The 71,757-nt window shown below is 41.6% G+C and overlaps 2 protein-coding genes across 19 annotated transcripts; both read left to right on the top strand.

Moving 5' to 3' along the window:
• The first annotated feature begins 25,778 nt into the window (after positions 1 to 25,778).
• Positions 25,779 to 45,485, top strand: Isoc1 (isochorismatase domain containing 1). Its single transcript, XM_052155656.1, has 5 exons — positions 25,779 to 26,120; positions 36,617 to 36,736; positions 36,872 to 37,075; positions 38,631 to 38,747; positions 44,395 to 45,485. Exons 1-5 carry the CDS (start codon positions 25,815 to 25,817, stop codon positions 44,539 to 44,541), a joined length of 894 nt encoding a protein of 297 aa, XP_052011616.1. The 5' UTR covers positions 25,779 to 25,814; the 3' UTR covers positions 44,542 to 45,485.
• On the top strand, positions 40,492 to 42,572 carry LOC127663873 (loricrin-like). Of its 18 annotated transcripts, none has more exons than XR_007973056.1 (5): positions 40,927 to 41,313; positions 41,512 to 41,544; positions 41,644 to 41,676; positions 41,776 to 41,907; positions 42,007 to 42,572. XR_007973056.1 is itself a non-coding variant. In XM_052155651.1 (4 exons), the coding sequence occupies exons 1-4, from the start codon at positions 41,256 to 41,258 to the stop codon at positions 42,447 to 42,449; spliced, it is 798 nt and encodes a 265-aa protein (XP_052011611.1). In that variant the 5' UTR covers positions 40,927 to 41,255; the 3' UTR covers positions 42,450 to 42,572. The 18 variants fall into 18 exon arrangements, 7 of the variants coding, with proteins under 7 accessions (XP_052011609.1, XP_052011611.1, XP_052011612.1 ...); XR_007973055.1 differs by lacking the exon at positions 41,644 to 41,676 and adding an exon at positions 41,611 to 41,643; XR_007973054.1 differs by having other exon boundaries at positions 40,927 to 41,379; positions 41,413 to 41,742; positions 41,776 to 41,808; positions 42,139 to 42,171; positions 42,469 to 42,572.
• Positions 45,486 to 71,757: the final 26,272 nt, after the last annotated feature.

Genomic DNA, 71,757 nt, shown 5'->3' with positions numbered 1-71,757 from the left:
AAAACAGACTCATTACGAACTTACTTTGAAAACATGTTTTAAAGGCTGAGAAAAATGGACAAATATGAAAGTTTTGAATACACTCAAAGGAGTTGTATATGCTTACACATGATATAAAAATGTTCGTAACTCCTATTTTACAAAAATCAGAAATACTTATGGTAGTTAATGTTTTTTCATCAACCTGGATAAATTTGAGAAATCTAGTAGATCAGTAAAGCACACTTCTGGGTATGTCTGTGAGGACATGTCTAGACATGATTATACCCTGAAGGTTTTGACCTAATTAGTGGCTAATACATTGATTGATTCAAAATTCAAGTGACCTATTGAGAAGTAGTAGAACTGAAGAAGGTGGGACCTGGTTGGAGGGAGGGAGTCATCCCAGTTCTCCTGGGTGCATCCTGGGAATCATGTACTGATTTAACCTGTTACCCTTTTCTATGTGCTGGCTGTCATAAAGTGAGAATCTTTGCTTTGTCAGCAATGTTGCTGTACCTCACCGTAGGCCTAGAAACGATAAAGCTGGCCAACCATGGATCATTGCTCCTAAAACTATGTGCCCAGATACAACCTTTTTCCATTAAGTTGATTCTGTCAGGCACCTTGTCAGAGTGACTAACTCCTGACTAACACAGTACCTGTTTTCCAAAATACAGGAAAAATTCAATGCAATGCTTTTCCTTGAATGAATAGATATATTAAACAAAACAAAAAGAAAATTATTTAGATTTGTAGCTACTCACCAATGAATTTATAGTAGTGGGAATGATGAACATAACTGTATTCCTCATAGAAATGACTCCAGTAGAGTGACATTCTCACTTGGATTCCTGTCAAAGTCAAGCTAAGTAGGAGTTCTTTTCTCTTCTCCTCATTTCCCCATCACTCCATCAACCAAGGCACATCCTTGTCCCCAAGGAGGGGCAGCACAACCTGGAAAAATACAATTGGTCTGTGACCTTCCAGGTCTTCTTCAGCAAAGTCAGTGACAAAGACCATGGTTCCTCATCTTTGGAGATTGTATTTGAGTTTGCTAGCCTGCAAGCAGAGACACAAGAAAGTTCAATGGTGCTGCATTCCCAGAGGTGCTCTGTGCTCCAGCTGCTGCTGCTGTCTAGGACATGAGAAGGAACAATTAATAAAAAACATAATTACTTCAGAGAGTTGGAGCAGGTACAACTCAGGGAAGCAATAAAATTCTGAGCCCTTGCTTTTAGATGACACAATACAGGCATAAGAAGAATTGTCTTTGGGGTGTCTAGACAAAATGGTTCTGAGCTAGATGAAGAAATTCTTGTGTCAGTAGGGTTTGGGAGTAGGGCTAAGTGTTTCTCAAGGTCTTTACAGGAATGTAGTAGCAGTGAAAGAACACAAACAAAAACGTTAGCATCAGCAGCAGTGGCACAGAATGATGCTTACAAACCAGATGGAGCAATGGTCTTTAACCCAACAGATGAAAGAATCAAGATATCACAGCAACCCAGGTCTCAGTCCAACTCCTGTGAGCTTGTGTGTAGCTTGATACAGACACCAGCTTAGCTTAGGTTTCAACTCTCTCATGTTTATAGTTGGAAGAGAGAATTAGTTATTTCTTCATGAAAAGTATCTAACAATCTGAAGAAGAGGGCATCAGATCTCATTATGGATGGTTGTAAGCCACCGTGTGGTTGCTGGGAATTGAATTCAGGACCTCTGGAAGAGTAGTCAGTGCTCTTAACTGCTGAACCATCTCTCCAGCCCCATAGCAAGCCCCTTTAGTGTTTCTGTCACCATTGATCACTAGATCTACACAGAGGGTTTGTGTTGATTTTATTTCTGGAAATAATGCTCTAATTGAAAGTTTCCTTTTCAGGAGTGATAAAGAGACAGAAGAAAGAAAGAAAACAAAGTAATTACAGTGGCAGAATGCAAATTTGATTTTTCTCTTTTTCCCCTTAATAAATTACCTATATATGCCTTCCCTGTTCATTTGTGACTAAAAATAAAAATGCCTTTCCTGTGAACAGGTTTCTTAGCTAGTGTTTTATTGCTGTGAAGAGATACCATGACCAAGTCAACTCTTACAAAGGCAAACATTAAATGGGGCTGCCTTACAGTTTCAGAGGTTTAGTCCATTATCATCATGGTGGGAAGCATGGCAGATGTGGTACTGGTGCTGGAGGAGCTGAGAGTTCTACATTTTGACCTGAAAACAGCCAGGAAACTGGAATTCCACAGTGGGTGGAGCTTGAGCAGGGGAAACTTCACAGCCCACCCCCAGAGTGACAAATTCCTCCAACAAGGCCACACCTACTCAAACAGGCAACACCTTCTACTAGTGCCATCCCCTGTGGATCAAGAATTCAAAAACATGAATCTATGGGGCCAAACCAATTCAAATCACCACAGCAGGCTTTTAGCCTAGCAACCCACTGAGAGGTTTTGGAAAATCCTGCAGTTTATGAATGTCTTAGTCATTTACTGAGCAATTTGATTTTAACCACTGTATTTAGTTCAGCTTCAATTAATTTACTCTCATCTCTAAGGATTTTTTATAATAAGGAGCAAGGTCATCAAAGTCAATGGACAGTTAAGCTCGATGGTTTGGTTAGGAGTACCTTTACATAAACACGAATGAATAAAGTACTCAAACCTAACAATTTCTGAGATAGTGTAACTAAACCCACTCACTCAACTCCAGCATGACTTCCCTTGGTTTTATTCAGCAATGTATTCCTAAGTCTAAGGCAGACAGAGAGTAAGGGCTAGATGATATTGCGACTTCAAGACTGTTATGAAAGGAAAGGATGTAATCTGTCTAAATTACAAAGAGCAATACAGTTGGGTGACCCATTCACAGTAAATCCCAGGGTCTGTCCCAAAGGTTGTTTCTTACCTTTCCCTTTACATATCATTCTTTTAGTCATTCCCTCTTCTTACCCATAATCATCATTTAAACAATCTTGAAATTGCCATCCTTTCTTTTTCATTTTGTTGAATTTGTTAAAAAAAGAATTCTTCTTAATTCAATCTTCATTGTGTCTATGCAAATTTTGTGTTTTCAGAGTGCAGCTAAATCAAGATAGCTTATATGATGAAGAGTTTGATAGTGTCTTATCTACATGGTGGACTGCCCGTAAGCATGATCACCTGTGAGCCTTCATCTACATAGCCAACTGTCTGTAAACATGTTCATTTGTAAACCTTTCAGAAGAAAACTTTGCTGCACTCTGGGGTTAAAAATGCCACATAGTTTTAAGACTAACCACATTTTTTAAGAGATTTTTCTTTCTTGTACATGCATTTCTGAAATAATTATGAACTTTTGTTCCATAACTGTAGAGATAGTAGCTTGTGTCTGTATGGATGTGGCACCTGTCAATAATAAATCGGATGACCTACAGCTGAGGCAGAATATAGGAGATAGGACTTCTGGCAAGCTAAAAGGTTTCTGGGATAGTGCCAGGCAAGAGATTCAACAGAAAAGATGTGACAGACAAGACAAATGCATGGTATCTGAGCACAGGTGACCAGCAACATGGCAGAATGTAGATCAGATTAAATAGATTATTTTAAGTTATGATCTAGTCAGAGTAGAGCCTAGCTGTATAGGTATTATTAAATATATTTTGAGTCTGTGTCTTATTTCTGAGAACATGGGGCTAGGAAGGAGGATCTAACTTGTACACCACAGCTATCCTCAATACTAACTTTGGCATTTATTAGTCTTTGGTCATCTTCTATAAAAGAGAAGGAAAGAAGGAACAAAAGAAGGAAGGAAGGAAAGAGGGAGAAAGATAGGATTTTTTTCTTGAAGTCCCATTTTATTTCTTACATACCAGAATTTCCCAAGATCCCAACTGGCCACATTTCTGATCCCAGTGGCTGCCATCTTTAATTTTCTGCTTAAGAATTCAAATCAAAGCAGCACCCTAGTTTCTTATCTGATAGAGCCTTAAAAATTCTCCTTCTTAGCTATCTCCTCTACCCTTTCTTAGCACCTCTTGATGCCTAGAAATCCCATACTTCATATTCAACAGTTACAGACCTTTGCCTTTATCCCGCACATTACTCTAAGTAGATTCTACACAAAATCAGATCACACACAGCTAGAGGTGTTGAAAGTGATTCCGTCCAATGGATACAGAAAATGTGGTATATTTACACAATGGAATACTACTCAGCAATTAAAAACAATGAGTTCATGAAATTTTTAGGCAAATGGTTGGAACTGGAAAATATCATCCTAAGTGAGGTAACCCAATCACAAAAGAATACACATGGGATGCAATCACTGATAAGTGGATTTTAATTAGCCCAGAAGCTCTGAATGCTCAAGACACAATTAACTTATCAAATGTTTCCCAAGAAGAAGGAAGAAGAGGTCCCTGGTCCTGGAAAGGCTTGATGCAGCATTGTAGGGGAGTACCAGAGAAATGGGAGGGGGTGATTGGGGAATGGGCAGAATGAAGAGGGCTTATGGGACTTATGGGGAGGGGGCAACCGGGAAAGGGGAAAGCATTTGGGAAAGCATTTGGAATGTAAACAAAGAATATAGGAAAAAAAGTGATTCCATCTGTCTCTCATTTTTGAACTACACATCTTCCATTCAAGGCAAAGCAGCTGAAATCCTCTGTGTCACTTAAGAATACACCTACTTAATTTCTGCGAGCTGTCTCCGTGTGTCTTGCCATCTGGCTCTGTTTTCATTATCAAGAATAACAAAGTACAACTGAGATGGAAGGCATATTCACAATTAGCTTTCCAACTTCAACATTATCTGCATACTAGGATAGCTGCCAGCTAGCTACTTTATGAGAGACCCAAGAAGCCACAGTGGTTCCTAAGGAACATTAAGAAAAGAAAAAGAGAGATGTGTTGTCTGCATATCCACAGTCATTTCTCCACTTATGCTCTTGAACCTTGCTTCTGACCTTATGGTGCATCTGGAAATGAAGATGCAGGACGTTCCTCATTCTACTTCTATTACTACACTTTCTGTAGACTTAACTTATCTAAGGAAGTTGGTGTTAAACACTCCTGTACAATACATATGCTCATGTTCATGGGATCGGGTTTTGTTGCAATACATAGAATTAACCAATTGGACCATAGGATCCATATGATACAATGTTTGCATTAAGAAGTTCAGTGGCCAAGAAGAAAGCAGGAGTGGTCCCTGGTTCTGGAAAGACTCAGTGAAACAGTATTTGGCAAAACCAGAACGGGGAACTGGGAAGGGGTGGGAGGGAGGACAGGGGAAGAGAAGGGGGCTTACGGGACTTTCGGGGAGTGGGGGGGGGGCTAGAAAAGGGGAAATCATTTGAAATGTAAATAAATTATATCGAATAAAAAAAATAACAATTAAAAAAAAAAAAAAAGAAGTTCAGTGGCAACCAGACAACATACACATACAGCTGGTCCAAGGGCCCTGACACATATACAGCAGAGGACTGCCTACTCTGGCCTCAGTGGGAGAAGATGTGTCTAACTCTCAGGAGACTTAAGGCCCCAGGGAGTGGGTAGGCCTGGCTGGAGTGGGGGCATCCTCCTGGAGACAGGGAGAGGAGGGGTGGGGAGAGGAACAGGATGAGTAGGATGAAGAACTGTGGGAGGGCAGACTGGGAAGGGGATAACAACTGGACTCTAAAACAAACAAACAAACAAATAAATAAATAAATAAATAAAGGTAATAAAAAATAAAATAACATAATGAAGTTGAAAAAAGGTTCAGTGGCTTTTAATGTTATCTTTTACACTTTATTAAAATCAATTTTAAAACTTTAATAATCGGCAGAATCCAGATGTCCTTCAACAGAGGAATGGATACTGAAAATGTGGTTCATTTACACAATGGAGTATGACTCAGCTATTAAAAACAATATTTCATGACTTCATGAAATTCTTAGGCAAATGGATGGAACTAGAAAAATATCCTGAGTGAGGTAACCCAATCACAAAATAACACTTATGGTATGTACTAACTGACAAGTAGATATTAGCCCAAAAGCTCAGAATACTCAAGATACAATTCACAGACAACATAAAGCTCAAGAAAAAGGAGGACCAAAGTGTGGATGTTTCAGTCCTTCTTAGAAAGGGGAAGAAAATACTCATGGGAGGAAATACAGAGACAAAGTGTGGAGCAGAGACTGAAGGAAAGGCCATCCAGAGACTGCCCCATCTGGGAATATATCCCATATACAGTCACCAAACCCAGACACTATTACAGATGCCAAGAAGTGCTTGCTGACAGGAGCCTGATATTGCTGTCTCCTGAGAGGTTCTGCCAGAGCCTGACGAATACAGAGGCAGATGCTCTCAGTCAACCATTGGAGTGAGAACAGGGTCCCCAATGGAGGAGTTAGAGAAAGGACTGAAGGAGCCAAAGGGGTTTGCAACCTCATAGGAAGAACAAAAATATCAACCAACCAGACACCCCAGATCTCCCAGGGACTAAACCAAAGAATACACATGGAGGGAACAATGGCTCCAGCTGCATATGTAGCAGAGGATGGCCTTGTGGGGTATTAATGGGAGGAGAGGCCCTTGGTTCTGTGAAGGCTAATTGCCCCAGTATAGGGGAATGCCAGGACAGGGAAGTGGGAGTGGGTAGGTTGGTGAGCAGGAGGAGGGAGGATGAGATAGGGGGTTTCCAGGAGGAAACAGGGAAAGGGGATAACATTTGAAATGTAAATAAAGAAAATAGCCAATAGAAAAAGGAAAAGGCAAAATTATTATATTTATATATGTTTTCAAAAGAAATTGCCTCCACTTGTGGTAGCAAACTAAGTGTTTGAACCAATCTTCCCACTAGGAAGATTCGAGATCCTACATAAAACATGCTGTAAATTTCATTGTTCCCGGGTATATACCTAAAGGAATCTAAACCAGCAAACAGTAGAGATGCCTGTAAGCCTATTTTCATTGTGACACTATTCACAAGAGCCAAGTTAATGGAATCATGTTAGGTGTTCTTTAACAGAGCAATAGATAAGACAATATGGTATATATACCCATGAAATTGTATCCAGGCATGCCACTGGAAAAAAAATGGATTACTATATTAAGCAAAGCAAGTCAATCTCACAAACATAAGTACTATTTGTTTTCCTTATATATAAAACAGCTGGAGGGGAGATGGGAACAAGAATGAGAAGCAATGAATAAGTATGATCAAATTTCTTTATAAATATATTTGAAAATGTCATATGAAACACTACTTTATCACTATATGTTAACTAAAATGTAGTAAGTGTATTTGAAGAGGCTAAGATTTATTGAATAAAGTGAAAGAAATATAAAGAAACAAATCAAGCGATTGTGGATCTGTGAACCCGTGGTCTTTGATAAACCAAAAATAGTGGCAGGGATGCAGAGGGGCGTTGCTGAAAGAGTTCTTATTTATGGTGCAAAGGCTGAGCTGCAGAGCCAGCCTATTATAAAAATCCTTATGTGTAGTTAACCCAATTTAATTCATTCACACCTAGCTTACCAATGAACCTACAGACTGATCTATCTTCCCAGAAATAGTTTTTCAGTAAAGTATACCCTAGACAAGCTCAAATGCTAATACCCAGAAGGTAGCTGATGATGTTGAAATGCAGACTTTGTAAATTTCAGGACTCTGGTTCTCAGCACTTCCTAAATGACAGACAGGCCATACCTGGAGGCTCTTGTCTCTTTTCTGTTTAAGAAATCTCTTAGCCTTTTGTTTTTCAACAGAGTATTCTCTTTGATGTGTGTTATTCTATGTCCTAGATTATTTCATTATTTTATAATACCCTTCCTTCTCAAGTATAATCTACATAAGATTCTCACTATGTGTTCTCATTTAGAGTTCTTTTTCAGCAGTTATGTTATTAGTTCCTGGGAAAGGTTGTGGTATTTTCCATCTTTTATAAAAATAATGCCTCTTTTCTTTTTGTAGAACTGTTTTCTGTAGAGAGAATTCTCAGTTGGCATAAAACAGTCGATGTTGGGATCACAGGCATCCAACTGCTGCCTATACAGTCAGGAATAAAATGAGATGAGAACAGATGTGGCTGGTGAGACAGCCTATCATTTGAAACCTAAATCTATGATGCTGTTCAAATCTGCAAGCCTAGACATTAATAAACAGGTGTAATATAAAGTAAATGCTGCCCTGCGCTGCTACCTCAATGTGTGTCACGTGGACTATTAATGTCTCCGATATAGCCTGGCACTTGAAGAGAGTGCTGCTGTGTCTGTCTCTTCTAGGTATCAGCCAAAATGGAGTTTTGGATTAATGAAATGATGGGAGGTCTCCAGATTCTATTCATTAGTAAGGCTTACAGAAAAACAGACACTACCAAAACAAAGCTTAAACAGTTTGTGGCAGTTTTTAAATTCTTGAGATAGTCTCCTGTTCTTGTTGAATGTGTTCTGTGTCTAGTGTGTGCTTTGTGTGTGTGTCTGTGTGTGTATGTGTGTATGTGTTGGAAGGAACATTTCTTATTGTTGCTAGGTTTCTGCATTATGAGTAGTATAAGCAAACTGAGAAGTGGTAAGTTTAACACATTAGCTCAATGCATTAAGTTTTTGGCTTGGATTCTAGAGTAATCTTTTTTGAGAAGAGGAAAGATTCTTCTATGCACAGTACTCAGAGTGTGTGGCCATAATGAGAATCTTTGGGGCCACTGTTCTGCTTTCTAAATAATTTCAACTCATCTCTTTCCTTTAACATTATTAAAAATTTTCAGTTTTAAATCTGTTGTGGATAGCCTTGGTGCTGTTGGTATTTTGATGTTAATTCAACTTCTCTAAGAGGAGCTGTCTGGACTAGGAGTGAATCACATACTCAAGACTTCATGTGACCCTTCTAAAGAATAAAGAAACCAATTCCTGGGTGAGTAGGCGGGTCTTCTGGGCTGGAAGGAGGAAAGGAAGAGGCAGGAGAGGGTAACAGGACTTTTGACCAGTGAAGATGTAGATAGCGGCTAAGGATTTAACTAAATATGGCTTATAATTTGGATGTTATTTGTTGTACCCAGTGATTGAGTTACCATTGATTTAGAATTAAGTTTGTATGATGTTTTCCTTCATGAGGTGGCTCAACTGGGTTCCAGAGAAGAAGGTACTGTGGCAAAGAGAGGATTTGCAAGAAGTGCACCCAAAAAGGCCATGGGAATATTGAAGTGTGGGGCTGGCATGGTAGTGAACCACCAGTGGGAAATTAGTGAGCTGGGTGGAGAGATTTTGGAGGGCAGAATCAGTCTACATAAGATGAGAACAGGCCAGCCAAAGCCTGCCAGTGCCTGGCTGTCCAGCCCACCGGGGCCTGCCAGCAATAGCATGGATTCTTTTTAATATTTCCTACAACATAAATCCCCTTAAAACTATAGTTTGGGGTTGGGGAAGCTGAAGAAATGGTTAAAAGCACTAACTGTTTTCCAGAGATCTGAGTTCAATTCCCAGTAACTACATGGTCATGGTCATCTGTAATGGAATCACTTTTAGTATGTCTGAAGACAGCTACAGTGTACTCATATAAATAAAATAAATAAATCTTTAAAAAAATTATAGCTGGACACAAGATTTGCTTTGGAAAACCAAGTAATGACCATGAACATAATATTCATTTTATCTTCAAAATAACTGCACTAAACAAGAGTGTCATAAATCCTAGGCTAAATATATAATTTAGGCAACCAGAATGTTTTAGTTACTACTTGAGGATAATTAGAATTATTATAGATTATTTTTATTGCAGTATAATCATGTACCTATTATGATTAAATAATTCTGATGCAAAATTTGCTCAGTCTCTGTACTTCTGTTGTTCTGTGACTCCCTATCTGCTTGTCATCTCCTCTTAACTCCTTCAAGCTGTAGTGTGTGTTTCATTCTAAGGCTATGCCTTGTGCTTTTGACGGGTGAGTAGACTTCAGGGCTCCTAAGTAATCAACACATAAATAGCCACTGCTATCTATTCTTAAGGTCCACTCTGGTAGATGTCAGGTTGCTCAAAGAGAATTCATACTGACAATATGAATCATCTCTATGTCATTTTGGAATGACTCATATTAGCTAATGACTGGCCTTCCAAGGACTGGCCATATGTTTTTTGTTGTAAATACTATTAACTGATGGACTGCAGCCATTATCTAAATTAGCGGATATTTAAGCCTAGATGAGCAGTATGAAACGGGGGCAGTTGGCACATGTTGTCTTTGGCTGCAGGGAAGGTGAACTGTCAGAGGCTTAGTGGCTTGTCATTCTTTGATCTGTGGAATACACATTTTCTCTAGGGCATCCCTTTGGGGGGGCGGTCACATGTACTATTCACAACAAAATTATCCAGGAAAAGATTAGTTTTCCAATTAGATTTCCAATTAGAGTTTCCAAGCATTAGCTTGGTTTTCTTTACTTCTAATGCAATATATTAAAATAGACAATAGCAGTTGAAATACTAATGTTTTAAAGTGAAATTAATTCTGACAATATAAAATTCTATATATGATATTGCTTTAGCAATGAATAAAGTTATATGCAGTTAATATAAGATTAAATTTGAGCATTCAATAAATATGGACAATGCTTAATCTCATAATTTGTTACTGAGAAGAAAATTGAAACCATAGGGAAAATCATTTAATGCTATACATTTGGCCAAAATTATAGAGGCTTTAAAACGTGGCAAAAAATATGTACATTTTAATCTGAGATGTTGACTGAAATAATCCCAGTAGGAGGCTTATTTGGCAATATTTTATCAACTTCAGAATCAGAGATTTTACTTCTTTTAATGAAATCTAGAGATGCTGTCACATAAATCACTAGGAATCATAGAAAGATCACTGCAACATTTTCTGGACTATGAGGCAATTGCAAACCCACTAACATTCAGATGCTGAATGAATGAATGGACTGGATTACATCCATTCAGCTAAATGCTAAAGAAATGTTGAAATAAGCAGACTAAATCAGTACTTCTCAACCTTCCTAATTCTGTGACTCTTTAAGACAATTCCTCATTTTGGGTGACGACCAACCAAAGAATTATTTTTGTTGCTACTTCACAACTGTAATCTTGCTACTTTTATGAATTGGAATGCAAATATTTGACATGCATGTCCCCTGTAAAAGGGTCATTTGACTCTAAAGGAGATGAGACTCACAGGTCGAGAACCACTGGACTAAATGGATCTATAGATTCAATATGTATATCTATTACACATATAATATTTCATGGGAAAAATAAAGTGTAGTTATTAGTCAAATATATTAAGCATTTGAAGTGAGCATGTTTTACGCAGACGTATTTGCACAGACAGAGCACAATGTCTGCAGATAACCATGAAGATTGGCTGTTTCTGGGAACAACAGGTAGAATTTTTAAATGATTTCAAGTTTATCTGTAACAGTGTATCATTTTTAGAAATTTTAAGTAACAGAATGCCAATGAGGTGAAAACAGCAAAATAGTCCCTTGTCTCAAAAACAGAAACAAAACTAGAGGAAAGCCACAAATAGCTGCTCAAATTTTTGTGTAAAACTAGTTGAATTTGCATTCTTTTTAGATCCCCTGTATTTCAAACTTGCACTTTGCTGTAGTATTGTACAAATTTAACTCTTCAATGGCTCTAGTGTACTCTATTGAATGTGTGACTTTTCACCAAAGTCCTGGACAGATTCAAACTGTAAGATGAAATAATTTGCAACACTTCAAGAACACCAGTCTATGAAGGTCAGAGAGTACTCAATTCCACGTCAGTCTGACTTTTTCTCTAGCCCATGTTCTCTTGGTATTGGATCTATATTTTTCCTATATAAGATTCTATATATTAAAATAACATATAATCATAAGGCTCATTTCTTGTGAAGGCTCTATAATGCAGACAGTTAATAAATCAAAGATCAGTTCTTATTTCAATACATATGGTGAGACTAATGCTGAAGCTTCTCCTTCCTCTAGTTATGCATATAATGTCATGGGTTCCCACTAGTGGACTGTGAGGGGAAGGGATGAGTGTTCCCTGTGGGTAAAAGTGTTGAGTGTAGCTTCCTCTGTGCTCTTTCCCCTTCACTTTAACAAATACAACCAAAGAGGAGGGCATAGGATGATGCAACTCTACAAGGATAAACCTTGATCTCTGAATCATTACATCTGGAAATCCACTTTATCATCCCTCTTTCATAGTGATAAATAAACTTATATTGTGTTTAGATCAATTTATATATTTAGGCCAGTGATCTACACCATAGAGTTCATCATTAAATATTATTTTTTAAAGATTCCCGATATATAATTCCAGGTTGCTTTCTGTAAAGACGGTATTTGTATATACACTAACCAGAAACATATAAAAGAATGTCTCTTTCACCCACTAACATATAACATTTTTAACTGGCTTGTTATTTGATATAGTGTTATTATCTGAACACATCTGCACAGTATTTTTAACACTAACAGTACTTGTATCCCAGCACTGGTGAGCTGTCTTCAAGTTGTATACAGAGATACATATAAAATACTTTACTAGTCCAATTTCATAAATGAGAGTCATATGAAGGGCATATATGACTTACAGACCAAGAGATGCAACCATAAAAAGTCACAAAATGAGTAATTATGAAAATTCTTTGTGAAAAGTAGGGAATGACTTTGGAGAAGCAAAAGAGAACATGGTTCAGCACAAATAACATCAACCTCAACCCAGGGGAAACTGTCATCACAGATCTGTAAGTAACAGCGCCCAGCACATGCTGACAGACACAGGCTGTTGGAAAATAGCCTTAGCAAGAAGCAAGATGCACAGATCAAAAGCTGGGAGAAACAGATGGCTTAAGGCTCCTTAGCTTAAAAGATGTGGGCTTTCTCGTAGGAATTCTTCAAGTTCAGAATTGTGGCTGTGTGGTTTAGAAAACCCCTTTTAAGGATCCAGGGTTGCCTAAAGGAGCTTTAAGAAGGTTGAATATTGGGGTACTGTCAAACTCTTCTAGAAAGGTTTGTGTTTATAAATAAAAACCGATATGAAATAGCTGCGAAGGCTTATTCCCTGTTTGGTGCTGGCTCAACCATGGCAGACTTGATGGATTGCTTAAAGTCCATTAGTTCAGCAAACACCTCGAGTGCACACAGTTTATACAGCACACTTTCCCTGTATTACTCTAAAAGCCCTGCACTTAAAGTGATTCTGTGTATGAGAGAGCGATAGGACAAGAAGTCCTGCCAACGAGAAGAAAGTAGTGGAATGCCAGGTCCTCAGAGGACGGGGTTAAAGAAGAAATTCACTTCCATTGGCTTTTATTTTGGCGCACTATATGGGAGCTCGTCTATATAAATGACTGCTGTTTTGTTTTGTTTTGTTTGTATCCCCTTTTTTTGAAGGTCACAGAGTTTCTGAGGTCAAATACAGACACTGCTATTTACCAATCATCTGCACTTAAGTGATTTGTGTGACTCTACTCGGTGTAACTTTCCTCTGCAGAAGATAGAAATAGGCACAATACAACTCCAGTGGCTATTTGATTAACTGAGTTAGAGTTGTATGTCCTAGTTAGGGCTTCTATTGCTGTGAAGACACCAGGACCAAGGCAACTCATATAAAGGAAAACACTTCATTGGGGCTGGCTTATAGATTAAGAGGTTTAGCCCATTATCATCAAGGCAAGAACATGGCAGCATGCAGGCAGACACGGTGCTGGAGAAGGAGTTGACGGTTCTATATCTTGATCCAAGGCAGCAGGAGACAGTCATATTAGGTTTAGTATGAGTATATGAGATCTCAAGCCTACCTCCACAACAACACAGTTACTCTGACAAGGCCACACCTACTTCAACTTGGCCACACCTCCTATTAGAGCCAGACCCTGAGTCTATGAAGGCCATTCCTACTCACACCACCACAATAGGTAACACTGAAGCAGGCTGACTCATAGCTTTCCACAGTGGCTGACTCTTTGATATTTCTGATGGTAAAACAGGTCTTTATGGAAGTGGTCAAGTTCTAGATCTTCAGATGGAAAGAAACAATTTCTATTGCAGGAAGTTGCCCAGATAGTAGTAATGTATTACAACTACAGGAAACTAATTCTAACAGAGGGACCCATGCCAGAAAACTCTTAAGTGCTTCTTTTCTTATTTCACAAAAGTAGCCAGAATTTTACCAAGAATTTTAATACCGAGAACTAGAAAAGTTCATGGACTATTGACTATATTTTCAGGGGATTAACTACTAAAATATGGGCAGGCATCACACATAGAAGCTAACTGTGATGAGGGTCATGAAGAAAACATGCATGCCAATTTGCTGTTCCATCTTGAATTGACAGACATTTTCATTAGATCGAACAAGGTCAAAGGACAAATGCAGTGCTAGAGGAACACAGCATCCTCTGAGTCCTTCTCCCCCTGCTTAATTAAAGTATCTGATTTATATGCCAAGTAATATATGTCCTGGCAGAGTAATGTAAGACATTCATGAAAACCTTGAAATCAACAGACTTAAACAGTGTCTAGAGCTAACATTAGCGTCCTGAAGAAGAGAACATGCATGGAAGGGAAAGTATTCTACAACAATGGCCAACAGCCCTTGAAACCAAGGGAGATGACTCCCTACTAAGTGCTTAAAAAGCACTTCAAGTTTATAACTCCAAGTGGGCCATGGCATTCTTAGCTTTAATCTATTTCCCATTCTTTCTCCCTCTCCCTTCTGTTCTTTCTCCCTCTCCCTTCCGCCCTTTCTCCCACATGTCTGTATATGTGTAGATGTATTTAAGATGTCATCATTGCCTCAGGTTACTATATGAATCAAAGTAAATAATCCATGAAGGAACTTAGCCTTGGGCCTCCTTATTAGTAAACAGTCAATAAAGAACATCTAAAAAAGATGAAACTAAAGTGCTAAGCAAGTTAGAATCCTAGAAACCTAGAATACTTAGTAGACAATTGGTTTAAAGGTCAACAAATGCAGATTTTATGCACACTGTGTTCTCTTGGATTTTCTGTCTGCCCTAACTCCTGAGACTATTTGTTCTTTAAAGCTTAAAATCCAGTAGCACAAGTTTTGGGGCATCCTGTGATCAATGTGACAGGGGTGACTTCCTGAAAAGAAAAAATGATAGAGAAACAGGATGTTCCCATCAATTTTTAATAAGCTTCAGTTTGGATTGAAAAACATTCTTACCTATTTTATTCCTTCTTCTAAATGAGATTTAAGCATCCTTGCTTGGTACTTCCTTCTTGTTTAGATTCTTTGGGTCTGTGGAGTATAGTGTGGGTATTCTGTATTTTTTGGCTAATATCCACTTATAAATGAGTACATACCATGCATGACTTTGGGGGATTGGGTCACCTCACTCTGGATGATATTTTCAAGTTCCATCCATTTGCCTGCAAAATTCATGATGTCTTTGTTTTTAATAGCTGAATAGTATTCCATTGTATAAATGTACCACATTTTCTATATCTATTTTAGGTTGTTTCCAGTTTCTAGCTATTACAAATGAAGCTGCTACAAATAGTCTTAAGAGGAAGATTGAAGGAGGGAACTTGGTGGGAGAGGGAATGGGGGGATGGGAGGGTGGACAGGATCAGGTGTGGGGAGGGACAGAAGAGATACCCAAATGGCCTTTACAACTGACAAGGGACCTAGGATAGGGGAGGTACCCAAGAATTGATGGGCTGACTTTAGCTGAGATTCACAACATTGGGAATATGGAACCTGCAGAGGCTGCTTCCTGTAGCCAGGCTGGAACCCTAGTGGAGTGATAGGAACACTGACCCAACCAGAAAATTTTTGACCCAAAATTTATCCTGTTTACAAGAAATGCAGGGATGGGGGATGGGGCAGAGACAGAGAATGGCCAACCAGTAATAGGCTCAACTTGAGACTCAGCCCAAGAGCAAGTACCAATCCCTGACACTATTAATGATACTTATTTTGTTTGCTTACAGACAGGAGTCTAGCATGGCTGTCCTCTGAGAGTCTCTACCCAACAACTGACTCAGACAGATGCAGACACCCTTGCAAAACAATGGATGGAGCTTGGGGACTTTTACAGAAGAACAAGGTAGGGAGGGGATTGTAGCCCCAAAGGGGATAGGAACTCCATAGGAAGACCAATAGAGCCAACTAACCTGGACCCTTAAGGGCTGTCAAAGACTTGACCACAACCAAAAAGCATACACGGGCTGGACTTAGACCTCCCCTGCACATGTGTAGCAGATGTGCTACAGCTTGGTCTTCATGTGGGTCCCAAACAACTAGAGTGGGGGCTATCCCAAAAGCTGTTGCCTCTTTGTGGGATATGTTCTTCAAGCTGGGCTGCCTTGTCTCACTTCAGTGGGAGAGGATGCAGCAGGCCCAGCAGAGAGTTGATGTACCAGGGTAGGGGGATGCCCTAGGGGATCTGCACCTGCTCATTGGAGAAAAGGAGGGAAAATGGGGGAAAGGATGTGGAGAAAGGGTGACTGGAAGTGGGCAGTGAGCAGGATGTAAAGTGAATAAAAAAAATCTTGCCTGTAAAAGTAGATGTTGGCAACAAAGATATACTGAAACTTTATTTAAACTAGAAAGGAAATTATCAGATATCATTTAAACTCTTCGTGGCTAAATTTTAACATTCAAAGGTCTATAACTTCAATATTTTAAAGTAAATTTTGTATACAATAGGATTTTACAGTTTAGGAAAGAGTTTATAAGTTGGATTTCTTTTTTTTTTTTTCTTCCCATTCCAGGAGTCTATTTATTGAAAAAAGAGCCAGACTCCACACTGGACAGAAACATCCTGATGCAATACATAGAAATTCAAAACATAATAAATTATCAGCACTTTCTGTCCTCAAAGGATGCTCAAGATTTAACGCCCGTGATGGAACTAGCTATAAAGAGCATCCACAGAGATCAGGTAGGCCCTAGTCCTCCAGTACTTGGAAGTACCAGGATGAACATGCAATCTGCTTTTGGCTATTGATATCTTAGGCAAAGTTGGCAGAGAGGCTTTTGAAAAGGATATCCTCAGTTCAGTAATAAGGAACTGCTTGCTAGCCTCCAGACAGGGAGCACAATTGTGTGATGTGTGGAGCTTCAGTGGATACTATGGGGCTCAGAGAAAGAATTACACTATTGTAAATCATAACCTGGGGTTATGGCAACACTCAGCTGCTGTCCCTCACACTCTGAGGTCACCTGTCTCCACTAGGCTTCTAATTAGAAGCAAAAGAGAAAATTTCTGACACCAGAAATTCTGTTTCTTGAAAAGAAATGCATGGATAATTGATTTTAAAAAAGCAACAGATTGTTAATAATGTATGTTTACTTGGAGGATAGTAAGATATAACTATATTACAATCTTTTATAGAACTAGGTGGTATTTGAAATTATTCAAACCAGACACTTAAAACGTTTAAACTTGAAAGAAAAAGAAACTGACTTTACATATGAACTCCTTGTCTCAATGAGTGTTTGTTAGGTTCATACTGGTTAACAAGTACGGTGCTCCTGGGAATACTCATTTGCAGGAGTTGGTCAAGTTTTCCATCCTGCCCTGTGTACACACAACTAAACTCAGGAAAAAGTTGAGAAGTGAGTGGCAAGTGCTAAGAGGACATAAATATAATAATTTTCGATGAAAACCATCGACTCCAAACAAACCTGAAGGCTGAGAAGGGGCCTACTATAAAATCTTGGGAGATGCCTTTCTGGAAGAGTAAGCACGAGGGCTCTGGAATAGGGCATTTCTTCAGGAGTCCACTGTGGCTCAGCACTCTGAGTGAAGGAAGGGATGAGGGGAGGGAAAAGCACAGCTGGACCTTACACGACATCAAAGGGCCACGGCGAGGGGACATGGTGCCTCCCATTGTAAACATGGTAAGAAGCAGAGGAGAGACTTGATGTAGAGTCATGGGATGTTTTCAACAGCTCTTAGCAGTAATCCAGAGAGGACAGATAAGCTTTGAGGACAATGACTGCAAGGAGTTAGAGAAAAGCAACACCCATGGTACTGGTGGGAAACAAAGTATAGCTGGCAGATGTTATGGAGGTGAGAGGCAGAAAGCAAGGTTGACTCAGCACCTTCTAGCTGTATTATGTGTTATGGGTGGTCCTACATTCTAATGTAGGGGAAGACTTTGATGACAAAAAGGTCACAGCTCTACTCTAGACATAGTGCATCTGGAAAGTTCTATAGAGATCCAAGAGAAGGGGAATTAAGAAGATAGACTTTTGAGTCTGCAGTTCTGAAGGAGGTGATGTGTTTGTGGTAGAAGGTGAGTTACTGAGCTGGATTGCTTGTCCTGGATTGCTAGCGAGTGAAGAAAGAAGAAAAGACTCATGGGTGTGTCAATGTAGACATTCAAGGAGACAATGGAAGACCAGGGAAGTGAAGAAGACAAGATGGATGAAAACAGTGGGTTGGAAACTCAGAAAGCTGCAGTGCCCTGGGAGCCATGGTATGCCTGTTTGCAAAGTATGTAAGAGCAACCTTTGGTGTGCTCAATCCTGTTAAGAACCCTAGGACGCTGGACACAGAGCTGGTGATCAACATGGGCATGACCATGAGATTGGCAACTAAGCTGACCACCAGTTACTGCCATAGGTGGTTCAAGTGAGCCAAGGGGGCCAGCTGTACCAGAGACAGTTAAGTTGCAAATAGGAGAAGAAATTGACTCACTTTTTAAAAGTTTTTCTTCGAAGAGCGTAGAAATATGTTGAGGCTTGCAGAGAAAGAACACAAGATGCATGATCACCTCCTCTAATCTAGTGCAAAGACTTCACTTGAAAAGAGGATGCCATGCTGAGGAAAATCCAGGAGAGAATGAGACATTGGGTACAAAGGTGGGATGGGTGTAGAACAGAGAAATTCTCTGTCTCATTCTCTCCTGGATTTTCCTCAGGAAGTAGGGTTGGTGATGGTGATGTTGGTGATAGTAAAGCTGGTGGTGGTAGGAGTGTGCTGTGTGGTGGGGATCACAACCGAGGGAGAATCAGGGCTTTTGGTACTCAGGGTGGCATGGGTTCAGTGATGACAAACAGAAACACAGAGGCGGTTTGAATCTGAATGTATTTAGCAGCTCTCAAGCAAGGGCTTTTATACATGAAGAGTCGGTATTACCATTTCAAAAGATGTATCTATTGAAGTAGGCCCAAAGAACAATTAACATAACCATTTGGCACAAGGAAATGCAAAATCAATCAGGTATAATGTTTCCCATGTAACAGATTTAGAGGATCAATCACAGATAATATCAATCTTCCTGATTAGAATATAGAGTCAATTGTAGTTAACAGCAAACCTTCAAAGGGAGTTCAAAGGTCCTTAAGAACATTTGGTCATAACCCCTAGGTCCTAATGAGTTTCCGTGAGTAATCCTTATCTAACATCTAATTTTCACCTTGTAAAAACTTCTTGAAATTCAATTTAAAACTGTACTTAATCAATGCTTTCCATACCAGTGTCAGCCATCCTCATCTATACAGGCATAGCCATATAAATTTACATGTTGTTGGGAGGTTACTTTATGTTGTAATTATGTAAATGATTATGAGACAAAGTGTTGCAGTTCTTAGAAAAGAGTTTACTGCCAGTGACTACTTCAGGCCAGTGACTCTACTTCAAAGAAGGGATTCTTATCCATCTTGTGAAAAAGGAAGCGCAAACAAACTGCCGGGAGAACTACAGTTCAGAATTATCCTCTAGCTAGAGAGTTCCACAACCGGTCCCAGGAGTCTAATGCCTCAGTCTGTGGAATTTGTCACACAGAATCTACTGGAGTTGGTTTGGCAGTGGTTGGTGGTAATAGTGGTGGTAATGGTGGAAGTGATTGTGGTGGTACTGGTGGGTGGTTGTAGGGATGATGGTGGCGGTAGTGGTGGGTGGTGATGGTGGATGTTTGTGGTATTGGTAGTGTTGGTAGTGGGTGTTTGTGGTATTTGTGGTGGTGGTAGTGGTGGGTGGTGGTGGGTATTTGTGATGTTGGTGGAGGTGGTAGGGGTTTGTGGGTTTGTGGTATTAGTGATGGTACTGGTACTCATGCTGGTGCTGCTAGTGATAAAGGTGGGGTGGGTGGAGGATGGTGGTGGTGGTAGTGGTGGATCCACAGTCCAAATGGATTCCCTGACAGCACCAAGATTGTTCTTGGGAGGGGAGCCATGGATACTGTGTGCTGGACTGACTTCAAAGGCTCTGCCAATCTATTGTCAAAGAGTGTCAGTCACAAATGGTATTGTCCAAGGTGGCACACACACACCTATAACTGAGCAACAATAGAGTGACTAATAATTGCACACAAGTAACAGCTGAAGTAGCAAAAGAAAGGCAGAATTAATGATTGAGTGTGGGTGTAGCCAAGCTGCCTGAAGGTGGGCAACTTCAAGATCTCAAGCTAAATACCATAGACAATAGGGTTTTCTAGTTTAGGAAAGAGTTTATAAGTTGGATTTCTTTTTTTCTTCCCATTCCAGGAGTCTGTCTGTTGAAAAATGAACCAGACTCCACGCTGGACAGAAACATCCTGATGCAATACATAGAAATGCCGAAATTCAAAACATAATAAATTATAAACACTTTCTGTCCTCAAAGGATGATCGTGGAGAAGTGAATGTACTAAAATAGAAATCTGTCTTTGAAAGCAAATTCTTTGAAAAGAAAATATGACAGCTAGGAATAGCAGACCAGGTCAGAATTACAGCTTCCTTGGATGCAGTGACAGATGACTGCACTACACAGAGACAAGCGGACAGGGGACATATAAGAGGAGAGTGTGGGTGTGTGTCACAGAAAGCTATGAACCCTCAGTCAACTCCTATATTTTCCGATCTTTAACCAGCTACCTTCTTGAATCTTTATGCACACATATTAATTACTTTTCTGTCGCTTCGATAAAATAGCACGGAGAGATTACTCCCTTGCAGACCTCCTATGGAGAGTAGCTGGCCCCTCCCACTGTGTGGTACCCTATTGGTTTATTAACACAAACACAGAGGTTCTAGGTTGCAGTTAGAGACCCCATCTTATTCTAGCTTCACTGAACATGTTTCTGTGTGTCTGTACCTTTTCATTCCTTCTCTGCCCTTAGCCAGGGTTCCAGAATCCAAAAGGAGCAGGAGTCTGCACATATTGTTTGATCTTTTAACTGTTTTAATGACTGTGAAGTAGAACACTTTGTACATTTAATTAGTGCCTTCCTGACTTCTCCAGGCACATATTTGTGTGCCTTTTGGACATTATCTTTCTTCTGTCAAGTAATCATTCATCCTCTTTCAACAGTACAATTGTCTCTTACTGCTGAATTGTGGGTGTTAGTCATATACTCTTATTTTCTCTGGGTATGGCATACTTTCTGTTGAGGTTTGCTCTGTTGCAATGTACTATAATGCTGAATTCTGTGCCTGAAGGTCTAGGCCTATGAGTGAATTCTCCCATTTACAAGCTTTCGTTGTGCAAACCTTCTTCCTTAATTTAAAACTATTGGTTAAATAAAAATGGCTCTACAGCCAATTACTGCAGGAATTAGAGGCACAGGTCAGGAAACTAGGCCTCAATTTCTGCTTCCCAGAACTGGACAAGTCTGGGCAAGTCAGTTACTGGAAAAACCACGGGTGCAGGCAGCCAATCAGAAGCTGCCCTGCCACCTGAGGTAAGAGTAGTGAGTCATAAATAGTTTCCAGGCTCCCCAAATAGTTTTCAGGCTCTCCAAAGAATGTCCCCAGAGCCCTAGCCAATCCAAAGAAACCCCTACACCTTTAGAGATCAAGCCAACCAATCAAGATAAAGGCCACTTACCCTTCCCTAGAATTCCCCTAATGCGCTTTAAGTGGGGCCTTCAAGCTGGCCTGTGTGTCTCCATCTTGGTAAATGGTAGACCCCAGCATGCTGGACTTCTGAAGTATAAAACACTGTTTGCTTTTGCATATTATTTGAGTCCATGGTATCATTCTTCAGTGAATCACCAACCCTTACAGCAGCACCATGAGAGGAGAGGTTCCATGAACACATAGGCAGGAGAAACAGCAAGTATTTGGGGGTACACAGCTGGGGAGGTTGTAGCCAGGCTGGTACTTAGAAAAGTAGATTAGGGTTTACCCCTGGTAATTGTCAAAGCCAAATAAAATAACCAGAGTTTGGGTCTCAGTTATTTGTAAGCTAGTCAGGAATAAGCTTAAATAGGTTGTAACACACTTTCTGTAGTAAGTAGTTTCTGTTAGCGGTGTGTGTGTGTGTATGTGTGTGTATGTGTGTGTATGTGTGTGTATGTGTGTGTATGTGTGTGTGTAAGCTCTGCCCTACAGACCTGGCAAGAGCCAGGTATCCTGACTTACTATAAAAGGGGATGCTTGCCCCTCCTCTTGCTCTTGCGTTCTTGCTCCTGCTCTGTCCTCTTGCCCCTTCTGCCCTCTCTCCTCACCCCCCACCACGTGGCCATGGCGGGCCTCTACTCTACTCTCCTATTCTGTGTGTGTGTGTGTGTGTGTGTGTGTGCATTCCCCATGCCCTGAATAAACTCTGTTCTACACTATACCATTGTGGCTGGTCCCTCAGGGCGAGGGGATGCCTCAGCATGGGCCCACTGAGGCACCCACTTCCCCACACGTCACCAAACATCCACCAAACCATATTCCTCCTCTCTTTATCTTTTACAAACACATCAGTTTCCCTTTGGGGAGCATGACCATGAAGTGCAAAAGATTGTTTGTTGTGTTTTGTGCTCATCCCCAGGTGTTCATTCCCATGCTTCTGTCACACATCTCTTTGGTTCCCCATCTGCTCTTGTGTCATTCATCGGTGGCTCTGAATGTCTATTTCATAATCTCAGCGCAGGAAACTCTTCTTTCCACATACACAACACAGCCAGGTATGACCAGTATGCACCAAAGCTTTGCATACTGCGAAGAATGCCCGCCATTCCTTTCCTTCAAGGAATACTGAATTCCTTCAAACATACTGAGACGATACACTTGTAAACAAAGTCATGTTTTCCACCAACTGATAATAATGCATCCCTTTGGGACCTTAGGGAGAGGTACTGATGGGACAGTAGTGAGTGACATGCATGTCTAGGATACCTACTCATAGGCTACATATGTTGCCTATTTTTTTTTTCTAGTGCTCGGTGTCGAGTGTACCATTTCTACTTTTTTATGGACTTCTTCAGGCCTGTGCAATACTTCTTAGTGTATCTGATGATGAAATCATCTCAATAGCATAGCTATGGAACCAACCCAAATTTCTACTAAAAGATAAATTAATGAAGAATACACATGTGTGTGCGCACACATACAATGGGATTTTAGTTAGCTATTAAAAAATTAAATAGTGACATCTGTAAGAAAAAAATGGAACTTTACATCATTATGTTAAGAGAAATTCACCATGCTCAAAAAGACAATTATTACATATTTTCTCTTATGTGTGAAATCTAGAATTAAATATACGTGTGTGTGTGTGTGTGTGTGTGTGTGTGTGTGTGTGGCAATAAAAATACCAAGGGACCTATGGGGGAGGTTGTAAACTGTAGAATCTGAAGGAAGAGGAGAACAAGAGAGAAGACAAATGGAATGTGAAAGCAGAAGGCAGGGCTATTTGGAAGCAAGAACACCGGGCAAGGGAGGAGGAAGAGGGTTGAGGTGGAAAAGAGCAAAACCTAATGATATATATGATGAAGAAGTCTCAGTGAGATCCACTTGGATGCCAACTTCATAGAAGAACAAAATACAGAAGCAAAGGAGGGGGCGGTAAGCGCTGGTGCAGCTCAGTTGTAGAATACTTGCCTTGGGTTCAATCCCAGTACCACCAAAAATAAACCCGTTTACAGTAAGAGGAGTTTAATCCTTGAAAGCCTGCTTCTCGGTGAGTTCTGGTCTTAATCACAGCTTCCTGTCTTTCCACTGCGGGATGTAGACTTTCAGTGTTGTTCAAGTGGCTTCTGCCTCCCAGACTCCGCCTCTAATTACCAATTGTCTTCCCCCCCCCCGCCCCCCAAGTGCATCAGTCTAGCTTTGAAACTGTCACTCAGTTCCTTTATTCTTTTTTTCAATTCCTTTATTCTTATAATTTTATAATTACTTGCTCCTCATTTTTTTCAAATACTTGATGTAGCTGCCGTGACACTCATTTCTGCTAACATGATCCTGGTCACCCTTGGTAAAAGTTTGAACGCCGATGCTAGGGCTGCTGGTGTGCCACAGGTATTGGTAGTGGCGTGTGGTTCCCCTCACTCCAGAACTCCACCGCATGAGAAACCGGCATGCAGGACTCTTACCAGGAAGCCCCGTTTACCATTCAGTCTACTCCCTTGTGAATTCCAGTGGCAGGTGGTAAATTATTTCACACAGCCTCACAAATGACTGAAACTGCCCTTATACATTTTAACCCCTGTTCTTTACTTTAGATAATTCCTACTAGTCTTATACTATGTCACTGATTATTTTTCTGCAACCTCTGACCTTATATTAAGATTACCCAGGAGTATTTCATTCCAGACATAGGATGTTGAGCTTTAAAAATGTAGGTTTCTCTTACTTTTATCATTTCTGTTTCTTCCTTGTAGATTTTCCCTCCAATCTCCTAACTTTATAACTTCCTTAAAATTCTGCTCTCTTAATTTCATCATCTGCATTCCTGTGTACTAGAAGATATTGATTTGCATGCAAAGAAATGAAATGCGGTAACAGACTTAAACAAAGCCAGACGAGTAAAATGATAGCACCACTTGTGATGAATTAGAAACTGGAAAAAGATGAGGATGGCGGTTTGATCTGGACCAGCGGTACTGACATGGTACAAAGTCTTGGGATCTGGAGCCCCAGGTCTCATTGATAGGTTAGGGAGAGGAGAAACAAGAGAACATTAAATGATAACTTATAAATATAATCAGTGAATAAAATGGAATCACTATTTAATTGGCTCTAACAGGGGAGGCAAATGTTATTGTAAGAGTTAAAATCAAGAGTTCTGCCTGTCGTATTCAATGTGACCACTCAGTTCCCAATTCAGGATGTTCACAAAATACTTTTCCATTGAGTTGGAGATCAAGACTGGGGACATGCATGATACAGTTTGAAGTCAAAGTACAGAGGTGGTATTTAAAGAAAGGGGGGTTTTAAGAAACCATGTGATCTTTTGTGTATTTATACAGTTAGAGCAGAGGTTCTCAACTTGTGGGTCGCGACCCCTTAGGGGGTTGCACATTAGATCTTTTCAATATGATTCAGTATACAGCTATAAGGCTGTAATGAAATAATTAAAAAAAATATGGCTGGGGTCAGCCACAACATGCATTTTATGCTTTTAAAAAAATAAATGCACTTAAGTCTCCTGAACAAACCGAACCACCAGTTCCAAATAGCAGTTGTAGCTGAAAAAACTTGTCTAACAAAACCAAAAGCATTATTCAGTAAGAATATCTAATTTTATGTTTATAGCCATGAGCCTGTCATCCCTGACCTCAAATGATCTTGCTCTAATTATTGTGAACTGCTACATCTTACAGGGCTCATAGGGTCGTTTTATTGTGAAGCTGATGCTTTGTACCTACTTTAAGGCGGAAAACCTTAAAGTTTCAGTAAGTTCCGTTCAGTTCCCAGCCCAAGCCTTCTCAGAAAACCAGCGCGAGATCAAGAAGGACCGGGTCTCGATCGCAGGTCGGAAGATGGTAATTTGCAGCTTGGTCTGATCCTCCGCGGAGGCCTGCGGCTGCTGTCCGGTCCGTACCAGGCCGAGCCAGCTACGGTCCCCGCGCGCTCCGCGCCACAGGTGACCGTGTCGCTGGTTGCAGGCGCCGAGCCCCGGGCGGCGCGGGCGGGTCTCCGGCATCCAGGGCCCGCCCCTCGGCCTGGCGCGCGGAGGCGTCGCGCACGCGCGGGGAACATGGCGGCGGCGGAGCCCTCGGTGGCCGCGCTGGCTGGCGGCGGTGTGGGCGCGGGGGCGCCGTCGGGCGGCGTGCCGGTGCTCTTCTGCTTCTCGGTGTTCGCTCGGCCCGCGTCGGTGCCCCACGGCGCGGGCTACGACGTGCTCATCCAGAAGTTCCTGAGCCTGTACGGCGATCAGCTCGACATGCACCGCAAATTCGTGGTGCAGCTCTTCGCCGAGGAGTGGGGCCAGTACGTGGACCTGCCCAAGGGCTTCGCGGTGAGCGAGCGCTGCAAGCTGCGCCTGGTGCCACTGCAGATCCAGGTGCGTCCCGCCCCCCGCCGAGCCGGGTCACCCCACCCCACCCCCGCGCGGGCCGCCCACGCCCCCACGTGTGTGGTCCCCGGTGCCCCACGCCTTTGTGCGGCAGCCGCCTGTGTGGCCCCGCGGTCACCCCAGCTCTTATTTTTCACGGGTGATGCAGTTCGTGGGCAGTGTTAGCCTTAGGGCTTGTTCCCGGAGTTGTGGTAACCAGTTGCAGAAATGCAAACTTCACTGTGGCTCCCTTCTCCTTTCGTTTTGATGACAGTCGGGGTGCCTATCTAGGAAGAGAACTGCAGCAGCCACTTAAATAGCCAGTGTGAGAGCCTGTGAGTCCTAGGCTGAGGAAGTTGTACCTAGGATTGGAGTTTATTAATTATTATATTGCTAAAAGCCGTGGTGCAATGCGAGGCAGACGCCTCCCCTTAAAATCTGAGGATTTTTTGGCGAATGCATGGTTTTGAGAGGAAAGAAGATAGGTGTTAACTTAGGCACTACAGCATCTATAGTTTTTCTTCTCGTTTTTCTTAGCAGCTTGTGGAACTGCTAAGTCTTTTCTTTGGAAGACAAACTGAAATGTAGCATTTGAGGGTAGAGGGAATTTTCATATCCAAGTGCCATTTTGAGAAGCTTATCCCCTATTTGCTTTTTATCATCTATAGTCAAAGACAGACTGTAGTGTGTTGCCCCTCCCCCCCCAGCATCTATGGATCCAAAGGGAGTACTTTAACTTGATTAAAGTTCATATGTTCCGAGGACAGAGTTCATGGGCTATCTGCCAGAGACGCTGCAGGGGGTGGAGTGATCTGCCCTGCTGCCCAGAAGGACAGCTGCACTCTTTACTGTTTAAGATTCTCCATTTTTATCTCCTTAAGAGTTCTAGAAGATGCCTCTCTGCAGCCTTCCAAAGATCCGTTTAGATTAACGCTGCCAAATAGCCAATATGTTGGATTCACCTTTGACAAATCCATTACGAGACCGGACTCAAAATACCCACTAAGGTCCGGAGCTGTGTTGAAGATAGAGACTTCTTTGTCAACCATTTTCCTGGTTTCCTTGGGAGGGAGTGGGCTCCTACCTGTCACTAGGCTTTAGATTTTTATTTGCTTTTCTGTGTGCCCCGGTGGGAATTTTATATTTTGACAATTTCAAGATGTGATTCAACTCTGAAAGAGTCTGAAAATTGTGTGTGTGTGTGTGTGTGTGTGTGTGTGTGCGTATGTGTGTGTGTGTGTGAAACATACATGCTAAAGAAGCAATATATGGTTCGAGTCATTCTGGCTTTTGAAATACTTTTTGTATAATCGATTTTCTTTGAAATCATGTTTAAAGCAATCACGCTAAAAATAAAAGTCTTCTTTTCTATCCCCCAAAATAGTACTTTTTCCTCATTAAGTAACCCAAGAATTCTTAAGCTTATTGGTTATATATGCCTGTATTTTGAAGTACTTACAAATACTTACATATTCTCATTTTACTAATTATTACTTTCCCTCAATAAAATAATCATTATAATAATAGCGGTACTCTTTCTATCCAGTAACAAATAATTTTTCCTCACTAAATAACCCAAGAATCCTTAAGCTTACCAGATATGTATGTCTCTATTTTGAAGTACTTACAAATAATTTTCATATTCTCACTTTAGTTATTTTCGGTCATGTGCATTTCCCAGCAGAGTTGTAGATACTATGAAAGAATATTTTACATTGTATATGTAATGATGTACATGTACACACATATATTTATGTGTGGGGATATAGTTTCAGAAAAGATAATTTCTTTTCATTGCTACTATATTTCCTGGAACATGTCTGTGTAACTCTACTAACATGGGTGTTTTACGTCTGGGAGAGTTCATTCCACAGAGAAGTGGCGTCTGTGAGTGCATTGCATGGGAGATGCAGGCCTGTATTCCGTTCTTGGTGGAGATAGTAATGACATTCATTTCTCCAAGGAGCCCAGCAGAGAGGTAGGAAGGTTAGGAGGCTGCCCTAGGTTCTGTGGCTGTAATGGCCAACCTGGCCACACATGAACAAGTCTTCTGTGTCTGAGCATCTCCCCTAACACAACTGTTTTCTTTTCATGTTCAATGAGAAGAACATTGAGTAGTCTGGAAAGGAAGCCAGACTTAAGCCTCTATTTGTTCCTTTCTGTTGAGCAGCTCCCTGCTGTTTTGACAAGGAACACCTGTCACTTAGGAAGACTCACAGTAGCTTCTGGGGAGGTGGGAGTGATGGAAGTAGTAGGCCCCTTTCCCTTTGACCCAGGAGCAGAGACTACATTCTGTGTGCAATCCTTTGCTTGTATCCTGTCGAGGCATTTCTCCAAATGCAGGCCCTGAAGCCTCCATGGCCCTGGCTCGCAGACTAGCTCTAGAAGGCCTTCCTGTTTGCTCTGAGTGCTGTGGTGCTGTATTCCTTGTGGAATAGTGGGTGACTGTGCCACATTGCCCCCGTGGTTGGCAGCAATTCTTCTTCGGGAACGAATCCTGAAGGCATTCATTGTCAGTACTCATATATGGGAACTTTTTAGGGACTCCTTTTTAAAAAAAAAAAAAAAAATCCTGTCAGAGCGACTAAATATCTGCTGACGGCTCAGGTAGCTGAAGACACAGCTCATGTTTCATTCATGGTTTTGTGTGTCTGGAGCCTGACAGATTTAGAGGCATAGGAGGCAGAATGTGAACGAAGGGTTCTGGAGTGGAAGTGTAGGTCTCTTTATGACACTTGCACTTTGTCAAATGGTGTTTTCCACATCTGCATGACAGAGACATGTGATGCTGGAGAGGTGTAAAGGCCAGCCTTCGTCACAGACTTTGTCCAGGGCAGGTAGAGCCCAAGCACAAGGCAGGAAGAAATGGATGCAGGCCAGACAAGACAGAAGGCTTTGGCAACATTTCGAGGGCAGGGGATGTAAGCGTCTCTAGGCAGGTTATTTTGACCTGTTCCAGGGGTGGTTAAGTGGGAGAGGATTTGGACCCAGTGTTCATGTTCTAGTAAGATTTTATGAGGGTGACGAACAGACATTTTACTAGAATAGACAGTTAAGTTCACAACCAGAAAGGAGGAAAGGCAGCTACACAAAGAAGAGAGAAAGGAATATATTTTGCTTGTGGAATATGCTTTGCTGGTCGGAAGGTAGAGATTGGAGTTGCGGAACTGTCTTAGTTAGGGTTTTACTGCTGTGAACAGACACCATGACCAGGGCAACTCTTGTGAGGACATCATTTAATTGGGGCTGGCTTACAGGTTCAGAGGTTCAGTCCATTATCATCAAGGTGGGAGCATGGCAGCATCCAGGCAGGCATGGTGGAGGAGCTCAGCTTCACCTGAAGGCTGCTAGCAGAATATAGGCTTCTAGGCAGCTAGGATGGGGGACTTAAAGCCCACACCCACACGGACATACTTCCTCCAAAAAGGCTGCACCTACTCCTACAGGGTCACTCCTTCTAATCGTGCCACTCCCTGGGCCTAGCTTATGCAAACCATCTCAAGGACATTTGCTTGTAGGGGCATCACTGGAAACATGGATAAACTCAAGCTCAGACTGAGTAGAGACACTGGCAGGGTGTGTATGGGGTGCCGAGTGCTTTAGGGAGCACTAAGAAGAGATGTCCAGGTGTTGCCTCTAGACTATTGGTTTGATAGAGGGAGGTTATGGGATAATACAGTTATATAGGTATATGGGCCACTTGAAAACTTTGAATATTGCAGAGTAATTCCAAAAACAATGTATCTGTTTGTTCCTTGCATGTAAATTAGCTGCTACCTATAAATAAACTGTATTTGAGAGTGGGAGCTGTGACCTGCATTTGAATTTTTCCCCTTAGGTTTAGTTAGCCATGGGGAATCTTAATGTAGATTTAAATGTCATTGTGTTCTTGGTCCAGCCCAGTTTCACCTTCATCCCACCCTCAGGCATCTTAAGAGATCCTTCAAGTCTCAGCTCTCAGTGAGAAGGCACAGCTGGTCTTCCTTGGGGAGTCTGAGAGCTCAGATTCTGGGGTGCAGGGGAAACATTATACCAGGAACATCGATGCCCAGGGTAGGTACACATGTTGTAAAAGCAAAAGTGAAATATTTCCTCGCCATCTGAAGGAAAAGACTCAGAATCTGTTTTGCCAAAAAATAAATCATACAATGATGAGCCTTTTGGTGGTGTCTGGAAATGTGCTTTGTGAATGAGTTTCTTAATTCTGCAGACTAAATTAGCACAGTGATGTTTCTAGAGAGATCTTAATGGTAAATTGTCTTTAACCTCGTTAGAGCATCCTAGCCTGTGCTGACTCGAGTGTTTGTTTTGCTGGATAGCTGCACAGCTGAAGAAAAATACTGTTTATCTTATGGTTTCAAAGATAAGGAAATTATATCTGAAGATGTCAGTGATTTACCTAAATTTATGTAATTGAACACAGTGAAACCGAGATTTGGTCTCAGGTTCTGATACCCACAAGCCTGGGATGTGTCTAGAATCCTTGAAGGTTGTGTTTGTGGGGTGGGAAATCAGTTTGTTTTAAATGAGTTGGTACTAGGTCAGGGCCTCACCTAAACTGTATAATTGGATTGGAAACACTTAGGACTTAAATAGTGGATGAAAATAAGAATTGAAAAGAAGGGACGTGAATACTCCTAGATTTGGTGGAGGAGGAAATTTATTGTAGATAAAAGGGAGAGCATAGCCAGGAGCAGGGACATCTGGGAGAGTCCAGAAAATGAAAGTAACCCTGATCTGCCCTGTGGGGAGGAGGGAGAGGGCAAAGGGGTGGGGGGGAGGACGACCAGTTGCAGACTCAAAGAAAGGAAAGGGTTAAAAAAAGAGGGGCTGGTGACCACAATGGCTGGATTATATAGGGAAGAGTTTGGGGGAAGAGTAGCCTAGACCTTGGGCAAGAAAGTTGGAGAGTAGAAGGTAGGGTGTGCCTTGGGACTGAGGGATGCTGGGAGAAGCCAGATCTGCTATGATATGTTAAATAGGTTCCAAGGTTTGAGACCTAAGAGTACCTAGATCCCCTTCTGAGTCTTATTCAAGTAGATTATGTTTATCTTGTGACTATAATGGGCTACCCATTTTAAAAGAAAAAAAATCACCCATCTTAAAAACATTCCCCACTCCTAAACACATCCACTCCTCACTATGGTACAGGGGCTGTCACAAGCACTGCTGACTGAGGAGCTGAAACAACACACATTCTCACATTTCCAGAGGCTAGACCGAAGGGCATGGGCAAGGATGGTTCTTTCTGAGGGCTGTGAGGAAGGATCTTGTCATGATTCTCTCTCTCTCTACCTCATGTTTGAGGCAAATATCCATTCTCTGTTTTCGTGGTCAAGGCATTTTTGGGTATCGGTGATCCACTCTATGCTCCTGGAGGGTTGTGCTTCAAGCCGCCTGCCAGAGCCCTCTTGATTTAAGAATGAAAGATATACACACAGCATGTACACATGCACGCATGCACACACGCACTCATGTGTGTCTGCTTAATTTAATATGCCTTGACTCGCTCAATGGTTGAGAACTTCTAAAACTCCCTGCAGCCAGCAAACACTCCTCTCCAGCATTTCTGGCTTAACACCTCCTAAATTTATATTTTATCTTTGCTGCCCTGGCTCCTTCTGGGAGGCCCCCCATCTTTGCTGCTTAAGACACTTCTAGGCAGCCCTTCCGGGGGCCACTTTCCTTCTTGAACCTCCATTTCAGCCTTTACTCTGTACAGTTCCTTCCCCGGTGTGGTCCTTCCCACACCTCCTGGAGGATCCTTTCTTCCCAAGGGAACCTACAAGTCCCGCCTCTTTCATCTTGCCCAGCCGTTGGCTATCAAAAACCAACTGGGGACAGGGACCTTTAGCGTTTTGACACACAGATTCCTGATTTGGGGAGCTGAATTAAGGCAAATCATTAGAACCAATTCCCAACACCCTTGTATGTCTGTCTGTCCATCTGTCTGTATAAGTATCTCCTCTCCATAGGGATACCCACCAGTCATCTTCCACTACTTATGGGCCTTACCTGGTGGGTGTCTTTATCTTAAGTCAGGTTATCTGAAGTGACTCCAGTGGCTCCAGCTCCATCGAAGGTCCTTCTCTAAGGCACTGGGGTTAGGAATTTGAATTATGACTTTGTAAGGGGGAATGGGATTCTTCAGCAGTGTGATACCATGTCCCACTTCTGTTCCAGGAAGTGGTAGGAATCATTAACCTAGGCTAGCCACTTTTTGCTGACCAGCCCGTGGGTATTTTGTTAAATGATCAGAGCACATGGCCAGAGTAATAGGATTATCAAAACTTTTCTGTGGAAAGTCTATAGGTATTCTATTCAGCATGAAAGCCCAGGTCAGTGCCACACTGTGGCAGGTCTAAAGGAAGTAGACAAGGAGTTTTTTAAGAGTGAAAACTTTCTTTTTTTAAATGCTGCAGTTGCATACAGCATTTTCTAGTCCTCTGTCCCACCAGCTCCTTTGTTGATAATATTGTACTTTATTGTGGTTTATCTATCATAACCAACCACCCAGCATGGTGCACTGCCATTAACTAAGTTGCACACTGGAATTTTCTAATTGTTTTTATTATTTTTCATTTTCTAATTGTTTTTATTATGTGTGTGTGTGTGTATGTGTCTGCATGGGTAGTTCAGTGCAGTTCAGAAGAGGGCATCGGATCACCTGGATCTGGAGTTGTGCAATTGTGAACTGCCACTGCATGCTGGGAACTAAACCTGGTGGTTCCTCTGGAAGAACAGTGGGTACTTTTAACCACAGAGTCATCTCTCCAGCCTCTGTGCGCTGGTTTTTAGTAGTTTTCCCTTTCTGTCTTCTCTCTGTTTGGTATTTCAGAATGACCGTATCCATGATCCAGTCCAGGATCCAGTTAAAACCATTTGCAGTGGTTACCTTGGTTCCTCTGGGCTCTGACACCATCTTTGGTTTTGATTATTACGAATGACCTTGACAGTATTGAGAAGCACCAGTCAGCTGTTTTGATGGGATGTTTTCACACGTAGGGTGTTTTTCTTATGGGTAGAGTGAGGTTGTGGGACTCTGAGGATCTGTGCAGGTCATTCTTGTGTCAAGTACACACACTGTTTCTCAGCGTGAATTGATTGTGTTAGTGAGGACCCAGTGACTGCCCTGGTGTCGGGTACTACTGCCTTCATACTACCTAAGGCAGATTTTGCCAGATGCGAAGTGTCTGAGACTCACACAGTCAGGAATTCCACCTTTACAAGAAAAGGAGTCACTCTTCACTTTAACATCTTCGTTTATTGAAAAGGGTTCTGGGGGTGAGGATGGCTTGAGGGCTGCTTCTCTTCTGCCGTCAGAACATACATTCAAATTTCTGGCTAGGTAAGGATTTATTCCTTTACATTTGATAACTGGATATTTTGACCATTTTTATCTCGTGGTTCCCGTAAAATAGCATATTATTTGATATATGCTTGTATTTTTTTTTACATATTCTTTATGAATACTAGAATGACATTTTTCTAACTTAGAATAATGTGTTCCTACCTCACCAGATGCTCATGGGTCTGAGTTTGACTTGCTTTCTTGTATTTTGGATCTTTTTTTTTTTCCGTCTGCCCGGTCAGTTCCCACCACTGCTAATTTGTTTGCCTCTAGCACTGTTTCTAGTTGTTTGAAACTTTAGCTTAACTTTCTGTGAACTTAGAATACAGACTGCCAGTCTGCTGTGGGACCTACAGTGTTAGACCATGTAGACTGAGTTAGTATGTGAGCAGGTATGAACTGTGAGCAGGTGTGAAGTGTGAGCATGTGTGAAGTGTGAGCAGGTATGAAGTGTGAGCAGGTGTGAAGTGTGAGCATGTGTGAAGTGTAAGCATGTGTGAAGTGTGAGCAGGTGTGAAGTGTGAGCAGGTGTGAAGTGTGAGCATGTGTGAAGTGTGAGTAGGTATGAAGTGTGAGCAAGTGTGAAGTGTGAGCATTTCAGGCCTTGATTGTTAGCTCATTAATAACACGTGTCAGGTTTCTTATGAAAATAGGTTTCCTATTCCTAATGGAATAGTCAATCTAGCTGAGTTGCATGACTGATATTTCAAATAGTCCACTTGTAAGTAAGTTGTTTTATATCATTTACTCTAATCACATTAGCACTGTGATACTTACTGTTTACAGTTATGAAAGAAAACAACATACATTTTTGAGCATAGGTAGCTAAGACTTAATGGTTACTGGAATTTAAAAATGCATAAGTCATAAGTAGTGATTGCTTTAAGAAACAATTTCTTGAATACACTAAAATTGGTCTTCCCGGCTTCTGTGTGTAGATCACATTCACACCTTTGAAAAGACTACAATACAGGCCTTGGGCAGGTACCCTGGCTCCTCTGACTAAGGTGCTTGTCGCCAAGCCTGATGACCTGATGTCTAATCTGAGGCCATGCCCAGGAAGGAGAGATTAGACTCCCAGGACTTGCCCTCCGACCTCCTAGTATAAATTCTGAAGCTTGCACATACACAGACACACATGCACTAAATAAATACATGTAAAATTAAGACGGGTATAGTTTAAGAACAAAGTGAGGAGCCAGCCAGGGAACACTTATTTTAATCATGCTTTGTTGGTTAAGTTAGACTCTGTAGTGTTAACGTGGGTAGGCGCAGTATGCTACGGATTGCCCATGGTGAGGGAGTGTGCATGCTGTAGCAGTGGAGAACAGACAAAAGCCATCATAGAGCAGTTAGGATAGCTGCAGCACTGGGAATAAAAGATTTCTTTCAGTGGCTCCTTTCATCCAGGTGAGAATTGTCTCCTCTAGAGTCTGCCGCCTGCAGAGATGGTAAGGCTGAGCTGCTGCCACCATGTAATTGGAACACAGACGTCCCCAGGGTATTATTAATAATTGATATCTGTGGGTGGTTTTAGGGGATGCAAAACAGGACAACTAGAGGGGGGGTTAGCGGGTGACTGGGAAGAGGAATGGCATTGGTTCCCTCCAGAAGAACCACTGTTCTTTGCAGAGCTTTCTTTCATTTGCTGTTATGTTTTGCGGTATAATGCGGTGTGGTTGTGGCAAGGGGAGCACTTTGATGGGCCCATGCTGAGGTGTTTTCCTGAGCAGTTGCGCCATAGGCCTAGTATAAAGAAAGTGTATTGGGAAAGGGATCAGGGAAGGGGTAGAGGAAGAGAAAGTCAGAAAGGAAGAGGAAAAGGAGAAGGGGGAGGGAAGTTCAGGTAGCCAAGAAGTCCAGCATCTGACCCACTGCTAAGCAAGTTGTTGCTAGGTTGCAGGTGGGAAGCCGGGAAACTTAAGATTCAGTTTTCATACTAATTCATTAGTTTTCCCGATAACTATTAAGAATTCCCTCTTGTGTGTTCCTTTCCCAGCACCCTTTCCTTTCCCCGGTTCACACCTTTCCTTTACTGCCCTCCAGAAGTCACCCTGACAAATGACATCTTCAGATTTTTATCTCATTAGCAGTGATTTTGTATCTGCTGTGAATCAGCTTGTCTTCTGTTTTTGTCACTACTTCCGTGTTTCACAGTCTTTGCTGCAGATTTTTTTCAATTGTTACTTTCCTTACATGAATTACTTTAAAATTTAATTTCATCATATTAACATTTTTAACGCAAATATTTTTCTGATTTGAAGGTAACATAGTCACAATAACATTAAGCAAATACTTTTAAATATACCGAAAAAGAGCACACAAATATTCAAATTATATAGCTGCTTAATTTTTTTGATATTTTCTTTTTCTTTATATTTTCCTACTGAACTGCTATTCAAGTATGTTGTAAAAATGAACATTTAATAGTGTTTCTCCTTAGATGAAAGAAATCTTTGAAATACATACATACACACACACACACACACACACACACACATTTTTAATTGACTAAAATGTTTTCTCTCTGGAAGTATTAAAATTTGTTTAACCTTTTATGAATTGTTGATCTTTGCATTATGTCCCCCTTTTCTACCAAATGCAGTTTGGAGAATATCTTTGTGGGTAATACCTTTTGGGGCATGTCTTAGGGTTTTATTGCTGTGACCAGACACCATGATCAAGGCAATTCTTATAAGAAAAACATTTAATTGAGGCTGGCTTACAGGTTCAGAGGTTCAGTCCATTATCATCAAGGTGGGAACATGGCAACATCCAGGCAGGCATGGTACAGGAGGAGCTGAGAGTTCTACATCTTCATCTGAAGGCTGCTAGCAGAGTACTGACTTCCAGGCAGCTAAAGTGAGGGTCTTAAAGCCCACACCCACAGTGACACACCTACTCCATCAAGGCTACACCTTCTAATGGTACCACTCCCTGGACAAAGCATATACAAACCACCTGGGGCAGGGGGGGTGGGGATTGGGCAGTGGGGGATGGTAATTCAGATCATTTCTTATAATTGTATTAGTTGTTTAAGTTTACTGACTGAAGCAACCAATAGAAACATTTTTTCTGTTTGCAGTGACATCCACTAGAAATAAACGTCATTGTAATACAAATGCCATATAATTTTCATCTTCTTTATTCTCAGCTTACAACCCTGGGAAATCTCACACCTCCGAGCACTGTGTTTTTCTGCTGTGACATGCAGGAAAGGTTTCGTCCAGCCATCAAGTACTTTGGAGACATCATTAGTGTGGGACAGAGACTGGTATGCTCCTGCATTTGCTTCTTCCAATTGTCTGAGGCACCAACTGCCTTCATATCTGTATTCAACACAGTGTGCATTTATATCTCTATTCAACACAGTTTTTTTTCTTTTTTCACTTTGTTTCCTTCTTTTCAGTTGCAAGGAGCTCGGATATTAGGGATTCCAGTTATCATAACAGAACAATACCCCAAGGGACTTGGCAGCACTGTTCAAGAAATTGACTTAACAGGTGTAAAACTGGTTCTCCCGAAGACCAAGTTTTCTATGGTGTTACCTGAAGTCGAAGCGGCGTTAGCTGAGATTCCCGGTGTCCGGAGTGTTGTGTTATTTGGAGTAGAAGTAAGTTCCCTTTTTGGTTCAGAGTGCACCGTATGTGGGAAAACTCAGCGTTCCCAGAACGCAGTCTTGCTTATAAGATGCTGGTGAATGGTAGTGGGGGAACATGGCCACCGCCTGTTATATGTTCTCCACCTGCGGGGTGCTGATTTAAATGCCCTGTAGCTGCCAACACCTTGAACCCTCACAACAACCCTGTGAGTTATGGACCCTGTGCCCCCCAGTACCACGGATGAGAAACTCAGGCATCGAGGGATCAAACCCTGCCCAAAGGCAGACAGCCTGTGAGTGGGGCTGCCCGTCTTGGAAGACATTTTCCCCAAAGGCATTACTTTTATTCATGTGTGTCTGGACTTGAGTTGGGGCATATTTTGTGCTATGCCCCACCTGATGGCAGCCCCAAGGTTGTAGAGGTCATTGTCCTTCAAGCAGGTGTGTACACATGCCTTATGAAGGGAAAACACTCATGGATCCCTAGTGCCAACTTTGGTTGATTTATTACATTTTATTTTATACCGTTTTTGAGATACGACGTATGGGACTTATAATATAGCTTCCGCTGACTTGAAATTTTTAGCAGTCCTCCTGCATCTGCCCCTGCCTGCAGAAATGGCAACATTGTGTCACTGTACTCAGCTCATTTCTGACTTCTAATACTGAAATCAAAACCACTGTGAACAAAATTATTCACTCAGTGCAACAAAATAGTGTGAATTTAATATGGCTGTGTTTTGATAATAAGGTTTTTTTTTTTTATCATATTAGGTTTTCGTAACAGAAAGATTTAGTCTAAAGTAATTCTCACTTCAGTCGTGGCAGCAAGAGGAAGCTCGGTTGTGTAACTGTGTCATACAAATGCACTGGCTTTTACATATACATTTTAGTCACCATGATTAATTCTTTGAGGGTGTTTTGCTCTGTGTCCTCTGCTGAGGCCGTGCCACAAGTCAAGGCCTGCAGCAATGGGGTCTGTGCAGTGCTGTTGTTGGGAATGGACACTGGATAATCCCTGATCTTCCCATGAATAAGCCAAAGCTAGAGAATGCCGATTTAAGCTGAAAACTATCTGGCTAACTGGAGCCTAAGCTAAATATGCAAAGGATTATTCGATTTCTAGGCCTCTCTGCTCTGTCCTGATGTGTTGGTAAAATATGTTTTGGTTTTCGGCCTGCTTTGTAAATTGCTTCCTGGGGCCTGACTTTACTTTTGTATGTCTTAATCGCCCCAGTGCTTTCTCAGCACTGAAGCCTCATCTTTTGAGCTGTGCGCCTGATGTGGATGCTGAGTCAACCCGAGTGTAAGTGATCCTACACCTAGTGGTGGTAGTGAGCTCTCTCGAGGCCACTCAGAGGGCGTAGGTGAGCGTCATTAGACATTTAACAGTTTTGAGAGTATGTTCAGTGTGACCATAAGAAGCACTGCTAAAAGCCAGTCTCCGCCTGTGGAGATGCTGACTTCTGCTGGAGCTCCCATACTCTTGAGGGTCAGAACGGTGCTATTGAGCTTTGCACCGACAGATTACCACGCTCTTACATGTGATGCTTTCCTTTCCTTCGAGACACACGTATGCATCCAGCAAACTGCCCTGGAGCTGGTCGGCCGAGGCATCGAGGTTCACATCGTCGCTGACGCCACCTCTTCGAGAAGCATGATGGACAGGATGTTTGCGCTTGAGGTACTTGTTCTGCTTAAAAGTAACTTCTCCACCGAGCTTTCGGAAAAAGTGGGAGGCTTGGCTATCTAACAGCACTGAGCTACTTGCCTTTTAAACTTCAGCTTGGCTCGGCGTCACCTGAGCACACACTCTAATACGTAAAATAGAAATTGAAAACAATTGTAAAGAAATGGCAGAGGGTTTTCTGTTGTGAGAGCATCCAGTGCTCTGGGTACAGACTGGCTTGTGCGTTGTTCTTTCTTGGGACCGTGTCAGTTCTGTAGCCTGAAGTGCCCTGCAGATGGCAAAAGGAAAGGACAGAAGGTGAAAGGTCATGGGGAACCTGCCACCTTTCTCCCAGCAGCAACAACTGATTTAAAACATGGCTGGCTTCCCTTCTTGGTCTTTTCCTGAAAGATTAGGACCCCTTTGGGGACTGTAGGTAGAAGCTTGCTCTTTATTTATTGCAATATTTCTCTTAATTCCCTGAGAATTTCATGCAGTGTATTTTAGGCATGTTCAGCCCCCCCTCCGACTCCTTCCCATACACCACCCTCACCATCGAAGTTTGGAATTGCTTTTTAAAAAGTTCCTTCCCCATAAGTCCAATTTGTGTTGCCCATCTGGTCTTGGGTTTGGGCCCAAGCCCCACATAGTTGTTTAGCCTATCAGGTCTCATGTGAAAGAAACCGACTCACCTTTCTCCCAGTAGCTATTAAATACCAATGGCTCCTCAGCTACATACACAATTGTGTGTCCACCTTCCACTCTCTATGCTGGGATTTTGTCTGTCTGGAGCTTACAGGGGTCTTGTGTGGTGTTGAAATTGCTCTGAGTTCACATAGGCATCTTCCCTGGTACGTCTAGAAAATCCTGCTTCCTGGAAACTCTCCAACACTTCCCACTCTTATGGTCTTTCTGGCCCTTTTTCCTCTAAGACTCAGGAGCCATGGGGTAAGGACCATAAAATGATTGTCCTGTTTGACGGGTAGAAGTTTATTCTTTTAAAATGTCCTCTTTAAAGGCTAGGCTCACAACCATAAAATGTCCTCTTGCCCCTTAGAATTTATTTGGGGGGGGGGTGCCTAATAAATGGTAGGGCTCCTCTTCTCAGCAAGGATCTGTAAGCTATTCTTAAGTCAGGAGTTCTCCGGAATCCACTTTTCAAGCTTCCTCATTAACCAAGGTTTTATAGCTGTCAGGTCAGCCTCCATGAGCAGCTGCTGTCATGTAATTTCTTGTGGAAACTTTATTACCATGGTAATGCTCAGACTTTGTAGTATCTTAAAGGAACCAAATAGTCGAAAGCCATGCAAACAGAACAAATCTTGTTCACTCTGAAGGTATTTCCAGTACTTTTCTTCTACATTCATGGGTTTTTTTCCTTCTCTTTTCTCATACCTTACCTCTTGACCAGTTTTCTCTCCCTCCACTCCTCTCAGCTCTGCCTCCTTCCTCCCCTCTTACCCAGGGCCACTGTTCCTGTTCCCCTCAGAAGGGCAGGTCTCCCAATGTATCAACTGAACACAGAGTAACAAGTTATAAAAAGACTAGGCACAAACTCTCACATGAGGTATGGATAAGGCAATCCAGTAGGGGAAATGGGGTCCCAAGAATAGGCAGCACAGTCAGAGATACCCCCCACTCCCATTGTTAGGGGTCCCACAAAAATACCCAACTGCACAACCATAATGTATATGCAGAAAATCTAGCTCTGATCCATACAGGCTCCGTTTTTTTGTCACTTTAGTCTCTAAGAGCCCTGCTTAGTTGATTCTTTGGGCCCTGAGACATTGTAGGAAGAGACAGAAAACCTGATCTTTTGCCTGGACACAGAAGAGCCTGTGTAGCCTGTGAAAGCATCAAGGTTGAAAGTGGGAAAGTGACCATAGTATGTCAGATAGTGGTGTGCAGTGCCTGCAGCTGAGGTCAGGTGATGGTGTGCAGTGCCTGCAGCTGGGGTCAGGTGGTGGTGTGCAGTGCCTGCAGCTGGGGTCAGGTGGTGGTGTGCAGTGCCTGCAGCTGAGATCAGGTGATGGTGTGCAGTGCCTGCAGCTGAGGTCGGGTGGTGGTGTGCAGTGCCTGCAGCTGAGGTCAGGTGATGGTGTGCAGTGCCTGCAGCTGAGGTCAGGTGGTATGTACTGTCTGCAGCTGAGGTCAGGTGGTGGTGTGTACTGTCTGCAGCTGAGGTCAGGTGGTGGTTTGGAGTGCCTGCAGCTGAGATCAGGTAGTGATGTGCAGTGCCTGCAGCTGAGGTCAGGTGATGGTGTACAATGCCTGCAGCTGAGGTCAGGTGGTGGTATGCACTGTCTGCAGCTGAGGTCAGGTGATGGTGTGCAGTGCCTGCAGCTGAGGTCAGGTGATGGTGTGTAGTGCCTGCAGCTGAGATCGGGTGATGGTGTGCAGTGCCTGCAGCTGAGGTCAGGTGATGGTGTGCAGTGCCTGCAGCTGGGGTCAGGTGGTGGTGTGCAGTGCCTGCAGCTGAGGTCAGGTGATGGTGTGCAGTGCCTGCAGCTGAGGTCAGGTGGTATGTACTGTCTGCAGCTGAGGTCAGGTGGTGGTGTGTACTGTCTGCAGCTGAGGTCAGGTGGTGGTTTGCAGTGCCTGCAGCTGAGATCAGGTGGTGATGTGCAGTGCCTGCAGCTGAGGTCAGGTGATGGTGTGCAGTGCCTGCAGCTGAGGGCAGGTGATGGTGTGCAGTGCCTGCAGCTGAGGTCAGGTGATGGTGTGCAGTGCCTGCAGCTGAGGTCAGGTGATGGTGTGCAGTGCCTGCAGGTGCGGTCAGGTGGTGGTGTGCAGTGCCTGCAGCTGAGGTCAGGTGGTGATGTGCAGTGCCTGCAGCTGAGGTCAGGTGATGGTATGTACTGTCTGCAGCTGAGGTCAGGTGGTGGTGTGTACTGTCTGCAGCTGAGGTCAGGTGGTGGTGTGTACTGTCTGCAGCTGAGGTCAGGTGATGGTATGCAGTGCCTGCAGCTGAGGTCAGGTGGTGGTGTGCAGTGCCTGCAGCTGAGGTCAGGTGGTAGTGTGCAGTGCCTACAGCTGAGGTCAGGTGGTGGTGTGCAGTGCCTGCAGCTGAGGTCAGGTGGTGGTGTGCACTGTCTGCAGCTGAAGTCAGGTGATAGTGTGCAGTGCCTGCAGCTGAGGTCAGGTGGTGGTGTGCAGTGCCTGCAGCTGAGGTCAGGTGGTGGTGTGCAATGCCTGCAGCTGAGGTCAGGTGGTGGTGTGCAGTTCCTGAAGCTGAGGTCAGGTGGTGGTGTGCAATGCCTGCAGCTGAGGTCAGGTGGTGGTGTGCACTGTCTGCAGCTGAAGTCAGGTGATAGTGTGCAGTGCCTGCAGCTGAGGTCAGGTGATGGTGTGCAGTGCCTGCAGCTGAGGTCAGGTGGTGGTGTGCAGTGCCTACAGCTGAGGTCAGGTGGTGGTGTGCAGTGCCTGCAGCTGAGGTCAGGTGGTGGTGTGCACTGTCTACAGCTGAAGTCAGGTGATAGTGTGCAGTGCCTGCAGCTGAGGTCAGGTGGTGGTGTGCAGTGCCTGCAGCTGAGGTCAGGTGGTGGTGTGCAATGCCTGCAGCTGAGGTCAGGTGGTGGTGTGCAGTTCCTGCAGCTGAGGTCAGGTGGTGGTGTGCAATGCCTGCAGCTGAGGTCAGGTGGTGGTGTGCACTGTCTGCAGCTGAAGTCAGGTGATAGTGTGCAGTGCCTGCAGCTGAGGTCAGGTGATGGTGTGTAGTGCCTGCAGCTGAGGTCAGGTGGTGGTGTGCAGTGCCTGCAGCTGAGGTCAGGTGGTGGTATGCAGTGCCTGCAGCTGAGGTCAGGTGGTGGTGAGCAGTGCCTCCAGCTGAGTTCAGGTGGTGGTGTGCAGTTCCTGCAGCTGAGGTCAGGTGGTGGTATGCAGTGCCTGCCAGGATGTAGGCTGCTCCTCTTTGTGGTATCTTGCTATAGAGATCGTTTAGTTTGTCTCTAAAGTTTTTGTCGAAAAACTTTTTTAAATATGTGAACTTAAAAGTTAACAGCAATATGGCAAGCTCCCTTTCTTCCTTATTCCCTAGGAGTGCAACTACTTCAGATAATTCTCATCCATATTGTCTGTTTAATTTATTTCACCTGCAAGAAGTATAGTTAGTTAGCAAGCAACCGGCATGTGCTATGGACTTACTGACTTGTAGCCTTGCATGTACTTGCTATCTATTGGGTCTTGTCACCTGAGGTAATAGTTGTATAACAGATTGCTGTAGCGATCTGCACCTGCCTGACTTTTGTCTGCTTTCAGAAGAGTTGCACAATAGATGGAGAAAGTCCTGTCTTGAACTTGATGCCCCTGTACTGATGAGCAGTTTGCAGTGTTGCTCACATATGAAGTGTGTTAGGTACTTCATCACTGACTTACAGTCTTAGGTTAAACATCAAGGACCCAAATTTCCTTTTTCAGTGGCCTGGGTGCACTGATTGCAGGTGTAAGGGTGGAAGACTGTGTGATCAGGAAGTGCACAGAGCACCGAAAGCTGTGGCCACCGTCTGTCCAGCATCTTCTCCGTCCGTTGGGGAGGGCAGGCTCTATGCAAACACCTAGGAACCTGTTCTAAAAGCTTTGCGTTTTCTGTACCACATCTTCCTTCTCATATAGGTTCTCTGCTCAGTTATTTTTAAACCCACAGTCTTGAGATAGGTGACCCTGTACACCCCAATGGGACCCAGCTTCTAGCATCACCAACGATTATCAGGGTAGATGGACAAGATTGTGATCCCTACAGCAAGAGGCCAAGTTCCCACTGCAGATTCTCTCCCTGCCCACTCTTGACTTTCTCCTCTCTGCTTTTTTCTTTGCTACCTGCCTCCCCGCCTCCCTGCCTCTCCTCCCCACTTCCTTGAGATAGCTGTTTTAATTCCTATGGTTCTGCTGGAACAGCTGGCAAGGTCTCCGTTAGGTGCAGTCCTGTTAGGGGGCTTTAGACAGTCTTCCATCTTATAACCCCTGTTTAGTCATTCTAAAAAAGTTTATAATGGCAGAAGATGTGGTGGTTCTGTTTTTCCCTGGGGCAAATTCCTCCACCTCACTTGAGGCTTTTAGCTTCTGCCAATCATTCCTAGACCAGAGCTCTAATTATGAGAAGTCCACAGGTGCTGTTTTGGAGTCAGAAAAAAAGAGGCAGGAACTGAAGCTGAGGCCACCGAGGAATACTACTTACTGGTTTGCTGGATTTGCTTTTTACATAACCTAGGATCACCTTATGGCTGGCTCTCCAACATCAATCATTAATCAAAAAATGCCTAGCGACTTGCCTAGAGGCTAGTACATGGAGGCACTTTCTTAAGTTTTCCTCTTCCTGGAAGACCCCAACTTGAGTGTCAAGTAGATGAAAACTGATTGACACCGATGGGGATACTATTTCTCTCACTTGCTTCTCTTTGGTCATGTTTTACGGGAATTAGCCTGGTAACCTACCACCTACAGATCATGACTCCTTCCCGTTTCCCTTTACTTGTTTCTAGCCCATTAATAATACCGAGAAATACCCATGATATAGTTGTAATACAGCTGGCTTTGAAACTTTTCTCTCTCCCTGAATTTATGTATGTGGCCAAGAACCACGGCTGTTGATGAGGATCTGCTTCCACTGTTCCTTCATCGTCTCCATTTTCTAGCTCACTTCTTGTCTGTGTCTCTCATTTTCTAGCGTCTTGCCCGAACTGGGATCATCGTGACCACTAGTGAGGCTGTCCTCCTACAGCTGGTGGCTGACAAAGATCACCCAAAGTTCAAGGAAATCCAGAACCTAATTAAGGCGAGTGCCCCGGAGTCTGGTCTGCTCTCCAAAGTATAGAAGGATCGGGATGCTTCTTCCCTCCAGGCAACAGGACCGCAAGCCAGACAAGCCCTTGTCTCTACTAGAACTAACATGTCAAGACAACAGCAGCTCCCTCTTTGCAGCTCTTAGTAACACTTAACTGGCTAGACCATTGGGTACAAGTGTTTAGTTACAATGTCAGGCTTCAGGTGCTGCTTATCTTGTTTCCTAACAAGCTTTTAGTTATTAAGACAAATTACCATGGAGGTGCCTGTCTCGTCTATACTGTATACTCTGACCGTATCTTATCTTTCCAAAGTGCACCCTCTGGTGAAGTTTTCTTAAATTGTGCACTTTAATGGGGAAAAAAAAACTACCTACCACAATGATTTGACTTTTATTTTGTTGTAAAACATCCGTTGTAATGTCAGTGTATACCCAGTGATTTCGCTTCCCCGGCTGACTGGCCAGTGATTGCTGGATGAGAATTGACAAACAGGACTCTGGATAGTGTATCTACTCCTCTCACAGTGTTGGAGTTGCTGACTGAGTGAGGTGCATTGACTTAACCAGAGCAAATTATCTTAAATATTGTGTATCTGCCATGATTGCGTTCATTTTCTTATTTCTGTTACCATCTTTGTGGATTTTCTTCCTATGAATAACAGTCTATGTTAACATTTTTCTTCCACTGAATGTTTTACTTCCTCCTTGGTTATTTTAAATTTGTGAACAGATGGGACTGGTTTGCAGTGCTGGGTCATTGACAGAGGTATGCCCTAACATAATGCCTTTATAGTCTTTTTGAGTGCATCTTTTACTATACACAGGAGTTGGTAGAAAAATAAACACTAGGTAAAATGTAGTTTCAAATGCTCATTTGCCCCTTCAAACATTGTTATGGCTGACGTCATCAACCGGACTCATAGGGTTAATACTGTGGTCATCGTTAACCCGTCAATAAACTTATTTTCATTTCATACTGATTAGTGCTTAAAAATATTTTTAATGTATGTTGTGATATGTGGACTATTACTCTCTTTGTATAAAATTAAAGAAAATATATTATGTGGGTGAAAGATTGTTTTGTTTCCCATGACTCCATGAATATTAGTCAGTGAATTTTGATGAGTTTTCAAAGGTAACAGATTTGGTATTTATAAGCTTATAACTCATCGTAACTTTCAAAGGAGGAGAATCTTCTGCAGGCCCAGGCTGATAGAGTTCCTGCAGGATTTTCCTGTTAGGACTATAGAAATGTGTTTTGTTATTTAAGCCTTGGTAAGATACTACAACCTAGTGTTCTTCTTGATGTGCTTAGTTGTTCTCAACCTTTGGGCAGTGACCACAGGGGTCACATATCAGATATCTTGCATATCAGATATTTGCATTAAGATTCATGACGGTAGTAAAGTTACAGTTATGAAGTAGCAGTGAAAATAATTTTATGGTTGGGAGTCACGGTAACATGAGGAACTGTATTAAAGGGTTGCAGCATCAGGAAGGTTGAGAGCTACTGCTTAGAAGATGATTCTAGAAAGAAGCATCATATAGTCATCCACATTTTAAAATAATTTACAATAAATTAATCTAGCATTTTTCAAACTTTTATTATCCAGAGTGCTTGCTAAAATACTAATTCTAGATTTTTCCTTCCCCTTCATTTAAAAAAAAAAAAGGCATTACCACTGGCAATGCATGGAATTAATGTAGGAAGGTTTCCCTCCCTTGTACCCATGCCTCTTCCACAGCTAAAGCCAGCTCTGAGGCCCTAATTAGTGTCCTGTGGCTACACTAACAAAACTCCACAGACACCATGTCTCAAGACGACAGACTGTTTCATCTCAATTCTGTAGAGTTCTAGGGCTTACTGTGCTGAGATCAAAGCTTGTATTGCAAGACTATGATCTTTTCTGGGCCTTGTATAAGGGATGACTTTTATCTTGCAGTTCCTGTGGGAGTTTTTGTTTGTTTGGTTTATTTGTTTGTTTTGTCCCATTACTTCCATCTTCTCAGGCAACAAGTACAGGTCCTTAGGTCCCTTCTGACTCCCTTCTGCTGGCCTAAGATCTCATGTGATTTAAGGTTTCTAATTAGCAACCGTATTCCACCTGCAGCCTTAACACCCTTTGGCCATGTATCTCTGTTCCGGGATCTAGGGTTTAAGACATAAGTATCTTCACACAGACATCATCTAGTAAGTGCAAATTGAATTAAGTTGTATCAGGTCCAGGAATGTAAATACATGGAAGCTCAGATTAATTGTGAACTCTGCCTTCTCTTTTCTGTTTTTTGAATCATGCCAAGAAGGTGGCAAGGCTTTTACTTTATGATTATTGGAAAACTGAATTGATTGTAATACTTTGAAATGGAAGTGTCCGTGACTTTGTAGGATAATGGAATTCCTTTCATTGACATAAATAAAGAACTTTAGAATGTAAACAAGAAGGGTCCAGTGTGTTGAATCTTGAGGGGGCTGGGAGCAGCAGGAAGCTCCTTACAGAAATGCTCAACATCTGTGCAAACTTAATCTAAAGTTAAACTGGTAACTTACTCCAGCCAGGAAACTGATATTTTGTTATGTCCATTGAAATAGCACATTTCTTGACTTAAATGGATTAATTTTACTCTTTCAAAATTATTTGGGCAAGTATGACTTTATAGCTGGGGAGAGAGATTAAGGGCCCAGTCAAAGGTTCGTTTTCGTTCTATGACTTTGGACTTTAGAGATGCAGTGTTTAGGGCACAGAGATGGCTTTTCTCAACTCATTCAGTAAGAGGAGAACCAGTTACCTGACTCCATGTCCTGTACTTTTCACTTCATCACTGATACTAGGAGTCGTTACTCAGCAATGTTAGAGGTGATCGGAGGTTGGAGAACAATAGACATGTACTGAGGATTTTGCTTTCTTTACAAAAACACAGAAATCAAAATGTGTTTTCATTCAAATCCCATGTGTGGGGACATAAGACTGCTTTACACTGTCCACAGAAGGTGACTAGGATTTGCCTTGTGCCCTAGCAGAGACATGATTTTGCCATCTGCAGATAGTTTCTGCAATTGTGTGATGTTTGGAATTCTGGGGACTTTTTAGAAGGTATATAAATGCTAGGGTCCCAAGAGGTTATTCATTGGTTATTATTGTGGGTTATTCATTGGTTGTTGATTGTTGTTGGTCACAATGTATCAAGAAGGCATGCACAAAGAAGAAACAAGAAGTTAGATATACTGACAGTAAAGATCAAACTTGCCCCCCAAGGAATCCAGTGTCCCTAATCAGCAAGAAGTTGTCTAATGATAATGTCATCCCCTTTCCAACCTCTGACCTTATTCAGGGATCTCATTTCTTTCCTCTCTGTCCTTTTTTTCTCTTCTATCTAGTGTTAGGGGGTTGAAAGGGTGGAAGAATAAAGTGGAAAGGGGTAGAAGAAAGAAGAACCCACAAAATAGCAAAAGACTGGCTACATAGGTGCAGAAAAGTCCACATTCATCCATGTAACCTTGTTCTGTTTTGATGAGCAAAGTTCTTGGGATATGCTTGCCCTCGGTGACTGTTGTATATGCTCGGCACATAGAGTGGCACTATTTGGAGGTGTGGCCTTGTTGGAGTAGGTGTGTGCATGTGGGCTTTAAGACCCTCATCCTAGCTGCCTGGAAGCCAGTCTTCTGCCAGTAGCCTGCAGATGAAGATCTCTCAGCTCCTGCACCATGCCTGCCTGGAAGTTGCCATGTCCCTGCCTTGATGATAATGATGATAATGGACTGAACCTCTGAACCTGTAAGCCAGCCCTAATTAAATATTGTCTTTATAAGACTTGCCTTGGTCATGGTGTCTGTTCACAGCAGTAAAACCCTAACTAAGACACCCTCTGATAGTTTGGGGTGCTCTCTCTTTAATGCTTCTTCCATAATATGCATTCAGCAGTCTGTTCTTCTTGATATCTTTCCCTGAAGCATATTTTCCTAACTAATTTGAGGGAAAGAATAACAGTATGAAAATACCATTTTCATCATCAAATAACTCTAAATTTCTGCTGGAGTAAAACTATGACTACTGCTTTAGCCCTCACAGAGCACTGCTGTGCTGCAGTTAAACTCTTGATATGAAAAATCAACCCACTAGTTATCACAGTATATATTGGTTACTTTGAATTGAGATGGATTTTTAAATGTTTAGAATTGATTCCTAAAATTCCTATATTTTTGTTGTTTATCTTGTACATTAGTTTTATTTCCTGTCTGTGACAGAATAAGAGAGCATCTTATCAAGAACACTCAGTTTTAGAACACAGATTCTTGAACTTTGCTGAGAAGAGATCTTAAATGAACTTGCCACATGTACAAAGATGAGAAATACTGAACATTCTATTTATCTTTCTTGAACAAGTATTGTGTTAAAGACCCCAAGGATCACTCAACAAAAGTCAAAATTTGAGTCTTTATTAAGCCTGCTGTAGACTGACTAGAAAGAAACCTGTCTCACAAGGGAACCTTGGCTGCTTTCTGTAGGGAGCTTTTAAAGGAAAAAAATATATAATAATATAAAATTATATATATATATATATATATATATATATATATATATATATATGTATATGCATATATATATTATTTTTGGCACTTCGGCACTTGCAGGGGGACGTAGAACAAGCAAGCAGTTTGACAGAAGCAAGAAGCAGCAGTTAGGTTGGGCATTTTGACCTCAAGTCTTTTGGACAGAGTTGGGTAATTTTCTAGAGGACTTTCCCATAGGAGAGGATATGAAGGAGGTAGTTTAGCTGTGAGTTAAACTTTAGATGGCGGCAGCAAGGACAAAATGGAGGAACCTTGGCCCTGCCACAGTGTCAGTGGTATGCATGCTTGTGTATAGGTGTTTAAATATATGTCCATGCGTGTTTGAAGGGGTACTTGTTAGTGGGTTAAGGTGTTTGTGAAGGCCCAACACTGATCACTATAGTTTTCTTCTTCAGTCAATCTCTACCTTATTCTTGAAGGCAAAGCCCCTCAGTTATACCCACACTTCACTGATTGGGCTATTCTAGGTAGCCAGTTTACTCCTGGGATCCCACTCTGCGTTTCAAGAGGTAAAGTTACAGGCAAGCCACCATGTCCACTGAGACTTTACTCAGCTTTCAAGGCAAGCACTTTACCTACTGAACCATCTTTTCAAACCTTATAATCAATATATTAAAAGCCTTGTGGTTTTATTTTACAGTGTATATATCGATGGGGAGGATGAAATATACTGCTTTTATTTGTGAATAATATCTTACAATTAGAAAAATTCTGCATGCATTTAGCATGTATATAATGAAAAATTCTTTTAACTTGTAGTATATAACTGACCTGTTAATCCCTATGACAAAGATAAGATAGCCCTTTAAAATTTCTACTTCCTGCTGTCTAAGAACTTTCATCTGTCAGTCTACGTTGTTAAATACAGTTCTGGGAAATGTTTGCTGAAGTCATTATGTTCTCAAAGCAGTTTAACATATGGACTCTGCCTTGCTGGTGCTCACCTGATCCAGTGAGACTTTGTTTTGTTTTTATTCGATATATTTTTATATACATTTCAAATGATTTCCCCTTTTCTGGCTCCCCACTCCCAGAAAGTCCCATAAGCCCTCTTCCCTCCCCTGTTCCCCCATCCACCCTTTCCCACTTCCCCGTTCTGGTATTACCCTATACTGCTGCACTGAGTCTTTCCAGAACCAGGGCTACTCCTCTGTTCTTGGACATTATTTGATATGTGGATTATGTCTTGGGTATTCCAAGTTTCTAGGCTAATATCTGCTTATCAGTGAGTGCATACCATGACTGATCTTTTGAGACTGGGTTACCTCACTTAGTATGATGTTCTCCAGCTCCATCCATTTGTCTAAGAATTTCATGAATTTATTGTTTCTAATGGCCAAATAGTACTCCGTTGTGTATATATACCACATTTTTTTGTATCCATTCTTCCGTTGAGGGATACCTGGGTTCTTTCCAGCTTCTGACTATTATAAATAGGGCTGCTATGAACATAGTGGAGCACATATCCTTATTACATGCTGGGGAATCCTCTGGGTATATGCCCAGGAGTGGTATAGGAGGATCCTCTGGAAGTGACGTGCCCAGTTTTCTGAGGAACCACCAGACTGACTTCCAGAGTGGTTATACCAATTTGCAACCCCACCAGCATTGGAGGAGTGTTCCTCTTTCTTCACATCCTCGCCAACACCTCCAGTCTCCTGAGTTTTTAATCTTAGCCATTCTGACTGGTGTAAGGTGAAATCTCAGGGTTGTTTTGATTTGCATTTCCCTAATGACTACATTTTTTAAAAGGAGCTGGCTGATCATGCACTGTCATCCCTGGGAATCTGCCTGACCTTCCCTCCATGCACTCTCCCCAACCCATTAGATCAATTCCAGATCCCACATCCAGTGTCTCTACCTAACCTGGATACCCTTGCCTGTGCCACAACCAACCCTGAGCACTCTGCTAAGACCCACTCTGACTGTCCTGACCTACAGGCCCTTTCCATACCAAAGTTCTACTCCTACACTCCAGGCTTGGAGCAGGATGAATATCCTACACAGCAGGATCATATGAATGAATATCCTACATTCATCACTACACAGCAGGCAGTCCTCTCTGTCTATCTGACTTGACTTCATTCAACCTAAGCCATCGCCAATCTCTAAACCTAAACCATCCACACATCTTCTTGTCTGCTCCAAGCTCCTTTGTCCATATCATATATACAACTAAGACGTTCTCATGCCAAGATCTCATTGCAAAGATACAAGCAATACAAAAGAGCAAGCCAGTATCTCCTCTCCGAAACCTACCAGTCCTGTAGAAAGGTTTGCCAATGGGAACTGCCTAAATTGAACCCCAGGACTCAGAACTTAAAAGAACAACCATAAACTTCATCAAAGAATTTAAGAAGTTTAAAGAAAACACACAAAGAGCTCATGGAAATAAGGGAAAAGAACACAAGGAGTATAAATACCTGAGTGATCCCAAGAAGCCAGGACTCTAATGCTGATCAATATGAAGACAATCCAGGACTTGAAAACAGAATTCAAGAAAGAAATAGAAACGTTGTAGAGCTCAAGCTGAAATGAAGATGAAATGAAAAACCAGTAACCCAAGAAGAGAAGTCAAAGCAAGGCCTTATAATTGGAATGAATTAAGGGGAAAACAGAATACCAAGACTCACAGATAAAGTAAAGCTTCTAGGCAGAGTAAGAAAGGATCGTGAGAAGTTTAAGAAAACACAGGAAAGGAACATAAAGGTGGACACCATGAAAAAACCAAATGATATACAAATTTTAGTTATAGGAGAAAAATCCTAAGTTGGTGGTATAGAATAGCTCTTCAACAAGATCATGGGAGGGTGTGAGGAGGGAACAGCAGAAAAGAAAGATACACAGATGTAAGAAATACACAGAACACCAAATAGACAAGACCGGAAAACAAAATTGCAAAGAGATATATTATAGTCAAAACACTTAAGTACATACAATCAAGAAAGTGTGTTAAAAGCTGAAAGAAAAAAAAATCATGTCACAAATAAAAGAAAAACCATCAGAATAGCGGCTGATTTCTCAAAAGAAACTCAGAAGAGCTTGGAGCATTATCATTACCAACCTACAGTAATGTATGTAGTGAAACAATTCACCGTAGTTGCAGAAGAAAAAAATTCCTGTGATAGAAAAAGCCAAAATAAATTTAAATCCAACAAACCAAACATAAAATAGAGGGAGTAATATATCAGGCTAAAGAGAGGAATGACATAGTCAGTGGACTGTGGAAAGAAACATGGAGCCAACCATAATTACTAAAACAGAAAGGACCCCTGAGAACACAAACAACACCAAAATTCAACAACATAATGACCACAATTAATGCACACATTTCAGTGATAACTTTAAATGTTAATGGCCTCAATTCTCCAGTCAAAAGACACATGGACTGACTGACTAGATCAAGAAACAAAATCCATCTGTGCTGTCTCTACAATAAACACAGCTTTAAAGATGGGGCAGTGTCCCAGAAGACAAAAATACTCCAATCAAATAGGAACAGAAAGCAAGCAGGCGTCGATCCCAATATCTAACAAAATAGTCTTCAAACTGAAATTAATCAGAAGAGCTAAAGAGCAACATTTCATTCTAGTCAAGGGCACAGTTAATCAAGAAGACATTACTATGCTGAATATATAATCAGATTCTGTTGTATCCTACTGTATTTAAAGACAGGTGGCTTTAATACTCCACTTTCCAATACCCAGGTCAGCTGTATGAGAGAGAGAGGAGGGGGGAGAGAAACATTAGAATTAAATGACATCATATATCAAATATAGTTGACAGATATTTATAGCATATCCCACCCAGACACTGACTAATTCTACGCAGCATGTGTGTGTGTGTGTGTGTGTGTACACAGCTCCTCTAAAATAGATCACTTCCTGATACACAAATCTTTACAAGATAAAAGTTTGAAATAACTGTCTTATTCAATGTAATAAAACTTAAAATCAACATTAAACAACTCCTAATAGATTCACAAACTCATGAAAACTAACTATATGATGAATGGGTTAAAGAGGAAATCAAGAGAGAAATAAAAAGTTTCCTGGAATTGAATGGAAAAGAAAAACACAACAAAGCCGGAGACTTACTGAAAACATTTACACCTCTAAGTGTCTGCATTAAAAATCAGAAAGAGGACAACTAAGTGACTTAATAATGCAGCTCAAAAATTTGGAAACCAATCCAAATCCAATCCTAGTTAATGCCAGGAAATAATGAAATCAAAACAGAAATTAATAAAATAGGAGAATATAGGAAAAAAGTGCGTATTCTATGAGAGGATAAGATTGTTTACAGACTCGTGGCTTAACAAAGCAAAAGAGAGGCCCCAAATGAACATATTCACAAAACAACAGGAAACATTACATTAGATACCAGAAAAATTCAGAACATTTTAAACTAATAATATATAAACCCATACTCCATTAAGTTGGAAACCCTAAAAAAATAATAATTTTTAGATTCACCAAAATTAAACCAAGAAGAGATCAACAATCTAAACAACTCAATAAATGATAAGATTGAAATAGTAATAAAATGTCTTCCAAAGCCCAAATCAGATGGACTAACAGTAAAATTAAGATTTTCTAAGAACTACATCCAATCTTTATTAAACTATTCAAAAGCAAAAAGAGAAAAACAAAACTCTTTCTATGAAGCTGTTATTACTCTAGTGCCAAAATCAGGTAATGACACATATAAAAGAAAACTATAGCTCAATATCATTATAGAATAGATTCAAAATTAATCAATAAAATATGTAAAAAGAATACAAACATACATCAAAAAGATTACACACCAAGATGGAGTTGACATTATCCCTGAAATTCAGGGGTGCTACACTATGCACAATCAATAAATGTAATAAACATAATTGAATTTAAAGACATATGTGAATTTAAAGACATATGTGAACTTAAAGACAAAAATCACATAATCATCTCAATAGATGCTGAAAAGGCCTTTGACAAAATCCAATGTTTTTCCTCATCAAGGAAACTTCTCTTTGCAATAGGTGGAAATTATTACAGCAAATCACAACCTATCAAAATGCTGAGTTGCGGAGTACAACCCCAATGGGTACATCTATAGGAAAACTCCCAAACCTAAGTTTCAGGGATACTTGGGGAAGAGAAGTGTCTTTGGGTTTCCATTGCTGTGAAGAGACACCTTGACCAAAGCAACTGTTATAAAGGAAAACATTTCATTTGGGGATGGCTTACAGTTTCTGAGGTTCAGTCAGTTATTATCATGCTGGGAAGCATGGCAGCAGACATGATGTGGAGGAACTGAGAGTTCTACATTTGATCCACAGATATCCAGGAGAAACTGGCATCTGCAGGCAGCTAGAAGGAAACTCTCATTCCCCACAGGGCAGATCTTGAGTATAGGAGGCCTCAAAGCCCACAAACATTGATGAAGTCCCTCCCACAAGACCGTACCTCCTCCAATAAGGATGATGGAGGAGGAAGAACAAAATTGTGTCTGTTGGGTCTGGTGACAATGCCTTTAATCTCAGCAGAAAGAGGTAGATGTCTGAGTTTAAGGCCATAGTGAATTCTAGAGTAAGGAAGATCTGGGTGGTTGTCTATTAATGGTTGTCTATTAATGGCAGCCTTCTGGTGAATAACCTGTAGGGAAGGTAGGACTTCTGTTGAGCTCTATACAATCTTTATTTATCTGAACTCAGAAGGAAGTTCATCCTTGGAGACTAGAAAGAGGAGGCAGGTTGGCTTTGTTCATGGATTCCTCTTGGAAGCTTGGGAAGATTAGGGATTATCCTTGAGCCAACCTTTTTTCTCTAGCCCCTCTCTGAGGCCTTGTATAATGGAATACCACAGGCAATAGAAAGAGGGTAGAGGGTAGGAAAGACTAAAAGAGGGGACTTTTCTTTGTGGATTCAGAGTAACACTGTTAGGAAACGGTTTTGCAGGTGTAGCCTGTTGGAGGAAAGGTGTGCCTGTGTTCAGGCACAAAGTACTGTGCGTTGTGTAATGATTATCTTTGTATTAATCACGTGCTGATTTCTCAGTCCCCATACATGTTTACAAAATTGCTCCCCAATTAGTCCCTGATTGGTCAATTAAAAAGCTGATCAGCCAATGACTGAGCAGGGAAGAGACTGAGGCTAGACTTCCTTCCACCCAGGGGAATGGAGAAAGGAGAGAAAAGGAAGTCAGGATTCCCTTAGGGAAGAAAGATCAGCAGATGCTGTGAGAAAACAACTTCCAGAGAACCAGATCAGATCAGCACTAAATGGGGAATTTGACTGGGAGGTAGCCATATTAGCATGGATTAAAATAGAGTAATACTACTCAGTTGTTGTACCTTTAAAGCTTGTTAAATAAATACAATAGTCTTGCCTCAATTATTTGGAAGCTAGCTGGGGCAAGAGGAAAACTGCAATAAGTATTTATAAATTGCACTAACACTCTATAAGAAGGTCCAATAAAGTCATTGGTTCTCCAAAGTGAACATTGGGTAGAATTTTGCTTCAGTTTGTCATTGGGAATTTAAGAAGAGGAGTAGATGTTGCTTAGTCTGCCTCTAGAAAGTAATTTGACAACAGTGGGCATGTGCACATGGGTGGGCTGGTGCTTGGGGTGTCCAAAATGGGGGAGGATCCTTGGAGTTGGTTCCAAGTGGACATAATCTGGTCCATAAGGAAACCTGAGGTCTTCTGTAAAATCATGTCATGCTCCTAACCACTGCACCATCTCTTTCCAGCCTCTTGAAAGGAAAGGTTTGTGGTTCTAGTTTTTCTTCAAGTATCTATATACATTGATTTGGATTTCCTTTTAGTTTTTTTTTTTTTTTTTTTTTAGCCTCATGTCTTTTCTTTTTTCCAGTCAGGTTTATTAAGTCCATTAAACTCATTCATTCTTGGTTTATTCTGTGCCAGCAATGTCTGCATTATTCTAAAGCCACCTGCCCTGTAAGTCACGGATGTATTAGCATGAAGAAAAGCAGATAGTGTGATAACAATGTCACTTTGATGTTTTTATTAGGATGCTCCTCCAATAGTGAAGGAAAAAAGAAGGAAACGAAAAGCAGGGGGTCTGCAGAAGAAGAAAATGAGCCCTTCTCTTCTCAATTAACTACCACTTTGTTTCCAGAAGTCCTACACCCCATTTGGATAATGATAAAGCACAACTCCCTGTTCAGGGCTTTCTGCGGCTTCCATCGCACAGAGCAGTCACTTTGGAGCACACCTGCCATAGATGACGCTTTGGGGTGTGATGTAATTGTTAGTTGCACTGTATATTTTACTGGCTTCAGATTTGTCCATTGTTCTTGCAGCTGTTTCCTTGCTGAACAGTTCCTCCCACCTCAGACGGTGACTGCAAGAAATGAGGCAATGTGCTTTAGACCCTACAGTTAATACGCAGGCAGTCATTGCTAACGTGTATTGAATGCATACTGCTTTGAATTGCGCCTCTGCGAGATAAGAATTTTGTTGTTTGAAATAAAAATTTTTTTGGGGCAGCCCTCACTAAAAATATGGATTGCTTATAAGTTAATGTAATGGAAAGCTGGAGTGTTTATCTCTAAATATTAAGATTCTAGATGCATGAGACCAATAACTGAAGACATTTTTGCTAACACTCAAATTTTAGTATCTGATGGATTATATGTATATGTCTTTATCCTTCTGGATAATTTGGTAAAGTACAAGTACTCTTTGCCCTGGGAAGTCAGCAATCTATTCTTCCATCTAGACAGGGGTGTCTCAAGCAGAATATAAAATAACAAATAGGAGTGAATTTCAAAGGTTAGTGATACCCTTTGTCTCCAAAAATCAAAAATAGGATCACCGAATGAGTTGATAAAAAAATAGAGATTTCCCTTTGCACGCTGGAGGAACTGCCAGTGGCCATTTGAAAGACTTTTTAATTGAAAACATAAAAATTACTGATCATTTTTGATAGCTCTTGACACTTGGAAATTTCTTTTTTATTGAAAACAGATTTTTTTGTGGTATAATGTATTCTAATTTTCCCTCCCCCAACTTCTACCAGCTCTATCTTTTTTTTTAAAGATTTATTTATTGTTATTTGTAAGTACACTGTAGGTGTCTTCAGACACAGCAGAAGAAGGTGTCAGATCTCATTACAGATGGTTGTGAGCCACCATGTGGTTGCTGGGATTTGAACTCAGGACCTTCAGAAGAGCAGTCAGTGCTCTTAACTACTGAGCCATCTCTCCAGCTCTCCTACCAGCTCTATCTTGGTTCAACTTCCCACCCCCTCTAAATCCACAGCCTTTCATTCTTTCTCATTAGAATATGAACAGGTATCTAAAAATGATATAAAATAAGATAAAATAAAACAAACACACCAGAATATGATAAAGCAAACAAACTACCAGGAGACAACGATCCGAAGATAAAGCACACACACACACACACACACACACACACACACACCACATAGACAGAGACATTGACATTTGAACAGATTGAAATCTCATAACTCTAGAAACCGTATTATATACACAAAAGATGTGCGAGGGAAAATAAGTAAATATAATGCCCAGACAAAGCCTTAGGTGACAAAGAACATCCAAAAATACCACTGAGCTAGTTTTATGTTGACCATCCACTGCTGAGCACGGGACCTGCCCTTAAGTGCGGTTTTTATACTCGGTGAGATTCTAATTAGAAACATTTTTTTTCTTTGGAAGTACTTATCCATTGGAGCTAGCCTCTGAGTTAGGGATAGGGTCTTGTGTGTCCAAGCACTGGGGACCCCCATTTGGCTTGAACCTGTGCATGTTGCCACAGTCTCCATGATTCATATGTGTGTCCATCCTATTGTGTTTTCAAGGCCTTGTTTCCTTCCTCGGCATCCTCCATCCTCCACTGGCTCTTACTATCTTTCCTCTGGCTCTTCTGTAGGGTTCTCTGAGCTCCGAGGGCAAGGATTTGATGGAAACATCCCATTTAGGACTCAGTGTTACACTCGAAAATTTTTATCCTCAAGATTAAGAGGCCAGATTAAATTTTGTTGTGATTCAAATTCACATGCATCAAGTGATAAAACAAAAAAAAATCCAATAAAATTAAAATAAAATTAACAAATGTTAATGTCTGACAAATGGTTCTCGGATTAGGAAATGTCCCTTGGGTATCTGACACTTAGTAAAACAGGAGAGTGAATGAATAACCTCACCAATGTCGACTAGCTGGCTGGAAGTAGAAAGGATAAAACATTTTCTAGATCTTCAGCTGGAATTTAGAAAGCAGGTCTATGGCTATTATTCCAGGATAGCATTCCCCATCCTGCCTGCCTGGGAGCCACACGGCCTGTCAGTTGTTAGGAAAACCCTTGAGCAAGTCTTGATGATACTAGAAGCAGGAGCAACTTGGGGTTGGATTAGTTCCAATATTTTTCTTATTATACTGGACAACCCTTTCTGTAAGGTCAGATATATCATAGCTTGATTGCCCTCTCAAGACTTACATTTTTACATTCTTTCTTTAGCAAGTTCATTGGGAAATTGGAAAAAATGCTAAATGCCAAGTGTGTCACTCATTTAAAATTTTCTATTCTGTGCCATTTAAAAAAAAAAGAATTGCATTCAAACCTGCAATTATTTTTTTAGCACGAAACAATTGCTTCAACTTCAAGTCTTTTAGCTGTAGAAGCTCATTTCATCTGTTTTGAATAGTTGCTGTCTTTGACAAATTATGCATATTTTATCTTTTAATAGCTCCATGCTTATCTAAAACTGAAAGCCTTTAGTTCTTTGGAGTATCTGAATATATTACATATTAGCTTTAAGGTCAGTGAGATTATTTAGTGACAATTATAATTTTGAGCAAACCTGGAATGGGTTGATTTGATTGAACATCAGTGGGCGTGCCTACTGTGCTTCTTGTTTGATTTCTTCTCTTACAAAGTAGTGTGATTTGTTTTGACTAATTAAAACAAAATCAGTTTCTATAATGATAAACTGTGCATTTTCAAGCTAAAATTAGACGGCAGTCATATCTGGGATTTGATTTCCTATGAACTCTTCACTTGGTCTGCCACTGTTCTGTGGAGGCCGACAGTAAATGGACATGACACTCCTGGATCAAAAACAGGCCATTGTCACTCAAGTCTTTGCAAGCTGAATGGGCAGTCAGCTCTCTGCTCATTTGCTTTGCTCCCACAGTCACTAGGGTGTTGTTGTTTGCCAGATGAATGCCCTTTCGAGAACAGGTTAACACTGAGTTTTTCTACCAAGCAATAAACAAGCTTTCTCTGTGCCCAAAGGAACTGTTATCTCAACAATCAAAGCTACCTGATCAATGCTGAGAAATAGATTGGGTACAAAGTCTTCCTAGCTTTAACTTCTTGGTACTCTTATCAAGAACAGCAGTAACACAAGGGTTACAGAGGAATGCCTTCCAGCAGATAGGCATATGCAAGACCCCCCAAAAACCGAGGGTGCCCCAGCACCCCACACCCCGGAAGGCAACACCCAAATCACTCGCGAGAAATGGTCTTGATGCAATAGCATGAGGACTTCTTTATTCCAGAATTCTGGGTTCCACAGCCGTACCCCACACAGGGGTAGAGGACTGAGGACCCCGTGCAACAGAAGTCAGGGGTATTTAAAGGGGAAAAATCACAAGACAAGTGTTGGAGGCCACAATTCACAAGGCAAGGGGTGAAGGACAAAACATGCACGGAATGGGGAAGTACAGAATGAGGAAGCAAGGAAGGCTAGAGATTATCTGGAGCAAACGTCCTTTGGGCATTGTATAGTTAAACATTGGAACTAGAACATGGTGGGCTTTCTCAAGCTGAAAGCAGAAAACAAGTTACTCTGTGCTGGGCTAGTTGTTTAGAGGTCTAAAAACATTGAGTTGGGGCGGTCTCTCACATGGTACCCTGAATAGGCAGGGTGGTGCCTGGCAGGGTTTTGGTTCCAACTCACGCTACAGCAACCTTCCAGAGGTTGTACCAGGTTTTCCTATGAAGTGTGGAAAATTGCTGGTAGAATGGTCTTTGGGAAACCTTACTCAGGGCTGAAAATTTGACCCCATAATTTTCATATAACTAAGCAACACACACCACCACAGGAGCTGTTGGTTAATGGTGAGACAAAAACCTGGATCACTCTAAGTATTCAGTGAGCCCTTCATGTTGTTGACAGGATCTGTGGTTTCAAGTTCTGCTTTCTCCCTCAGGATGTTCAGGCACTGCTGCACTCTGGGATGGAAGGACGGGGTGAGAAAGGGGATGGCAATGAGGGTTCTCCAAGGTTTTAGTGTTACACCTCTTTTAGATGGTATTCAATGAAACAGCTCTCTTAGAAAATCTTTGTGAACCAGCTTGTGTTCATACAGTTTATTTGGGGTGAATACAGGCTATATAGGAACCTTGGAGAGTGAGAAGAGAATTTTCAAGGGGAATGTAAGATGTTGGCTAGAGTTTAAACTACTTCGAATGCCTCATTTGTATGCAGAGGCATTCCAGGAATCCCAGGTATTTGCTGGGTGGATTTTTATCATTCTGAAAGAGGAAGTTGAGGTTTGCCAAAGACTACCTGGCCTTCCTCAGGTAAAGGGTTTCTGGGTAGGGCTCCCCAGATGTCAGAGAAGGGGAAGCCCTACTGGAAAAGGGAGTCCTCCATTTTGAGCCTAGCTCATAGGCACTATCCCACATGGTAGACTGTGACCTTAAGTAGCAGGGTTTCTCAACAAGAATAGTCTTATCAAACACAGTCACAACGTGTTGCTGAGTAGGGCTGACTTCACATTTCATTTTGGTTAGCAAAAAATATCACACACAAAGGGCTGGGTGGTTTAAAAGTTATATATTTGGAGTTTTTTTTCTTTTTTCTTTTTTCTAATTTAGGGCATTTTAGATAGTCTGCATGTTCTGAGACCATTCCCTTTCTACTTCTTAAAGCATATTTTATAAATTAAAAACAGAACTTGTAATTTCTGTGAAGATACAAATTATGCTATGTGTATGTTGATATTTTCAAAATAGTTTTATCATTTCCTATTCAAACCTTAAAATGTCAGCTATATTGAAAACCTTAACAAAGAAATATGTAAAGGCCGCTTGGGATTGGAAAAGTGTTATGTAACTAAAACAAAGAGCACAGTTCAGATAAATAAAAGACAGAAGGGAAGGAAGAATAGAAGGAAGAAAGAGAAAGGAAGGAAGAGAAGAGAAGAGAAGAGAAGAGAAGAGAAGAGAAGAGAAGAGAAATTCAACAACCTTGTCATTATTTGATAATATTTTGGTTCTACAAAGTAGGTTTTAACAGATTTTAGAGGCTGGGAAGATGGCTCAACAGTTAAGAGGTTGTCTCACTTTTCCAGAAGACCCAAGCGTGCGTCGGGTTCCTGCAGGTACTGTGTTTGCTCATGAACACAGTTCCACAGGCACATAAATAATGATGAAGAATTTTAGGTCATAAGGGAAAAAAATCCAGGCAAACATTAGCTACTGAGAGTTCTTTGGAATCAATGTATAGTATATGCGAGTTTGCTCATTAATTCCCTCAGTGTTGCTTTTCTGATTATCTATATAATGAAAGCCCTTCTCCTGGGGACAGTTGAAGAAGAACTCCTGTTTCTGAAGCAACCAGTGTAGAGATAGAATGTAAGCAGAGTAGTCTGTGTCAAGATGCAGGACTGTGCACAGGGATCGCTAGTATTATCAAAGTTTTGTATTTGTGTTTATTGGCTTTCTGCTAATGTAGCAAAATACCTGATATTATTATCAAGGTCAAAATACCTTCCCTTAAAATGGGGAAGCTTTCTCTCTCTCTCTCTCTCTCTCTCTCTCTCTCTCTCTCTCTCTCCCTCCCTCCCTCTCTCTCTCCCTCTCTCCCTCTCTCCCTCTCTCCCTCTCTCCCTCTCTCCCTCTCTCCCTCTCTCCCTCTCTCCCTCTCTTTCTTTCTTTCTTTCTTTCTTTCTTTCTTTCTTTCTTTCTTTCTTTCTTTCTTTCTTTCTTTCTTTCTTTCTTCCTTCCTTCCTTGGCTCTGGTTTCAGTCTGGTTAAATGACTCCATTGCTTGTGGCCCCATTGTGAGGATGTAAACTATGAAAGGAGTGTGTGGTAAAGGTATATACCCACCTCATAGCCGTGACATAGAAGATGCTGATATCCCGACTGCCTTTGTGAGATTATGCCCCAAATGACCTCTGGCTTCTTACCAGGACCCAGTAATGAAATTCAGATGAACAAGGCTTCAATACATGAGCTTTTGAAGGCAATTCCACATAACAACTGTATACAACTTTTCTAGTCCACCACATCTTTATTATATTTGTTTGAATGTATTAGTTTAATATATTAAGCATTTCTTATTACTTTTTTTAATAGAACAGAAACTTTACTCCAAGTTCATAGTCGTTTATCATATCTAATTATTTTCTTTGTGCCTATGTGCATGTTCACATTTGTGTGCACATCTGTGAGAACACACACACACTTGAGAGCAGGAGGAGGTCCAAAGACAACTTGTCCAAGTTGCCTTTCTCCTTCCACCATGTAGGTTCTGGGCATCAAATTCCCAAGCTTCTATGCAGGTAGGCATAAACTGTTCATAAATGGTATGAACCAGACACCTGACTGTAAATCAAAAATGTTTTCTCTCTTTTATCTGATTCATAGCCTGTCGGATAGTATTTTATCCTCTGACTCAGACATTAAGTACCTGGCATTCTGTATGTGCTGGGACTTTCAATATATAATTTCTGTTTGATGGGCTGTGGGACTTAATGTAGAGCCCTGAAAATCCCTCTCAGTTGTCAAAGGACCACCTGTTAATACCTATACCAGGGAGCTATCTAAATATCTACTGGGAAGGCTAAATATTTGTTTCAGGTGCAATCATTTTTGGTGAATGACAGCAGTGTTCATTATTCTACGTGACCTGGAGTCACTGTGCTGTTAGGCATTGCTGAACCTAGAACCCATAGGGCAAAGCCGAAACATAAATACATGAACTAGAACAGATCCTACACAGTGCAGGGAATGTTCTCCTACCTTTTAATGATCACCCAGGCACCACTTGGCTCCCCTGGGGGTCACAGGGAAGTGCAGAACCATTTGGACCTCCAGGTCCAAAGTAAATGAAAAATCCTGGCTGTCAGGTCTGTGGCCCACAAGCCTACTCTGTAGATTCATTTATCAGCCAGAAAAGAGGTTTTATTCTCTGTGAGGCAAGGTACATCCTTTCCCACTGGAGTCAGACAAAGCAGCATAGCTAGAAGAACGTATCCCACGTACAGGCAACAGCTTTTGGGATGGCCCCGGCTCTAGTTGTTCAAGACCCACATGAAGACCAAGCTGCACATCTGTGTGGATGTGCCAGGATAGGAGGATACCTGGTGGGCAGTGGGGGGGAGGCCCAATCAGAGGAGAAGGGGAGGAGGGATGGGAAGAGGATTGTGGGAGGAGGTAACCTTTGGGGGACAGTGAGTGGGAGGTAAAATGAGTACATAAAATAATAATAATAACAAATAAAGAGGTTCTAGTCTATTTTATTATTTTATTTATTTAATTAAATTTAATTTAATTTAATTTAATTTAATTTAATTTAATTTAATTTTAGACAGGGTTTCTCAGTGTAGCCCTGGCTGTCCTGGAACTCAATGTGTAGACCAGGCTGACCTCAAACTCAGAAATCCACCTGTCTCTGCCTCTCAAGTGCTGGGATTAAAGGCATGTGCCACCACTGCCTGGCGAGGTTTTATTCTAATTCTTCCCCAATTATAGTTTGCCAGCTGATTGTCAGTATTTGACCCTCTAAGCTCTCAGAGAGAGCAGCCTATTGTTTTTTTGTTTGTTTGTTTTTGTTTTGTTTTGTTTTTAGAATTATCTGGAGAAGGTTTTAAAATTTTTAAAACCCAGACTCTACATGTATAAAACCCAGATCTCCTTGCTTGAGACCAAGATATGCTTGGTTTATGTTTTCGATGTGCTTTGTGAATCTCAAGCCTTACCCCAGAACCTGGCTGACCAGGGCGGAGGAAGACTCTTGGCTCTGGATTGTAAACCATGCTAGCACCGGAGGCATGATAACGAGTTTTCTTAATTATATATCTGGAAGGCATGCGCACACCACTTTAGAAGTGAAGTACAACAAGCCAGCTGGAGTTTAACACAATCCTTAGGCAGTCGCCATGCTTGACAAGTACCTGCTGAATTCTGGAGTGAGAGAGATGCTCAGCCCTGAGCCTAAGAATGGGGCTGCTGGTGCTCCCAGCTGTTACACACACACACACACACACACACACACACACACACACTCACACACACGAATGCACACCACAATGTGAGTGTCTGTGGAGGTCAGAAGAAGGCACTGGATTCCCTGGAGCAGGAGTTATAGGCAAGAGACTGCCTGATATGGTTTCTGGGAACCCACTCCAGGTTCTTGGGAAGAGCAGCAAGTTCCCTTAAATACTGAGCCATCTCTCTAGTCTACAGCAGTGGTTCTTAGCTGCTGTTACACATTAGTGCCATCAGGGCCCTTAAAAATACATCCATACCTAACCTAGAAGATCCTGACTTAATTGTGGCTTGTCCTTGATGTGCATGTTTGAAGGAACTGCCCCAGGGGAAGGCTAGTATGCAGCCAGGATGAAAACCAATGATCGCTATTGGCACAGGTTTCCCCCATTCTGTATTCTATGAACTTGTCTTCATGTAATAAAGCTTTCCCCTGTGGAGTCATCTGGTCATTATTTCATATTGGAAAAGCTCACTGGAGGCCTCCCGCCTGTCAGAAAGCATGCTAGACCTAATGTTTTCTGATATAAAAAGCAGTGGTGTTTTCTGATCTGTTTTCATTCATCCCAGCTATAACTATTTAAGGGGTACTTACAAGTTAGTCAGTGCTTATCTTTAAGCAGGTAATCCTTCAATCTGGCTTTCAAGCTAGCTACACTACAGATCACCTGCAGTCCTCCTTTTAAAATGAGGTTAGGATGCAGACACCCACACTGACTGAACTTTCAGAGGTGAAGAGACAATTCTGGTCATGTGAAGGGGTCCACAGTTCACCTCACCCCCAGGGCTACAGTAATGCCTCCATCAATCAAGGGTCTTACAGACCTCATTTGAGCCTAAGGACCTTAGAAAAGTATGGCAGGGATAACACTTAATAAATTAGTTCTACAACTCCAGCTTCTTCTGTCTCTTCTACTATTCTTTGTGAGGTGAGTCCACGGAACGTTTATGAAATATTGAGACCTGTGCCTGTCTGTTCTCTGTCATCAGCCTAAGCTTAGAAGGTAAAACTTTCTCCAGGGGAAGACAGTCATTTCACGTGGTGTTTGCCAAAGGTTCAGGCTCCTTCTCTTCAAATCTAGGCAAATTGCAAAGATTTGTTGTTGCTTTGCTTTTAAAAGTAGTGCATGATTTTCAGTCATATACTTGAAGGAAAAAGAAAGCAAAGGAAGGAAGGAAGGAAGGGAAGGAGGGAGGGAAAGAAAGAAGAAAAGAAAGAAAGAAAGAAAGAAAGAAAGAAAGAAAGAAAGAAAGAAAGAAAGAAAGAAAGAAAGAGAAGGAAGGGAGGGGAAGAGAATGAGGAAGGGTGGAAAAGAGGGAGAAAGGGAGAGACAAAGAAAGAGAGAGAGGGAGAGGGAGAGAGAGAGGGAAAGGGAGAGACCCTTGCGAAAGTTAGCCTGGCATGTAATAAGAACTAGAAGGTCCTCTCCCCATATAAACCCAGTGATCCCTACCATTAGGAGAGTTAACACTGTCTCTCTTCCCAATAGCTTCATTCTTCCATCAGAGCTCTGTGATACACGCCAGAGAGATAGCTCATGTGCTCTACTGCTCATAGGAGATTCATGTATATGTTCATAAGTCAAAGAAGCCAACAAATCACATCCATCCCTCAAGTCTTACAGGTGTATTTGCCTGTCAATATGGTACATGTGGTTGCTACGCGGTTTTTGCTGTGGCAGAGGTTAAAAAGTAAAGCTAACCATGGAAGATTCTCTGGGATAAATATAAGCAGGTCATGAAGAGTTCTAAAGTCTGGTGCCCAGAGAAATCAGTGTCTTCATATAATCACGAGTATCCAGATGCACTTACACACTGCTGTCAGCACTGTGAAATCTATAGCGCCCCCTCTTGGCACACTGTGGGAATAAGACTCTCATGCTGCCTTCCAACATAACACCTCCTGTTTGTTTTTAAGCAACCCTATAGAAAACTTAAAATAATTATAGGATACACTATGATAATTTGATACTTATGTTTTAATATCTTTCACATAAACCTTTATTTGCAGAGAGTTACTTCCCATACGGCACTTACATTTTGGTAAGACCCAGCTTTCATCTTACAAAAATGGATTAGAGGTCTTAGGAAGCATTTGAAAAGAATGAAAACACTCCATCTCGCATGACTAAAGTACGTCTCCCATCTGGAATCTATTTACTATAGGTCCTTAGGAGTAGATATTCCAAGTTTTATATTATTCCACTGTTTCTAGGTTTCTTCTAGTAAACATTAGATTCTGAGAGATATTGACCCCGTTGTACATGCTTAATTAGAAATCTATACAAAACTTCCCTGACAAATGCAGCCTCTTAAGTTACTACTTCATTTGTTTTATCGAAGTACAGAGTTATAGATTCAGCCTTTTTGTCTGGTGGTAATTCAGCTGGCCTTAGTGTCTAGCTGACCAAAGACAAAGCTTCTCAGACTCTTCTCAGGTTGTGAGATAATAACATTTGGTAACAGACTATGTAAGATCTCACAACCCAGAGTGAAAAGAGCTAATAACACAGGAAATGAAGAGAAGATTCATTATTATTTATGAGAATGTATAATTTGTTTAGGATTATTTACCAATTTTTAATAGAAAAGTTTTTATACAATATGTTCTAATCACACTCCCCCTTCTTTTAACTCCTCATAAATCCTCCCATCTCCTTGCCTGCTTAACTTTCTGCAAACACAAAACCCTAAACAAACAAAACCCCCAAAGAAACAAAGAAAAAACATAGCACACACACACACACACACACCTCCCACAAACACAAAATCAGAAAACCTTAATATATAAGCAAAAGACCAATAAGACAAAAAACAAATGACCAAAGGACAGAATATGAGACAAAAAGACTACAAAATACCCTTGAGTTCATTTTGTCATGGTCATCATTTGTGCCACAGAGATGTGGCAGCACATCTTGCAGACAGATCACAAGGTTTGTAGCTGAGTTGACAGTGACCTGCCTCCTCTGGTAGCATTCAGAATACCTTTTATAACTAAAAGCATGAGTTAGTGGGTGTGAAGGCTCTAGCTAAGCATAAACTCAGTGAGATATGTGTTGTCTCCAGCCAAGGTCTTACCTTCAGTTTGTGGAAAGCAACTGATAGCCTTGGCATTAAGCTGACATGTTTGGGGATTTCCATGGGGCTCTGTCTTAGTTAGGGTTTTAATGCTGTGAACAGACACCAGGACCAGAGTAACTCTTATAATGACGGCATTTAATTGGGGCTGGCTTACAAGTTCAGAGGTTCAATCCATTATCATCAAGGCGGGAGCATGGCAGCATCCAGGCAGGCATGGTGGAGGAGGAGCTGAGAGTTCTACATCTTCATCTTAAGGCTGCTAGCAGAATACTCGCTATCAGGCAGCTAGGATGAGAGTCTTAAAGTCCACAATGACACACCAACTCCAACAAGGTCACACCTCCTACTAGTGCCACTCCCTGGGCTGAGCATATACAACTCTTACAGGTCCCTTTGGCCAACCATTCAACTAGATTTAACACATTCCTTGCACTGGAGATTTTGCTTTGTGGGTGTGGGAAAAGATACAAAATTGAAGCATTTTCCCCCCATTCTTTTCAGTGACTCTATTTAGATTTTTTTCATATATGTATATATTCCAGGGAGCTTTCCCAGAAGGTTCCTACATGGCCCCTCAAATGGCCCTTAGAGTTAGTTGTCCCTCCCAAAATTCGTTCCTTTACCCATCTCTTCTATTCCCCCTTTCATTTTAACCCTCTTCCCTTTGACTCCCTTCTCCCTTTGTCTCCCCATAATTATATATTCTATCTCTCCTTTGGAAAGATAGTCCCTCCTCCTAGTCCCTTACTAGATATATAATCTCTGCAGTTATATGGATACTGATATGGGTATTAGATACACCAAAAGCTTAAGGCATCCCATTTTTAAGATTGGGAATATTTTTCTTCTATGGGTTTGTTAAAAATATCTTCTTTGCCTTTGATCTGGGTTTTCTCTCCTTCTTCTATTCCTATTATTCTTAGATTGAGTGCTTTCATAGTCTCAGGTTTCCTATATTTTGTGCCTGGATTATTTTAGACTTAACATTTTCGTTGACTGCGTTCTTCATTGCTTCTACATTGTCTTCATGATCAGGACTTCTTTCTTCCATGCCTTTGTCTGCTGCTGAGAATCACCACTGGGCTCTCCATTTGACTTCCTGAGTGTTTCATTCCCAGTTGTACTTCAGTTTGGGTTTACTTTAGTGATTTTGCCCTTTTTAAAAGAATTATAGTTTAATATCTTAAATTGTGTTCAGTTTTTGTTCAATAGTTTGTATTTTCATGATCTTCACGAAGATGCTCATCTATGGTTTCTTTAATACCTTTGAACATACTCATAATTGCTATCTCGATGTCCTTGTCTTGTGCTTCATTCAGTTAAATTGCTTTCCTCAGAGCCTGTTACAATAGGGTTGCTTACTTCCAGAGGAGATATATTGTCTTTGTTTTTCATGTTTTTGTTTTTCCCTGGGACCTAAGAAACTAAAGGTACAAGACTGGAAGTGTTGCTTGGTATAAATGTCTGGTCCCGTCTTTGTTGGCATGGGTGTTCCATTCTTTGGTTACCATTTCCCACTCTGGGTCCCTGTCAAGTGTGGTGGCTATGGAGTCCATGATTCGAAGCTAAGTCTGGTGGCTGTGGGTCCCTGATTCCCAGCCAAGTGTTGTACAGATAGGATCCCTGGTAGAAAGCAGTTGAGACCCAACCAAGTGTTGTGGGAGGGAAGTCCCTGGTAAGAGCTGTTGTGCATGTTGTCAGGGAGTCACAAAGGAAAAACAGATGAGCTAAAAGGATTTGCTGAGAGATGCAGCTCGAAGAACTAGATAGTCTTTGAATCTGACCGAGGGGCTGAGTCCCTAGAGGATGGGGGTGGGCTATAAGAAGGACCCCTGCTGGTAGTCCACAGATGGCCTAATGTTAAATCTGGAGAAAACAGAATAAAGGACAGGAAGAAGAATGAAGGTCCTTTACCTGAGTCCCAACATTGTGTGGCAGCTATGGGTCCTTGGTAGAGAGAAGCTCTGCAGGTCAGTGGCGTTACAGAAGATTGGAGATGGGCTAGAAGGAAGTGGTACAAGTGCTGTTTGTCCTCACTAAGAGGCTGAGTACCTAGGCAGTGGGGATGGGTTGGGAGCAGGAGAGTAGGCAGGTAAGCTGAAGCAGTACTAGGAATAAGTCTGCCAGATGATTTCTATGTACACAGACTTATAGATTATTGACCTGCAATACTGGTTGATTCAAATCTACTATCATATTGGATATTTAGAAATCAGTAAAATGTTTTTACTGATTTTAAAATCAGTAAAATCCAAGGAAACAAGAAATGTTTCCTTGGATACAGTTTAGGAAGTAAACAAAGTTCTCAAGGGGGAAAAATAAGTGTTCAGACACTTAATCTTGCAAGATGCATGTGGCAGTTTCAAAAGTCTTTGCGATTAGATACAAAACTCGGTAGAATAATTAGAGAATGTTGATGATGAGTATGGCTGCAATAATGAATTTTACTGAATAATAGTTTGGTGTTTTAGGATCTGTTATAGTATGGATTATTGGAAAACTTACCAGCAGGTGGTAGCACCAGTTAACAAATACGCCTACAGTTCATAAAGCAAGCAGTTCTCAGTGGGTCTCTGGCTGCAAGGGCAGTAACATTCTACTATGGCAGAATATTGAATTGGAGCAGGCCAGATCCCTGAACCCTGCTGTGTTGCCTACAGTCCCCATAACTTCAGAAAAAGTATTCACTCCTCCATTGGGCACCCCATGCTCAGTCCAGACTCCCGAGAACTCCCAGGGATTAAACCACCAACCAAAGTATACCCATGGAGGGACCTGTAGCTTCAGGTGCACATGTAGCAGAGGATGGCCTTGTCAGACATCAATGGGACAGACCTCACCCTCTCCGTCCATCCTGTGGAGGCTGATGGTGCTGCATCCTATCACTGTCAGCCCAGTGTGAAGTTTCTTCCCACAGTACTCCAGGGCCAAACACAAATCTGTATAGCAGCTCATTGAGCCTCAATCTCTGAGCTCCTTCTTTTCCCAGGCATTTCAACCATGTGATTTTATAAGTCTTGTTCCTAAAAAGTCTGAAGCTGTGAAACAGTGATTTATTAAAATTATATGTATATTTGTGTCATCAAAAAAGAAAAGAAAAGAAAAGAAAAAGTATTCACTCGTGTGGTGTTTAGATGTGAGCAACCTTTTCACAGCAACTGACTTTAAGAACAGGAAGAGCAAACCATTGGTAGGGAGCACGAGAAGGGGATGGGGCTGTCCAGGCCAAGCCATTTCCTCTCTCCTCTCACTCTCTCTCAAGCCCATTCACTTGCTTTTCACACAAATGTTTCCATACATGTTTCCACTAGGGACAGCGTGAGTGCCACGTTGCCCTTTACAGAGTATACTTAGTAATGCCCTACGATTTCCTATTGCTCACATATTAACATTTTAAAATATATCGTTCAAGTCTGTTTCTTTTCCCTGTGTCTCAAGCTGTTAAAGAGCTCCAGTTTGATTTGGTCTGAGGAAAAGTAGCTCCATACTCTGAATGCTTCACGCTGGAACCAGCTTGTATATATTTGTATACTAAAGTGGAAAGTCTTTAGTATCTAGGAGGAGAGTTCTAATATCATCGCTAGGGTCTTTTGCAGAAGAAAGCATCTTTGTACACCACAGGGTCTGGAGTATAGGAATATAGCGAGCTACAGACTTAAAGTTACTGAACATTTACTCAGTGAAAAGAGTCACCCGCCGACTGGTCAGAGAATTAAAACAAACAAAGAACAACAAAAAACAGTACAGGGGGGGTCATAAAAATGAGGGACATGTTTCTTGATTCAGCAGATCCTATACAGTATATCAGGCACTGTGTTAGGAGTACAAGTTAGGCAACACACTCACAATTTTGAAAGCTGTCTTTTTTCCTGATAATCTGTAAGCATAAATAAATGTGAATAGAACATCAGGCCAGAAAAGGGATCCTTGAGAGAGAATGTACGAAGAGGTGGTTATTTGGATTGTACCCCAGCTGGAAGAGATCAGCCGTGAGTAGTGGGAAGAGGAAAGGAGAGTCTTTAGTGGAGACGCACTGGTAGAGCTGACATTTGAAGTTGTAGTAAGAGGGCCGAGTGCCGAAAGGTCTATGTTTTGCATCACGATTGACCGAGTCACTTTGGTTTGTTTTACTTCTTGGTTGCTTTATCCAGGCAATGAAAATGATGGTGATCTAGGTTTTTTGGTTTTTTGTTTTTGTTTTTTTTTTTTGCTTTTGTTTTTTTTAAGGTTCTACTGAGAACTAACTGTGAAATTTAGTGCACAACAAACCCTTACAAAAGGCAAGAGCAAGCCGATCTTCACAAGATACGCGAAACATAGAAGAGCAGTTTTAGGA

Source organism: Apodemus sylvaticus, chromosome 13, assembly GCF_947179515.1.
Source record: "Apodemus sylvaticus chromosome 13, mApoSyl1.1, whole genome shotgun sequence".
Classification (NCBI taxonomy): domain Eukaryota; kingdom Metazoa; phylum Chordata; class Mammalia; order Rodentia; family Muridae; genus Apodemus; species Apodemus sylvaticus.
Note: the sequence above shows the minus strand (reverse complement) of the source record. Positions and strands in the feature narration are given on the sequence as shown.

Excerpts from the sequence above, each read along its gene's own strand:
- LOC127663873 (XM_052155648.1), top strand. The coding sequence starts at position 41,256 with ATGTACTGTCTGCAGCTGAGGTCAGGTGGTGGTGTGTACTGTCTGCAG. Across the intron at positions 41,380-41,412 it reads GTGCCTGCAGCTGAGGTCAG|GTGATGGTGTGCAGTGCCTG; the intron begins GTGATGGTGTGC and ends AGCTGAGGGCAG. Across the intron at positions 41,743-41,775 it reads GTGCCTGCAGCTGAGGTCAG|GTGGTGGTGTGCAGTGCCTG; the intron begins GTGGTAGTGTGC and ends AGCTGAGGTCAG.
- Isoc1 (XM_052155656.1), top strand. The coding sequence starts at position 25,815 with ATGGCGGCGGCGGAGCCCTCGGTGGCCGCGCTGGCTGGCGGCGGTGTG. Across the intron at positions 36,737-36,871 it reads TTAGTGTGGGACAGAGACTG|TTGCAAGGAGCTCGGATATT; the intron begins GTATGCTCCTGC and ends CCTTCTTTTCAG. Across the intron at positions 37,076-38,630 it reads TTGTGTTATTTGGAGTAGAA|ACACACGTATGCATCCAGCA; the intron begins GTAAGTTCCCTT and ends CTTTCCTTCGAG.